Here is a 72,089-nt window from a genome sequence, read left to right on the forward strand (position 1 = left end):
GCTCATCAGCCCTGCAATGTGTTTTAACTAATCATTTTGTGCTTAAATGGTTTGTGTTGTCTAGAAAACTCACAACCTCGATCCAACTTTTCCTTCAAAAATTCCAGGCAAATATGTTTATCATACTGTATCTGTCGGTAACACCTTCTCTGAAAGGGCCAGGTAGTAAATATTTGAAGTTTGTAGAGAGCTCATTTACTCATTCTCAAAACTGTTATTCCACAGTTTTGTGCTGCAATAGCACAAATGTAACTGAATCATATTGTGACTGTTTCGCAGCAAAGCTTCAGTGTGTGGACAGGAAAATCCGAAAGCAACATAACTCTTCACGTCTTGAAGCAATCTGTTCTTCGATGCTGTTCTCAATGGGTGAAAATCAAACTAAGTGGGCGGTGGTGGTGCACACCTTTAAACCCAGCACTTGGGAGGCAGAGGCAGGCAGATCTCTGAGTTCGAGGCCAGCCTGGTCTACAGAAAATCAAGCCAGGACTGGGGAGATGGCTTAGCAATTAAGAACAAGGGGTGTCCTGCAGAAAGATCTGGGTTTTTATTCCCAGCACCCTCATGGCGCCTCACAATCATCTGTAACCCCAGTTCCAGGGAATCTAATGTCCTCTTCTGTCCCCCACAGACATCAGGCACACACATGGTACACAGACATACATGCAAGCAAAACACTCATACACAGAAAATAAAAACTTAAAAATTATTAAAGAGAAAAAAATTGAAGCCAGGCATGGTGGCACATGGCATTAGTCCCAGCACCAGGAGACAGAGGCAGGCAGTTCCTCATGAGTATAAGGCCAGTTTGGTCTACATAGTGAACTCCAAGACAGCCAGGGGTACACAGAGAAACCTTGTCTTGAAAACAAGCAAACCAAAACAAAAAAAAGGGGAAGGAGCGGGGGTGGGGGTGGGGGGTGGGGGGTGGGGGGAGTGGGGGATAGTAGTGGGGGATAGTAGACAATACCAAAACAGGTCAGAGTAAGGCCACAGGCGGTCTCAGGCTGATCTCTGCGCTAGATTTTTCATTCTACCCCTCAGACCGAATATTGCCACTTAACTGTTGCTGAAATCCACTGTAACATCTGAATCTTTCCCCAGGAGGAAGTGTGGAGTGGTGGAAACCTTGATCGTCCTTATATAGACGGGGAAGCCCTTTTACGTACACTGTTTGAAAGGGTGCAGTGCTGGATTTAGGAAGAGTTTTGACAAGTAACGGATGCTTTTAACCTCAAGTTCCTCATCTGTAGGATGCAGATAGCTGGAGCTACAGTGCTGTGGAAGCCAGTGTGCACAAAAGCACTTGCATACACATACCCTGGTGCCACCCGTCCCTGGTTTCTAGGAGGGTGACAGAAGACTCAAGAGTGGACAAGTTTGTTTGGCTAGCCCTAGACGTGCTAGGGCAGAGTCTGATGCTGTCATTATGGTGGATGTTCCTGAATGCCACAGCTTCCTTCTTTCTTCTTCTTCTTCTTCTTCTTCTTCTTCTTCTTCTTCTTCTTCTTCTTCTTCTTCTCCTCCTCCTCCTCCTCCTCCTCCTCCTCCTCCTCCTCCTCCTTCTTCTTCTATAAAACCGGAAGTATTAAAAACACAGTTGGAGCCGGGCGGTGGTGGCGCACGCCTTTAATCCCAGCACTCGGGAGGCAGAGCCAGGTGGATCTCTGTGAGTTCGAGACCAGCCTGGACTACCAAGTGAGTTCCAGGAAAGGTGCAAAGCTACACAGAGAAACCCTGTCTCGAAAAACCAAAAAAAAAAAAAAAAAAAAAAAAAAAAAAAACACAGTTGGATGGCGACGGAGAGATGTTCAGCAGTTAAGAGCACTGACTGCTCTTCCAGAGGACCCAGGTTCTGTTCCCAGAGCCTACATGGCCGCCCACAACTACTGCTAACTCCAGATCCAAGGGGTCTAGCGCCCTCTTCTGGCATCTGCAGGGACCAGCCATGCATGTGGTACACAGGCATATATACAAGCAAAACACACATGCATATGAATAATAATAAAAAAAAAAGAACTCACAATTAACCAACAGGCTTATTACAAGACTGAAATAGGCACCACACAGTGTGGTGCCTCAGTTACACATCCTGAGAACATTTATTGCCCTCAATGTGTCTTAGTTCCTCTATTATTGAGTTTAATTAAAGGGTGTTAATTTTTGAGACAGGATCGCATGTAGCCTAGCCTGGCCTTGAACTCCTGATCCTCTTGACTGGCCCCTCCCACCAAGTGCTGGGATGACAAATGGTGTATGCCTTGATGATCAGCTAAGTCTTCCAGTGAAGAAAGAAAAGGTCTAGGAGAACAGTAATGGCATCTGTCTAATGAGCCACAGGTGCCCCCCCCCCCCAATCTCACCTGCCTAGCTCGCTCTTCCAGACACACTTTTCTGGTCCGTTAGCCAGCCCCACTGGGTAGCAGGTTTGCCCCTCTGCCAGCTGAAACTCTACCTAAGCAAAAACCAAAGCCAGCAGGGAACAGGAAACCTCAACCCTACATTTTATATGCGTGTGGCTATATGGTTCCATTTCAAGGAACAGCGTAAGTAACTATCTGTCTTTTGAAACAACCTTTACCAGATCTGCAATGTCTCCTTTTGGGGGCAGAAAGGTTGCAAATTCATGAGACGTCTCCCCACTTCAGGTCTAAATCTGCACGTTCTCGGGGTCTCTTCTTACACCAACTACTTCCAAGTGAGTCTCAGACCCACGGAGGTTTGTTGAATTGGGCTTGCTGTTTGTTTGTTGTTTGTTTGTAGTGGTGCTGGGACAGAATCTCCAGCTCCCACAAGCTAAACATGAAGTCTCCACCAAGCTCCAACCAGACTGGGAGACATTTCACAACATGGCTGCCCTCAGGAGTCTGCATCTTCAAGATCCCATTGTCTGGACATTTGCAAATAAATGGAAACAAAACCAGGTAGCCCTCTGCTCCAATTTCTAATTTCAATAACCCTACGAAATTTTAAATTTGTTTCTAGTCTCTCCAGTCCACTTTTTCTCAACAGAGCCTGTTGTTTGCTTGAGTTTAGACAGTTTGTTAGGACAGAGTTCTTGGGCAAATTACCAAATTCAAGGATTTCTTCTGCTCCCTTAGAAATTGTAGCTGACACGAACCTGCCTGCAAGATCTGTCCTGCAATGGCACCACAGTTCTGCATCTGCTGCTCCCCCTGGATGAACTGGCTTTAGCTTCAAAGTGCTGGTCCAGGGAACAGAGATGTTTAATTTTTTAAAAAAAAATCACAATTCCTTTTCTTTTCTCCTTCCTTCCTTCCTTCCTTCCTTCCTTCCTCCCTTTCTTCCTTTCTTCCTTCCCTCCTTACTTCATTTCTTGTGTAAGAATGAACACTTACTCCAGCTTCAAAGCTGCTATACTTCAAGTCACTAATGTCTGAATGAACTTCGCTAATCTATAGTCTTGCATCTCCTGAGACAGTGAAGCTGTGTATTCGGCGCCATTTACTCACTCTGTCCGAATGTGCTCTTAAAGGGTCTGGAAGCTTGCCTATCTGTACTGACAGCAATGGCTGAGCTGCAGGAGAAAGCCTTTCTCCACAGCCAGTCAGGTGTTGAGCAGTTACAAGAGGCATGCATCAGTGAACGGAACAGAGATATTGGAGGGGCTGATTCTGACCTGAAACTGCATAGCTGAGGATGGATGACCTTGGACTTCTCATCCTCCAGTCTCTGCCTGCTGAGACCTGGGAGTACGGGGGGTCTGCCACCATACCAGTTTATACAGTACTGGGAATCAAGCCCTGGGTGTCGTGCATGTTAGACAAACACTCTAGCAACGAGGTGACATCTTCGGTCTCTAATTAATTCTTAATTTTGATATGCCTTGGGGAAAGAAGGGTGAGTGAGAATGGGGCCAAGGTGTCTCAGGGTGACCAGATATCCCCGTTTGTCCAGGACTGAGGGAATTCCCAGAACATGTCATGCTCAAACCAGGAAGAGCTGGTCCCCCGGCACCTTCGGTCCCGTCCACTCTCAGACTGAGAGCCATTAGAATTGTCACTAATTGATCAGAATGAAAGTGAAAGAGAACCTCAAACCACTGGCAAGGCTGGGGAAAGAACCAAAGGGCAGCGTGTCTACAGCCCACAAAGAGTCTATGTGACCCTTCTTCACATTTCTCCAAACCAGTGAGGCATGGGGGCAGAATAATTAACATTCACCGGATGGGTTCTCAGTGAACCCAGAAGAATTCACCTAAACCAAGCTAACTACAAATTCCTCACTCCCTCTTGTGGACAAGAGGTTTTAGTCACAAAGGATGGGGAAACCTAAAAAGATGATAATTATCATAAATGATACTATATCTACGCCCTCCCCCCACCGTGCCCCAATACACGTGAACTGGAGGTCTTGCTATGTTGTATGGTATTAATTAAATGGGGGGGGGTGATTTTATGAATGAGAACGTTTATTCTACAATGGTCAGGAAGTGGTAAGAGGCTCAAAAATCCTTTTAAAGGGCAGACCAAGCAACCAGTCATTTCGGCTCTCTGGCTCATAACTTCCAAGTTTGTGCATTAGGTTTGGAATGAAATGCGCTCTGTGGCTCCTTCTGTCTTGAAACGTCACCCATGAGTCCCGCTGCCAGCACAGAGTGGAGGGCTGTTTGTATAGGGAAGCTGCAATGGGAAGCTTGGCTTAGATTGAGGGATGGCCAGGGAAGTCCAAAGTTGTAAGATAATAGATAAACCAAAAAGGCTGTGAAGTGGGGTAGAGGGCAGCTAGCTCAGGCACTAACTGTGTGGGAGAAGAAAAGGGCAAACAGGGAGTGGTCAGCCCTTTCCTGGTACTGCAGGGTCTGAAGAAGGCAGTTTCTACACCGGAAACCAGAGAAGAGCTGGGGTTCCAGGCCGGGGTCTTTCTACAGAATCCCAAGATCGAGCTGGAACTCGGACTTGAATAGAGTGCAGCTCAATGAAGGGGGGGTTTGCAAGGATTGGGGTGCGGAAAGGAGATGGCTACTGAGGAGGTCAAACAGGAGGCGTCTTGAGAGGGGGCGGGCTGGCCTTGGCACAAAGCTAAATCCATTCAGTGGGCCTGAGCCTCCAGCTCCCTTGAGAACGAACCATGCTCTATCCTCTTGTATCTTTGCAGTTAAATTTTGATCTTTTCAATCTGGCTGAAGAGAAAGACCATGACGTATGGAGACTGTGGAAGTGCAAGGTTCAGGGACGCAGGCTTTGATCCCGTAAACTCCACCCTACTGTTTCCTAGAATCATGACACCGAAGGGACACACAAGGGAAACACATTTGGAAACAACTCTCTGCCGCTCATGGCTTGGTCCAGAAGGAGCTTAAGAAAGGATCACACACACACACACACACACACACACACACACACACACACACACACACACCGTGTGGGTCAGAGGGCGAGAGAGGTCTCTGAATAGTTCTGTCCTGGAGAATCACACTAAAAGCTAGTTTGTATGGCTAGGGAGATGGCTCAGCAAGAAAAAACCTTATCCCCACAAGCCTGATGAAGTGAGTTTGACCGAGTTCCAACCCTGGAACCCACGTGCAAGTGTAAAGCAGATATGGTGGTGTGCTGCTGTAATCCTAGAGACCCTGAGTGGAGAAGGGAGGCACACAGGAATTAGCCTTTGGACCAGTGTAGGGAGCAGAGCAAGCCCTGAGTAAGAGAGTTCCTGAGTGAGTATATGTTGACATGAGCATGGCCTGTGGAGGACTCCAAGACCAATTGGCCTACGGTGCATTGGCAAAGCCCTTACCCACATGGACCAGGCTCAATATTATTCAGGACCTTTACAAACACTGCATCATCATCCTCCTATCTCCATACACCCATCGCTGAGAGACTCTTTTCCAAAAAACCCGTTCAGCAAGATCATTCCCTTAACCTCATGATAGGTTAACTCCATGAAAAAGGGAGGCTTTACAACAACCTGGATGTGGTCTTTGAAGCATTGGCCTTTGAGTTGCCAATGATGGCTCATTTTTGCTTCTTCGATGCACAATGTGGCTCAGTAGGTAAGCACGGTATTTTAGCTTCCCTTTTATTGCTATGGTAAAACACCCTGACCACAGCAACTTGTAGAAGGAAGGGGTTACTTGGAGCTTCCAGTTCCAGAGGGATTGGAATCCATCACAACTGGTGTAGGGAGTAATAAAGTCCTCAGTGACTGTGTGTCTTTTGATATGGTCACAGCCATGTCAGGGACTGTTGCCTCAGCCCCACAGGAGAGGCAAGGGATGCCAAAGCCTTCCAAAGGTCTGAGTGCAAATGTTGATAGTGTGTGCAGAAAAAATCCACCTTTTTGTCCTTGGCTGTTTATGGCCTGAAGACTGCTTCCTTACAGAGAGGCTGTTCCAGCCAAGATTGTCTAAACAGGCCTCCTAGTTCAACTGTATACAATAACCCTACCTCCTTGTTTAGCTCAGTTAGTAACCCTGTCTCTTTGTTCATCTGGATGTAATAACCCCACATCCCCGTTCAACTGTATATAATAAACAGACTGAGCTTCCGGAGTGCTAGGGCTTCTCTCTCGGAGAGGCCAGAACACCCATGTGACTTACAGACACTGTGAGAATCAACAAATGTTTCTGTCAGAGCTATGCTTTGATGAAATGTATCCAGAGCCTTTGACTATTTTGAGGGAGCACGGAGGCCAGAGACTATCTGGATGGGTCAGAAGGCAGTCAGCTTTTGAGGATTGAAGGCCTGAGGTAAGGGCGGTAATTATGAGAACCCAAAACTCACTAGACATCCTTCACAGGCAGACCAACAGAATGTGCTGGTTGGATGGGAGGAAGGGCACATTGAGTCCTGCCCAGAAAGAAGTTGGCCACCAGGAATAATGATCATGACTAAAGAAGTGAGTTTGGAGGGAGCAGGCAGATGAAAGGGAGGATCTGCCAAGTAGGTTTGAGTAGGAGATTGGAAACAGGCACCCCAAAAGCAAAGAGGAATGTAGGGGAGAGGCAGGTGAACTAGGCATGGCTTTAGGGATGTGCTGCCAATGGCAAGATCACCAAGACAAAAGGAAGAGTGGGAGCCCAAAGAGGAGGGAGAACAGAATCAAGGAATGTGTTCACCAAACCCTCGATGGCCTTCATCCCAACTTCCCGGAGAACAGTCGTGCTAAACTTAGCTGGTATCCCAGGGTCATTTCGAAAGCTGGTGACCAAGAATGCACAGAGGACAAAATTATCCATTTCAGTTGAAGTTTCCCAATGAGGGATTAGCCAAACCATGAACTCTGACACATTTGGCCGTGTGGACAGCCCTGTCAGGATCTTGAAGTTGGAGCTCAAAGTTTCACAACAAATTCTTCATTCAGAGACAGCTAGCGTCTGTCTTTCTCTTTGAAAGGTTTATTTCTCCTTGCTTATTTTTTTCAATTTGACTTTACGGATGGGTGTTTCGCCTGCAGACACGTCTGTGCACTGTCTGCACACCTGGTACCAAGGAGGCCAGAAGAGGACACCCCCTGGAGTCACAGACAGTTGTAAGCCGCCATACAGGTACTGGGACCAGAACCTCTGGAGAGCAGCCAGTGCTCCCAACTGCTGAGCCATCTCTCCCTAGCATTTTTATTCCATCTGCCTTCTTAAGTAAAAACAAGCAGCAACAACAACCATACAACTCTAGAAGAATGACTCTGCAGATTGCAGACATGAACATTGATAACGAATTTCCCCTGGCTTTAGCGATTGCTACCTGTTCTATACATCCAGTGAATCGAATCATTCAGGCAGTTTATATATCACAAGGGTCAGGCGACCAAGTCCGTGTACTACTGGAAAACAGCAATGGTAACACTCGTAATTGCTTTGGGAAAATCCCTTGGGAATGTGTCACATTAGGACGACATGCAGGCTTTCCATCATTCTAACACAGACAATTTCCCCTTTAATCTTGCTCCAGATGGCTGTTTCTCCTAATGAGCAACAGATGAAGAAGCTGGCTAGTGCTGAGGCTCTTATGGGCCTCTTACCCACAGATGTTCACTGAGCTTTAACATTAACCAGTCTTGGGGACCACACCACAGCATAGTGATAAACAGAGTCCTTGCCTCTCTCTGGACCCGACTCATGGGAAGGAGTGGAGGCCAGGCTGGGATGAGTCCCACCACTTAAATTTATGTAAAATCTGGGCGTGGGCACACACCTATAATGCTTGCACTTAGAAGGCTGAGAGAAGTGGAATATGAGTTTGAGGCTAGCCTGGATTACAAAGTGATGACAAAAACAGAAGAAATAAGGAAATAAATCTACATAAGAGAATCCGCATACTGTGGTGTTTCCTCAGGACTGAAACTTCTCTCCTGGAGAGAGGAGGGAGATTTGGAGGCTTATGACACCCATAAGAAACTTATAGAACTTTTTTTTTGACAGGGTTTCTTTGTGTAGCACTGGCTGTCCTCGAACTTGCTCTGTGGACCAGGCTGGCCTTGAACTCAAAGATATGCCTGCCTCTACCTCCAGAATGCTAGGATTAAAGGCGAGTGTCACCACCACTGGGCAAAACTTATAGAAATCTAAAGACCCCTCTAGGATGTTATAGAAACAGTAAATGGTTGCTAGGTGAAGAGAGTCTTCAGCTGTGTAGTCTCTGAAGTTGTCCAGGAAATCCAGGGACACAGTTTTTAAGAATCACTGGGCTGTTCCATGATACAGCTCCTATGTTCCTGTGAGTAGTCTCCTACAATAGCCCCTTACCCACACACACTTCTGCTTGACTGGAATCCATTCTCTTGTGTGCTGTGGCCCTATCAGGAGCGAATAGGCATTTCTGTGCCAATCCTCAGGAAAAGTCAAGAACCATCATCCAGTCCAGTGTATGTAAATGACATGAATCTGAGCCTCCATTATACTAAGCATTGCTTGTGTGTGTTATTGGTGGTTGTGGTCCATCTAAGGGAAAGCTGGGCACAAAATTATTAAAAACATCATAAGAAATTACCTTAAGGCTATGTGTGTAAAATATAGGTAAATTTCACGTTTGGACTGCGAGCCCCATCTTTAAGATACTACCTTATGTTTATTTAAGGATTTAAAAATTTCTAAAATCTGAAACGTTTCTGGATCCAGACATTTCAAGGTGTGGGATACACAACCTGAACTACAGTTACCACAAACAGTAACACATCAGCCATTATTCAAAGCACTGGTCTAGTTGATTAAAGCCTCGTCATGTATTTGACAGGTAGAGAACATTGGATACAAAAGCGGGTAACCTACCCAAGGTCACACAGCTTGTCCGTAGCAGAATCCAGATTCAGACTTTGAGCCACAGGGCGTATGCTTTTAGCACATGGACTAAATCTGCTCTCTGAGGCCAGACTTTACAAATGGCAGATTGTATGGCTGATTGGAAGACCCAGGACTCTGACTTGGTATTCTCTGACTTAGAAGTCTGCATCCCAGACAGAGCCAAATCTCCACCAGTGAGGGTGAGAGGCAGCGGGAGGTCCTAGTCTACAGGGGTAGAATTCAGGCACCTGTGGAGGGAGAGCATGAGTTTATCCATGAGCACGAGTAGCACCAGATGTGTATGCATTCTGGGCTGGAGCACAGTGTTTATTACTCATCTGCCCAGAGTACATCTTCCCATTTGCAAAGCATTAATTCAAGTACCCACCAATAGGATTCCTGAGAAGAGTCAACAGAGATGATGCAGACCCATAGGCAGATGTTCAGTAAATGTGAATTTCCTTCCCCTTTCTTGGATCTCTCACATGAAAAAGCCAAGGGTTCTGAGAAAATGGACCATTAGAAGGAAAGGGAAAAGTTCTTGTGGGCCCAATTATATAACCATTCCACAGCTTAATGAAATATGAATTTGCCCTTTCATTATCTGGACTCTTGGAGTTATTATAATAATTAAATGAAAGATTAATAAAACTAGGTTTAATTTAAAATTAGTACATAATGTGTTACTTTGCTTTTCCTTGCTTATTATTATATGCTTCTGTTTGTTCTTCCTTCTTACTAGGTATACTTAATATTTGTATTCAGACAAGTTATTTACTTCTTTTTTAAAAAATATTTTTCTGGCAGCATAGAAAGAAATGAGTGTCTCTGTGAACATTTCATACACGTTTCATTGTGTGTGTGTGTGTGTGTGTGTGTGTGTGTGTGTGTGTGTGTGTGTGTGTCTACTTCTAGGGATCAAACCCAGGGCCTTGAGCATACTAGGCAAGCTCTCTACCATTGTGCCACTAGTCCCAGGCCAACGCACTTGGTGTTTTTTCACTCCTCCCCTGTCATACATTGTCAGGTTAAATTTCCTCATCTACACACTGGGAACAGCAGGCCTCCTTTCATAGGATCATTATAAGCATTAAGGGAGCTCAAGCATAAGAAATCCTTTTGCAAACTAAGTATGTCCACACACAATGAAGTCACACTGTGATTCCAAGATTTCTGTGGCTTCTGGGAGGAGCTTTATCCCCTGTGTGGACTAACTCTAATTAAACTCCTGTATATGTGTATGTGTATATGTGTGTGTGTGTGTGTGTGTGTGTGTGTGTGTGTGTGTGTGTGTGTATGAAAATGTGCAGATAGGTATATTTCATGTTTAGGGATATGCATATATATTACATATATTTAGGAAGCTTATAAAGTAGGGTTTTCAAACATTCTCAGTGTTAGCTATCCCTCCATCACTGCCCTAACTTTCCCATCCCTCTCCCCATTTAGGTTGCCAAATAAGAAGCCCACTGTATGGGATGCACCCTTCCAGTTGTTGGTCAGGAGTATTCTGGAGACCCTCAAAACGATACAGGTAACTGTCATTGCTCTTGGTTGTCTACAGAGCTTGACGGTAAGACTCTTTTGCTAAAGCCACACTTTAGTCACAGGATGCAGAGAGACGATGTTGATAGTGACCAGGAAGCTTCCTTCCTTCTGGCTAGCTTTCGTAGTATTAGAAGGTGCTATGTAGGCTGCTGAGGGGGAATTCATCAACAGTCCTATCCAGCTGTGACCCCTGTGAACTATAATAATGACTGGCATGGCAAGATATGCCCATGGATATAATACTGACATAAATGATAGAGGTAACCAACCATTTTCTGATTGGATTTGAGACCCATTCCACAGGAAGAAACACATGCCTGGGACTGTAAATATGGTGAGGAACCCATCATTGGGGAGCTCACAGGCCCAAGGGGTGTACCCACTTTGCTAAACTAACATGGTATCAGACTAGTCTCTCTAAATATGCATCACTCTTACAGATGAGTGTAGCTTGCAAACCTCATCAGAGAAGTTTCTTTGTGCAGTGGATTGTGGGTAATGCAGAAACTTATGGCTGATTAAGTTACAAGTGCAGAGAATAAATATCTGTGACGTGCTCTGCCACAATGAGGCATCTATATCATCCACCTACCCACCAAAGCTCAAGGACTATGATGGAGGGAAGAGTGGAAAAATTATTAAGAGTCAGGGGTTGGAGGTAGAGGGACTTCAAAGAAACACTGTGTCTGGGACATAACAGCTGAGCTCATGAACTCACCGCAGCTATGCTTGACCGAACAAGACCAGAACAAGAGCAAGCTGGCTAGCATTCCAGCATGGATCAGGGAGGGGCTCAGTAGGGCCCACCCCTCACAGAGGAGCTATTGATAGGTAGCTCCTCCCTCCCTCTCTCTCTTAGGGGGAGCAGACCATTTTCTTTAAGGTTATGGCGCCTAGTAGGTTGGTTGCCTCTTCTAGTGGCTTGCTTCCAGCCAGAAGCATTTGGGAAGCACAGATGGGACTTGGTAAGTTATTAAAAAAAAAAAAAAAAAAAAAAGCCATGCAGTTGGGAGCAGGTAGGGAGTAAGGAGTGACTCTGGGAGGAGTAAGGGGGGGGAATGGGCTAATTATGATCAAAATACGTTGTATGCATGTATGAAATGCTCCAAGAAATAATTTAAATAATGTATATTTAAAATAAATATCTTCTGCAGGAAGATGATATGGTGAAGACATCATGCCTTTCTCACAAAGATAAATTTCCATGTTGTAATTTCTCAGGCGGTTAAAGCCACAGAGGTGGTTCCCCTCTAATATCAAGTGAGGACAATATGAACAGCTTTCTGGTGCAGAACAAGGAGACATCCGGCCACAGACATGTGCCTGACTGTCCTGCACCTTGCCACAGTGCCATTCGGGACCAGGACTGGCCCTTTGCCTTTAGTTTCTGGGCAGGAAAACAACCCAAGAAAGGCATGTCAGCACTTTTCAGACCTTGGCTTTATCCTGGTGGTAATCTGGACAAAGCAGTACCAATGTGAAGTCCTCCCTCCTTGATCTGCTCCTAGAACTGCCGGGAAACTGTCTCCTCTTCCTCCCAGGAATGCCAGCCTCCCAAACCAAGTAAAGCTGCAACTATTTCTGGCCTCTCTGACACTGTGGAGAAAATCTGCCCAAGAGAAGCTAAGCCAGAACAAGTCAGAGACAGGGAGACCAACTCATCCCTGTTGCCCAAAGACATGTCTGGTTCCCAGGCTAAAGTCCCAGGCCCTGCCCCCTCACCCCTATCCCTCAGATTTGGGCAAATAGAGATGGCGGGTCCCCTATGGATAGAGGACTTTGTAAGAAAGATACTGTACACTTTGTTTCACCCTTGATCCCTCTTGATTTGGAGGCCAGATCCCTGGGATGTGGCTTCATGAGTAAGCTCTGGAATTTGTTTAAGCTACTTTGAGCTGAGTTCCTGACACTCGCATCCTAAAATGTTAACACACTCTCCCAAAGAATGTGTCACAGTTAAAATGGGAAAATAAATCAAAGTAGGAAATACGTTATTTTTAGAATTTAAAATATGAGGAGGAAGTGGGATCATGTGGTCTCTTCTAAGGTGGAGATCATTTTATCCAACAAAGAAGAACTGAAAATGTACGTATACAAATGGTGGGGGGTGTGGGATGTGGGGGGGAAGCAAATGAAAAACACTGTTGGGAAACAATCATGGCCGAGAAAGGTCAGATTGCTCATGAGCAAAGACTCCTCAGAACAAACAAGGCTGTTGGGGGGAGGGGGAGGGTAGAAGGCCAGAAGGCAAAGTAACTTCACCTTTTCCTTAGAATCTGGCCTGCCCTGAAGGGAGAAAAGGCAACTTAGCTATCCCAGCAGGCTTCGAAAAAACTAGACCAGCCAACACTTCCATAGATGGGGATCCATTTCACAAGACTTGAACCAGAAATCTTCAGGAGGGCTTGGGGGATGGGGGCTCAATGGGAGAGATCTCTTGTAGCATCCACCATGAGGCCTGCCTGACTTTGTTCCCAGCTCCTCCCCCAAATACAACACAATGCAATACACGACAGGATCATACAGTGCTACATGGCCATATAGAGGTACATGGCTTCTAGAGGTCTGTCTTGGGCAGAGAAACGAAAATAAGACAGAACACGAAGAGCTAGGGAAGAAGGAGGAGGAGGAAGAGGAGGAGGAGGAGGAGGAGGAGGAGGAGGAGGAGGAGGAGGAGGAGGAGGAGGAGCCGTTCTTCGAGGTGGCCTGTGCCAGTGAGAACGGAGCAAGTGCTCGATGCCAAGGCAGTTGAGGCCTCAGCACCTGCTGGTGCCTAGTGTCAGAGAAACCTGGGGTCCCACTCGGCCTCTTCTGAAAACTGCTGTCCAGAGGGAGAGGGTCAGCTACCCAATGTGCTCAAGAGCCACCTCAGAATGGTGGGCATGCTCCCTGGCTTTCTGAAGGCCTGAGACCGGGGAGGGGGGCCCTGGCCCTCTTGGTGATCTTCCTGGGCACCTTATCTTTTCTTCCTCTCTTTCCCTTACTCCTCACAATCTTCCCCCCCCTTTCTCCTCCTTCTCCTCCACCCACTCCTTCCCAGCCCCCGCCTCCTCCCTATACTTTTCCTCTTCTCCTCCTTTCCTCTTCTGCTCCTCCTTCCCATCACCCTCCCTCTCCTGTCCCTCTTCCCCTCCTCTCCTGTCCCTCTTTCCATCCCTCTCCTCCTGTCCCCGCTTCTTCCTAACCCCCCCCTTCATCTTCATCTCAAGGTCTTGCTGCCAGGCAAGGGTCCCACCACCAAGCTACCCTTGCAGCTCTCTTACCTTCAAGCAGCATTTCAGTTTTACCCATTCTTAGTTTTTCTCATTCTGACTCATGCTGTTCTTTCCTGCCTTAGACCATTTTCTTGATGTTTTTCTAGAGTGTTGGAAAGAGCACATCACCACACTGGGATGCTCTCATTGTCTTTAGAGAGGTTAATCTGGTACTTGTGGGTTTTTTTTCCTTCTCATAGCTGTGTTGTACAGGAATTAACCTACATATTTTTCCATTGGTTCATTTTTTTTTATATGAACCCAAGTTCCTCAAATTTTTTTTTTTTTTTTTTTTTTTTTTTTTTTGGTTTTTCGAGACAGGGTTTCTCTGTGCAGCTTTGCGCCTTTTCCTGGAACTCACTTGGTAGCCCAGGCTGGCCTCGAACTCACAGAGATCCACCTGGCTCTGCCTCCCAAGTGCTGGGATTAAAGGCGTGCGCCACCACCGCCCGGCCAAGTTCCTCAAATTTTTAAGAGGGTGAGTTCACAGAGTATGGCTAACTGGGCCATACTTTTTGCTTTGTCTTGTTTTGACTTTTTCTTTTGTTTCTTCTGTGCTAGGGTTGGAACCCAGGGCATTGCATGTGCTAGAAAAATGCCTCATCACTAAGCTACATCCCCACCCCGACACATTTCTACTGTAGTGATAAAAACTAAGAAACATGCCATTTTCTCCATAGAAAGACAACTCAAGGAAAAAGTAAGCAAGCGCTGTGTGATGTCATGTGGCACATGGCTGCCTCTCCTCTCAGCCTCTTAAATGATTCATACTTGGCTTTCTGACACCATATCGGATGCAATCAAGCTCTCAGTCATATTTCTCTTGGGAATGTTCTGGGGTACTGATACATTTGGGCAGCGTCTTCCTAACACACTTACACTTTGAGTGATGCCTCTGAAGGAAAAAAATAACACTGTGCATGCACATAAAGTGTGGGCACTGGAGAGCCTCTCCCTTTAAAAGCCGACAATGCCGAACACTGAGTGAATGTGATTAAAAAACACCTGGGAGTAGAGAGTCAGACACACCCCAAATTTTAAATCACAAAGATGGCCCCACGGTCAAATGCCAGCGTTAGCCAAGCACATGGTTAGATTTTTTTTTTTTTTTACATTGATTTGAAGATTGGAGAGTGCTTTTAATGGTGTGTGCTTGAATTCACTTGTAATTTGGGAAGGCCCCACCTAACAAACAGGATTTCCTTTCCCTCTAAACCAGGATGGCCCCAACTGTCCAAGAAAGGAAGAAGGCAGAACTCCAGGAAGTGTCCTATTATCCTGAAGCGTGTCTCATGCAGAGTGAGCCCACTGGCAAGGGCTGTGCGCGCGCACGCACGCACGCGCGCGCGCACACACACACACACACACACACACACACACACACACACACTCCCTGCCTCCTCCACAGGGAGTCGCTCAGCTGATTGCTCTCCCTCAGCTCCTGCAGCAAATGGAGCACTGTCAATGAAGCTAACAGGCAGAATGACTCCGAGGCTCCAAGCACTGCCACCCACCCGTACTACTCCAGGTGCTGTGTATCAGGTTCTGGGCACTGTGTCTTCTGCAAAGAATGGCACATGTAGGAACAAGTGGGCTCTTTCTGCCTGACCCTCTCATTTTGTAACTGGAGATGGCTGAATGTCCACACTTTACTCGAGGTTATACTGTTGCTACAAGAAGGGAGAAGCTAGTATGCCACACTACAGACCTCCAGACAAAAAGGTTTTCTCTCCTGGACTAAACTGGTTATTCTATTTTAAAGATGGAGTCTTGTTATGATGCCCAGAGTAGTCTCAAATTTCTGGGTTCAACGGAGCCTCCTGCTCCAGCATCCCCACACTAGGATAGCAGATAGATGTCACCATCCTGGCAAGACTGGTCATTCTTTATCTCTCATCTTGTCTATTGACTGGCAGGAAAGAGGAAGGAGGCTGAGGGAGAAAGGAGGTTCTTCTGTCCTTGAATTTTTCTTTTTAAGTTTGGCATGGATCAAACTAAAAATGGATCAGCCACCCCTTGCTGAAATAATCAGAGATATTTAACAAAAACCAAAACCCAATCTCATGTCTGCCTTCCTCCCTCGTTTCTAAGGCAGGGCCCTGATGTCTAAGCTGGCTGTCTTTGAACTCACATACTGCTGGTCCTTTCCTGAGTGCTAAGAGTACAGGCATGCACCACCACACCTGGCCATGTCTTTTTCTGTTTTAAAAGAAGTGACAAGCCATACTTTGGCAGAGTTACATAATGACCTTCTCTCACTCAGTACCATACCCAATGTGCAAATGGTTAGTCTCCAACTCTCATGAATTTTAAGAGAATCCTGGAAATAGAAAAGGAATAAATATTTAAATATGAAAATCAGCTTCTAAGTGCTTAATGTCCCCAAATTATATGCCAATAATAGAAACAACAGATTCAGGGTGAAAAGACGGTAGAGCGTACTGAACCTAAGCTAAGTGCCTCTGCCAGCCACACTGGGATTCAGAGACCAAACTCGCTGGTATTTTCCAGAACATGAGTATGTTTATTACCCAGCAAGCCCTGCTTGCTGCCCCAGAGCACTTAGCAGCCTTCCCAGCTTGGCATTTCCCCAATGGCAGAACAATGATTGCTTTTCTCTCACTGTAATAGTGCTGTCTAGTTCATTAGCAATCCATTTGTCTTTTCCACTGAGTCCAAAGCACGCTGCTGCCTTCCAAAGAAATGCTATCACATTTTCTATATGTTTTAAGGAACATGATTCAGGGCTAGCGAGATGGCTCAGCAGATTAAGGCATCTGCTGCCAAGACGGACTAAAGTTGATCCCCAGAACCCAAATGGCGGAAGGAAGAAATCAACTCCTCAAAGCTGTTCTCATTATCGTACTTGGGGTCACAGTATATACCCTAAGAAGTTAGAGATCCAGTGATGCCCTGCATCCCCTCTTCCCACTGTGGCCACAGCGGATAAATCTCTTTTTGCTTTTTACTGTTAATGTGACTGTGTTTGCTGGCTTCTTGAGGACAAGTGACCAAACTTGGTTTCTTGGGATAGAATAGGACACTCTGGCATCCACATCTGTGCCATGACATACTCTGCCCCTGCACACACAAAATAAATAAAACTGTAATAAAAATAATTGGTCTAGTCAATTATTAAAGGTAAAAACTCTTTTGATAGAAAGAAGGGGCTTTGTCTTGGAATTGCATTATTTCTATGAAGTAAAATATAAGTTTTTTTAATATATAAAATGTATTTCTTAAATTATCTGTACATAAGTATGTCTATTGTGCAAGTACCTGCACGTGAGTGCAGGCAGCTGTGGAGGCCAGTGTCAGATCTCTGGAACTGGAGTAGCAGATGGTGGTTGTGACGGCCTACATGGGTGCCAGGAACTAACTGAACTCTGGTCCTCTGGAAGAGCAGTATGTGCTCACAGTGTAATATTTGCACAAATCCAAGTATCTCTCGGCATTCTGCACCTTGCTGAGATGCACTTCTGCCACTTGTTCACTCATCACTTGCTTGTTCACACCCTTTCATCTAACACAAACCTACCGAACGTTTGCTATGTGGACTAACCACTGGAGATAGAGCAGTCATTGAGAAGAAAATGACCTCAACTTCACGGAGCTCGCACAGAAAAGATCAGCAACAAATCCATGCAGATTGGTATAAAAGATCGTTACACACAGTGACTCTTTGCAGGGAAAACCGTGCAGTGCGCCGGCCCAGGGCTGTGGGTGGGGAAGGGGTAGGCAGTTGGCCAGAGTTGTGGTCTGGCAGGTGAGAAGGAAGCTGGGTGGTTCTAGAGGTGGGCAGAAGGGTGGCTCAGGGAAAGATCTTGGACTAAGAGGAAGTCGGATAAATCTGTGGAGAAGAGAACTTCTGGTACGAACTAAACACGGTACTAAGAGAGGACGACGACAGATGTAAGCGGCCAGCGGCACACGGGACAGCAGTGCTTGGGAATGATCCCACAAAGAGCATTATGAGCACTCATAAGAGACCAGGGTGAGGACTCTACACTGTAGTCTACAGGTTCCAGGGCCCCATTGGGTGATGAAAACCTGTGGATCTAAGTCCTTTATATCAAATGGTGCAACATTTTCATATGACTATGCACACACATCCTCCTGTATATTGATATGTTCTCCTCATGACTTGTGACTCCTAACTTGGTGGAAATGCCATGTGATAATTGTTAAATTGCATTGTTTAAGGAATCCTAACAAGAAAGTTTATATATACTCACCACAGGCACATTGTTTTTAAATGAATATTTTCTATCCAAGGTGGGTTGAACCCTGAAATGCCGCGCCCATGCATAAGGAGACCTGTAGGCATTCCTTTGCATGTAACATGGACTCTCACATACCTGGAATCCTATTGAGCGTCACCCAGAAGTGCTCATCAGGACTGAAAGTGTCTTTGGACCAATGGAGCAAATCAACTGCCCGGGGGTCATGCAGAACGAAGTTGGCAAACTCTCTCGATAGAGCGACATAGGCAGAGCCAAAGTAAATGGTGAGGTTGTGAGGAGGTGGAGGCTTCAGTGTGGTGGTTCTAATGACATAGGAAAGCTCTTTGCTCAGGTGTTCCCGGTGAACATACTTGGTCCTTCCGATTGCGTGAGCTGGAGGCAGCACCCCTGGAGTGAGATTCTTCCCCTTAAGCCCTTTCAGGTACTGAACTATTTCCTTGTTGGTTTTCAGGGGAAAGTCCTGCCCACAGGTGTTGATGGCATATTTCCAGGGGACCTCAGAAGTGGACAGATCTTTGATGCAGTTCAAGTCAGCCTGGAGCCGGGAGATCCCACCATAGACCACAGGTTCCATCTTAGAAGCCATAAAGGCATTGGGGAAACAGCTCACTAACTGTTCCACCGCACCTTTGAATTCAGCTGTTGCCTTTTCGTCCACATGAACACAGTAGACATTTTGAGGCATAAAGATAGCCCTGAAGAGCCTTGCAAAGGTGTCAAAATTATGATGGATGACCATGACATATGCCAAAGGAAATTCGACCTCTTCCTGAGATAAAGGGGCTGTGATATAGTGGCTTTGGGTCACATATTCTGTGCAAGAAGGCTTCTCATGGATCATCAGTTTGTTTCTCCACAGGAAAGAGGTTTTCCCGTTGATAAAGGATGTGCACACCTGAGTCAGCATCACAGAGTCTGAGATGTTCAGCTTCTGGTAGCTTTGATCTCCCCCAAAACTTAACACGTAGAGCACAATAAAAACGATGACGGTAGTCACAGAGACTATGAAGGGGTAATGCATGGACGGAGGCATGCCTTACAGAGGGGCGAGATGTCAGCGCCCATCAAGCTCTGCAAATCCCTTCCCAGACTTACTTCTTCCTGGGAGCTCTGGCTGTGGTGTTACATGCTCCAGTCACTGTGAATTCCGGCCGTTTCATCTTCCCCAGCCCAGCTGCGGGCTCTCTCCTCAAGCCGATATTAGAATCTGATCCCGCCTCTCTAAAAACCTCCTTTGTCTAAATCCCAGCAGCAGGTTGCCGGAGCCCAGCCTTTTCCTCCTCTTCCTTTGGCCTCCCGGTTTGCATCTGCGGGCTGTTTTCACTCCCGCTGGTACTTCTTTTCCAGTTGGGTTTCTCACCTCGCCTTTCGTTCTTTTCCCTCAGGGGTTTCTCCTAGCTCTTCGCCCTCCTGTTACAATCACCACAGCAAAAGCCAAAGTTGAAGGGATGAGCCGGGCTAGGCGTGCGGCTTCCTGCCCTCCTCTACTGTCTCTCTCGCCTGCTCTGTCGCCTACTCTCCGGGGTGTGCCAGCTTAACAACCCAGGGGATCTAACACAGCCTCCGTTCTGTTAGCTGCAGTTTCAGGAGACCCGGCTCAAATGACACACTCTGAAATAAAAGCACACCTCCTCCATCCCAGCTCCATTGTAATGTTTTCTGGCCCCACCCCACCAGTTTCCAAAACAAGAGTTCCCAGGGGGAGGAGTTCCGGTCCTAGGGGATCTGACACGGCAGAGGTGGGGGGAGTGACTTTGACACGAACCCCTCTCCTCTTACTCAGGCATCTCCTCTGGTGTTACAGAATGTTGGGGTCTAATGAGCAGGTAGTGAGCTATACCCTCTAATTCAGATGAGACCTGAAGGCTTCGCAGAAAGGAGCTTGAATCCTGGTCAGAAACGACGTTCCCATCAGCATCTAAACAGGGTTGAGGGTTTAACCATCTCTATCTATTCTTCCATTTTTTCTATGACTTTACATTAAAAAAACAAAGTGAAAACAGGGTCTCCAGCAATCCAGGTTGGCCTGGAACTCACTATGTAGCAGAGGCTAGCTCTGAACTCCTGATGGTCCTGACTCTACTTCCCAAGTGCTGGCTCTCACCCACACCCAGCTTTCCATGACCTCCTTTATATGCAATCTTAAGCATCCTCTTGGCTGCTGATTGCCTTTCCATTTTCCTTTACATTTGTCTGCATTTCACAAGGTAGAGTTTTCATTGACTTCCAGTGGAAAATGAGCTTTTGTTCTGTCCTGTGAAGACAGAGTGCTCTTCAGGGCTCGTTCTGCCCCTGGAAGGTCTCTGTGGATAGACTGGAACACCATGTGGAGCCCTTCCTACAAGTAGGAACTTGAGATTCAAAGCACCCAGACTCCAGCCCAATGGCAAGTCCTGTCCTCAGCTGGAGTTTCACTCTTCCCGCTTTTACTATTTACATGTTTTGTTTTTCTGCTTACGGATTATTTTTCTTTCCCGCTTACTAAACTCTTTCTGCACCTGCCTCAAACAAATGTTCTGAGGAGCCCTCCCCTGGGTCTTTAGTTCAGCCATGAAAGAAAACGCAGCCATTTCATCAAGCAGCTCCCTTCCTTTCCAGGGTCTTCTGCGGTGAGGTGCAAAGGACAGTTCACTCTCTGGCCTCATCCTTTTTCCAAAAATAACACTGTTAAATATTAGGTTATTACGTCTGCTGTGTCTAAACAACAGAGGGTAATTTTGGCATCAGTAATTTCATTTTGGCAAAGCCTTGTGGCTTAGAATGAATACTGAAATTGTTGCAGCCTGACAAAGCACTCGGTATACAGATACATAACTTAATTAGGGTAACTGAATCTGTTTACATTACCCTTTCCAACCGGCCAATAACATAGAGGTTCAGATTTACACAGACTGAGGGGATAAACATTAATGACATTACTGTATTAAGAAGTACAGATACCGCCGGGCGGTGGTGGCGCACGCCTTTAATCCCAGCACTCGGGAGGCAGAGCCAGGCGGATCTCTGTGAGTTCGAGGCCAGCCTGGACTACCAAGTGAGTCCCAGGAAAGGCGCAAAGCTACACAGAGAAACCCTGTCTCGAAAAACCAAAAAAAAAAAAAAAAAAAAGAAGTACAGATACCGACTAAAATAAGAATTACCATAAATGAACTTAATCCGGTGCCATGCCGATGATGCTGTTTACACATTCAAAAATATAGCTATTGTTCCTCTTGTGCCTGCTCTTGGACCAATTTCCTGGATTAAAAGTCCTTATAGGAGAACATTTTACAAAACTGGTTACTGTATTAGAGGATGCCTGTTGCCTGTCACTTCTCCTTCTGAACAGGCTGCAGTCCAGCCTGCTTATCCCGAATGGACGCTGTGAGCTTTTTGCTATTGAGATGGGATGCCTCAGCCTTCCCTACCTGCCTTTTCCTACAGTCAAGAACAAAGCCGATACTCATAGGCTTAGCAACCATGCCCCTGGTCCTCACTTTGGAAGCAATTACTCCTGAACTAGTCAATTAATCAGGCTAGACATGTCTTTCCTTCCCTGGGGCCATCTTAAAGATATTCTTTGTGCTGCAGACAGAAGAACACTATTGTGTGGTGAACACTATTCTTTTCGAGGGCTGAGTGTGTAGCTCAGTGGTAAAGCACCTGTTTAGTACCCGTAAGGCCCTGGGTTCAATACCTGGTACACCAAGGAAAACACACACACACACACACACACACACACACACACACACACACAGTTATTAAGATATATAGAACACACCTCCAAAATACAGAGAGTATTATTTATGTGAAGCAACAGAAGACTTGGAAACTCCCATAGTCTTGTTATCCCAGCACTTTAGAGATTAAAGCGGGGAGAATGGCAAGTTCAAGGCCAGGCTGGGCAACTTAGTGAGACCCTATCTCAAAATAGAAATAAAAACAAATACTTTTCAAAAAGAGAGAGGAAAAATGAGAGCATAGTGAAATGCAGTTTTAAAATTTTTTAACTGTGGCTGGAGCTTCAGCTCAGGGGTATCAGGTAGTACACATGCTGCTCGAGGCTCTTGGTTCAAACCCCAGCACTGAAAAAAAGATAGGAAAGAAATGAAAGGCCATCAAAGGTGAAGGGAAGGACTGTCCTTTGGGCACTCAGCACCTCTGACCTTCCCTTAAAGGAGGGACAAGATAGAGTTCACCTGACCCTGCAAAACCCAGAGAAAAGCAGGAGAGGGGCATGGTACTCAGAAAGTTGCCACTTGCCCCACCCAATCAACTGTAAAGGAGAAAAGACAGGGAGGTTATGCAAAAGCAAAACAAACAGTTTTGGGCTTAATCCTGTTGCCCAGAAGTACACAAAGGATCAAGTGCAGGAACACCTCCAGGCAAGCCAGGGCAACTAGTGGAAGATTTCTGGCTTCCTCGTGAATCTTTCCTCTGCTGAGCTGCGGTACTGACGCACTCTCCATTACGCTTTCATAATTGTTCTGGGACTTGGTTTTCATCCCCAATTAATCATTATTCTTTACTCGGGGAAGAGCTTGAGAAGGCACAGGATCATACAGAAGCACCAGATTAGTCAAGTTAAATAATAGCAAAAAGGGCCCAGGAAGCTTGGCTGGGAGAGGACTGACTGAAAATTTAAGGTCATTGCATCGAAGGGTCAAGTTATCAAGGTAACAACATGAGGTGAACTTGAATCCGTTCTTGAGCTTCTCTTTGGAAGGACGTTTTTACGTAGTTTGCTTTGAGGTTTGGTTTGATTTTGTGGCAGCGCCTTTATGAATTGCCCAGACCAGCCTAGAACTCTTGATGCTCCTGTGTTAGCCTCCCAAGGGCTGGGAGTACAGGCATGTGCTGCCATGCTTGGCTCTGCAGTTGGCTTTGTTATGGAAGCAAGTAAAAAATGACTCAGGGATTCCCTCTTCATTTAAAATGTAGGGATTTGGTTTTCACTTTGAAGGAAGCTGAGAAGGTAAAGGACTTAGACATCCCCATTTACTCTGTCTAACCAATTAAGTAACTCCATCCTGGGTTGGCTGATGGTTTAGAAATGATGCTTTTGGTGTATGTTTCAATAGTGATGATCATGGCGTCACTAAAGTGAAGGAGGATGACATTTCCAAAGCCCATCTTTCACCAAAACAACAATTCTTCCACAACTCCTACATCTTCCAATGGGGTCCTCTAGGGAAAACCTTCCTCCTGGGGCCAATCATTTTGCTTTCTATTTCTTTTATCTAATTAACAACAGAAGAAGTTGTTGTCTGATCTGCAGAGCCCAAAGCATTATTTAAAATTCTTGTCTCAGTGTGGGTCCGGGCATAGCTAACATGCAACCCTTCGAAGGCCCCGGTGGTCACCAGTCCATGGCATCCTGCATGAGCTGGAGGGAACTGCACCCAATGTTGCTGAGGCAAAGGTTGATCACGAAGACTCTTTCTGGCGGCAAGATGGTTTGAAGCAAATACTTGCAAAATGCAGTTTACAGTGCATCCAGATGGACTCATGTTAAGGTGCACGCAGTGACAGGATTGCTTTTAGTAATCGGAAACAATAAGATATTGGCTTTGGGGGCTTAGAGAATGACAGGGTCCCAGTTTGTAGTCCAGGTTGGCTGACCTGGAGCTCACTCTGAAGCCCTGACCAGTCTTGAATTCGTTCTCCTGCCTCAGCCTCAGCTTGGTAACATCTCCTGACTCTGAATCATATTTCAAGATGTAACTGACAGTCACTTGTAGAGATTAATTGTTTAACCTTGGGAGGGTAACAACTCCTTAATTATGTTGCCAGAACAAGGGTTCTACCAAATTGGGCGTGTCTGTAGCTGTGGGGTAAGGATGGAACCAAAGAGTGGTTTGCCAAAATTTGTCCCCATTGCCTGGGATTGGGGTGGGGGGTGCTAAAATCCAAGATAGGATTCTCACCCCAGGAGTTCAGTAGGTACCAGGGCAGTCAGATGATTTCAGTCCTAGATAATGATGGTCGTGCAAATCCCTGGAGCAAAGTTTGAGAACCCATGGACCAGAGACCAAAACTCCTTGATTCCCTACCTCCTCCATGGTCGCATCGGACTTCCTTTGCTATTACTGAGTAATATGCCATCAGAAAAAAAAGTTTGGGGATTAAAAAATACCGCACTATGTAGAAAAAATTAGCATGAACTAAAATGATAGGTAACCTGATCCTTACAGCAAAATTTATCATGGAAAATGAATGGGAGGAGTGGCTGTCCCAGAGTATCAGTAATGTAAGATGTTGGTCCTAGGGTATCCTCTGCTCCAGACCAGGATACCAAAATCTTGGATGCCCATGTCACTTATGGAAAAAAGACTTAACATTTTGCATATACCCTATGTATATTTTAAAACCACCTCTAGAGGACTTCAAATACCTAGTGCAATGTAATTGATGTTATATATAAAGAGTTGTCACGCTTTGCTATATAGAGAACAATGACAAGAAAAAAGTCTGAACACGTGTAATACAGATGCCATTGTTTTCAAGACAAGGTCTCATGTAGCCCAGGCTGGCCTTGAACTCACTATGTAGATGTAACCAACCGTCTTATTAAATAAGAAACACAGAGCCGATTCAGAGAAGAAAGCCAAGAGGTCAGAGCTAAGAGCCTTACCCTTCCTGCTTCACTATATAGCTGAGGTTGATCTTGAACTCCTGTTCTTCCTGCCTCTACCTCCCAAGTACTTTACAGGTACATACCACCACCCCCAATTGCCAATATTTTTTGAGGGAATATTTCCTATCTGAGGTTTGTTGAATCCATGGATTCAGAGCCATGCTATGACAGGCCAACCACACAAAGAAGCATGTGAGAAGTCGAGCATGCAGACATACGGCTGCCACTGAAATGAGAGAAACCCTAGTTACAAGCCACTCATCCCCCCCTCCATGCGTCTCTGATTACCATGTGCAGTGGCTACCCTTGTGTGTGATCCGCCTTCACAAGCCGTTGCGAAGGAGACCTTCACATACATTGCTGTGTGGAACATCTAGTCTTTCTGAATTAGGGAGGAGGGATGTCTTAGAAAAGAATTAAAAAAAAAATAAAAACACAAAACTGGCTGGTGTGGAGCTCAGTTGATGGAGCACTTGCAGAGTACATGGGAAGTCCTGGGTTCAGTCCCTAGCCCCACATAAACCAAGCACTGGTCATTCATTCCTCTAATCCTAGCACTCAGACATTGGAGGCAGGGGCATCTGAAGTTCAAGGTTGTCTTATCAGAGCCTAAGGATGTGACTCAGTGGATAAAGTGCTTACCACCCTAGTGTGAGGACAGGAGTTCAGTTCTCTAGCACCAGCATCAAAAAGCCTGGTGGGCACCACAGCCCGTCTTTGACGCCAGAGTAGGAAGCACAGTGGTAAACTGGCTCATAGACTGGCTGCCTCTTAGAGCTGCAGGTTCAGAGGGACCCCGCCTCAGCACCTAAAGCAGAGAGTGATGGATGAAGACTTTTAACGTCAACCGCTGGTCTGCACAGGTACCCACACACGTGTGAACATGCATACACGTGCTTGAACACCACACACACATGCACGTAGAAAAAAGTGTGTGTGTGTATGTGTGTGTGTGTGTGTGTGTGAGAGAGAGAGAGAGAGGGGGGGGGGTATTAATGAAGATGTGAGACAATGAGAACTAGGGAAGGGTAATCAGTGCCTGTTGGAAAAATTGACAGTAACCCAGCAGTCTGCAAGGAACTCACTCAGGAGAAAGATACTTATTTATCAAAGGACATAGAATTCAGGAATTTCTACAAACTTGTGACTCATACTTGACCCAAAGTAAAACAGTCAAATGCCTGCTAACAGTTATTTCACAGTGCATTGCTCAACCCTGGCACGGTTGACACCCAGGGCTGAAATGCCTCCTAAGTGCCTGTGTGTACAATGTGGGATGTCTAGAGGCAATCCTGTCCTCCATTCTCCAGATTCCAGCAGTATCCTCTGCCTCAACCTCCAGCTGTGACCGCCACAAATGTCTCCAGGTCCTGTTCCTTCTCTGTATTTGGTAATGAGAAATCTTGAATATAATTCAACAGCCTATCATGAAAAAAAAAGTAAATTTCCTGAACACAATGTAGAGCCCAAAGTGCCTGCCATGCTGTATATTTCTATTTCTATATGAACACAAATAGGTGAATGTCACCTGTGCTGTTAAACATGCGAGTATCCAGTGGAGTGTCACTCACAGGAGTGTGCGGCATCGTACTGAACATGTATGCATTCTTCAAACATGCATGAATGAGTGAATGATCCCCATTCTGAAACAGACACTTAGAACTGCTTTTGCTGTTGACTCTTTACACAGGCGTACACATGGCTCAGAGCTGTCTCGTTTACTTTGGTTAAAGGCAAAGACGTAAGTCATGGTCCATAACTGTTCCTTCTGAGTCACCTCGGATTCCCTGAAGAGCAGAAACAGACACCTCCATGCCAGATGAGGACAACTGTCTCCTATGACAAGGCTGCACCCTGGAGCAGAAGGAACCATCTCTCAAGAATCAGAATGATGTGGTAGTTTGAATATATTTGGCCCTCATAAGTTCATAGGGAGTGGCACTATTAGGAGGTGTGGCTTTGTTGGAGTGGGTGTGGCCTTGTTGGAGGAAGTGTGTCAGTGTGGGGGTGGGCTTTGAGGTTTCCTATGCTCAGGATACCTCCTAGTGAGTCTGTTGACTTCCTGCTGCCTCCTGGTCAAGGCGTAGCCAGCTCCATATCTGCCTGCATACTACCATGCTCCCTGTCATGATGATAATGGACGGAACCTCTGAAACTGTAAGCCATCCCCAGTTAAATGTTTTCTTTGTAAGAGCTGCCATGGTCATGGTGTCTTTTCAGAGCAGTGAAAACCCTGAGACAAATGATGTCCTCAACTGATGACAGCCATGGTGATGAAGACTTCTTCAGGCCGCCTTACAGAAGCAGAGCAGAAAGCATTAGCCTGACCACGGGGACTGGGATGGCAGAGTTAGCGCACCCATGGTCCGCTGCATCCCTTCTTTCTTTACATAAACCTAAATTTCCTATCAGGACCCTGAAGACTGATTTCACTGGACCCCTCTGTCCATTTCTATGTGGCTATGTTGAAGAAATCCCATCGTCCACTCTTCATTGTCTGATTTTATCATCATTTGGGGTCCTGCTGTGGCTCCTAGGGCCTTGGATTTTGCTCCCAAAAACTCAGTTACATTTCTTTCCCCAGAAAATACTTTTAAGGTTAGTGGGGGATCAAGAGCCCCCTTTAAAATAATTAATACCTGTGGATACCCTACAGTACCACATCCCAGATCATTCTCCATGAAGGACCATTCTTTAGGATCATTCTTCCTAAAGCAGGGACCACTCAGGGTTTTTCTACGCTGGTTCTTTTGACACCAACCACCTAGCTATTACATAGCTGTCACCTCCCTTCCAGTGAACAATGTGAAGCAGAAAAACAGTTAAGAATATCAGGAGGTTAACAGTCCTAAAGGACACTCTGGGAACAGAACAAGGCACTGGCCCTTTAAGAAAGCTGGATTCTAGATTATGTAAGGAGGGGGAGGGAACTCAAAGACAGCCTGATTGATGGTAGAACAGGAGCCAGGAAATATACGTGGCCTTAGTAGCAATTATAGCCCCCACTTTCCTGACGAGAAAACTGAAATTCAGAATGCTAGGTCACTAGTGGGATATTAGCAAGCTTGAAAGTCATGGACGATGGACCTTTAGCTTATAATCAGCAGCTCGTAAAACTGTTAAGCCCTGCTCAGAGTTACTCCATAATGAGGAAAGGTGTGACTTGGAGGCTGCACACCACTCTGCATCACTCCATTTGTCTCCATTTTGAGCACAAACACAGAGGCGGGATGATTGTATCTCATTGTACACATAGACACCACACCTGCCCAGCACCATCCATAAGCATAGATCAACAAATGATGTTCCTAAAAGTACACTTATACAGTTAGCAAGTAGATTGGGTTCATATGAGCATAGGAGTGTATAGAAACCAACCAACTAACCAAACCCCCAAGAACCTCCCTGTGGTGATATTTCATGTGTGCACCCTAATAAAGCTTATCTGAGGATCAGAGGACAAAGCCAGCCACTATAGTAAACATAGAAGCCAGGCAGTGGTAGCAAATGCCCTTAATCCTAGCATTTGGGAGGCAGAGATCCATCTGGATCTCTGTGAGTTCAAGGCCACACTGGGAACAGAGCCAGGCATGGTGGCACACACCTTTAATCCCAGTGCTAGTTAACCATAGAGGTCTGGAGGTCTGTACAGACAGACAGGAAGTGATAGAGCTGGATAGAGAGAGGAAAATGATGTAGCTGGGTGGAGAGAGGAAGTAAGATGGCAGGGCACAGAAAGGATATAGGTGTGAGTATACAGGAAGTGGCTCTCTCTCTCTTTGGCTGAGGATTTCCTAGAGATAAGAACATGGCTGGCTTCTTTCTGCTTCTCTGATCTCTCAGTTTTCACCCCAATATCTGGCTCTGGGTTTTTTTTTTATTAATAAGTCAGCCAAGCATTTACTACTAATATTAAGTCTCCATGTCAACTATTTGGGAAGCGGCTGTTAGTTATTTGGGAGGTGGTCAAGCCAGTGGTCAGGACAGGAAAACTCCACCTACACTATGTGCAGTGAGTTCCCGTTGAGTCTGAATTAGCTGCCTCTGCTTCCAGGAAGGCTCTCACAACTCCTTAAACTTGTCTGCAGACCTCTTTGATCCTCCTCTATTCATTGTATAATCCACATATATCCACATATATAACTATAATTATTGAATGATATATAATGTGTGATCTGATCATTAATATCAACAATTGAGATTACAAACTAAGAACTTGTGTTTGCCAGTGGCCAGCCATCAACTGAAATTGGGACTATCTTGCCAAAGAACTGATGTAGCTTGTTATTAATAAATTTTGACATTGTGAAAAGACACAGACGTGTCTTCCTTGATTTATGGCACAACATACCCACATCTCAACTGTAGCACTCTAATTGTCACCCACCCCCCACCCCAAACCAAGTCAGTTGAGGAAACAGCTCAGTCAGTAAAATGCTTACCGTGCAAGCAAGAGGACATGTGTTCAATCCTCATAATCCATGTGAAAAGAAAAAAAAAAAAAAGCCATGTTGGAACATAATTGTAATCCCAGGTTAGGGAGGCAGAGATGAGTGGATCCCTGGGCTGGGGATCCCTGGCTAGCCAGCCTAAGCTAATTGGTGAGCTTCAGGTCAATGAGAGCCACTGCCCACTGGATGAATGAGGCCAGAGGTTGTCTTTTGCTATACACACACACACCATGCACAAACACACATACCATACACACAAACACACATAAACACACACACACATCACACAGACACACAGACACACACACACACACACACACACACACACACACACACACATGCACGCACAAACCAGGCAACAGAAATCAAGGGAAGAGATACTTTTAGTTAAGTCTAAAAAACACACACTCCCTATTTTACAAAAGGGAATTATAGGGCACTGGGTGGAAGTTTCCCGTACTTGGCAGAATTCCTTGTCCATGGACTTGTCCTCTGACCTCCGAGACCAACAGACCTGCAGGGTGCTGGCTTGCTCTCTCTTTTCCTTAAAAAAATCAGCTTCGCCGGGCGGTGGTGGCGCACGCCTTTAATCCCAGCACTCGGGAGGCAGAGCCAGGCGGATCTCTGTGAGTTCAAGGCCAGCCTGGTCTCCAAAGTGAGTTCCAGGAAAGGCACAAAGCTACACAGAGAAACCCTGTCTCGAAAAATCAAAAAACCAAAAAAAAAAAAAAAAAAAAAAAAAAAAATCAGCTTCATGCTCCACCTCCTGTGTCCCTGTAACCGCACTGATTTTAAAAATATTTATTGCCGGGCGGTGGTGGCGCACGCCTTTAATCCCAGCATTCGGGAGGCAGAGGCAGGTGGATCTTTGTGAGTTCGAGGCCAGCTTGGTCTACAGAGCAAGATCCAGGAAAGGTACAAAGCTACACAGAGAAATCCTGTCTCGGGGAAAAAAATATTTACTAATATGCTTCCTTGTGGGTATACTGCCACAGCATGGGTGTGGAAGTCAGAGGACAATTTTCATAATCTCATGGGCTGGGGTTGCAAAATAAAAAGGGGAAAAGGAGAAAGCCAGTTAAGTACCAGCCTTCATTTGTCTCGACTTTGGACATGTCACCAGCCCTCTCAGACTCCTGCCGCTACACCTTCACTGCCGTGAAGGACTGACTGTTCCTCCTCAAACTGTGAGCTAAAACCAATCTGTCTTTCCTTAAGTTGTTCTCGTCGTGATCCTGTTGCAAAAGCAGGAAAAACAGTTAACACACCATTCTTTTCTCTTTCTGCAGATAACAGTCCACGATGTCAAAGCCATCTCCCTTGGCACAGAGAATGCTCAGCTCCTACCCTCGTGTATCCGGTTACACTGTTTCTCATCCTCCTGCATCTGCTCCCCCCATCACTTCCATTAAATGTGTTTGTTTTTAACTTCATGAAGAGTATGTCTGGGACCTCCCTCTGGATGAAAGGTATACTGACATATTATAATAAAATTCATTGCCATTTTAGCAAAAGTTACATCGTTTCACTGAATAACTTTCATGTGGCCCTTTCAGTCCCTACCCTGCTTCTAGTCACCGTATGAGAGGGCTGATCTATAGAAAGAATGTCAGTGAGCTCTGGCTCTAGATGGGTACAACAGTGAGGAGGCAAAAGGAAGTTAAGCCTCAGTTTCCCCATCAGAGAAGAAGGAGATCTTGAGTGCCCCACAGTGCTAGAGAGGAGCTTGGTCACATGATTCCCTGTTGTCACACCCATTCTGCTTGTCAGTAGAGCCCAGCTCAGTCTATCCATCCTTCCTTCCTCTTTCTCCACTGGCTCTTCCTTCCCTCCCTCCCTCCATCCCTCCCCCCTCCCCTCCTCACTGACTCTTCCCTCCCTCTCCCTCTCTCCCCACTCTCTTCTCCTCACCTCTTCTTTTCTTTTAGAGGTTTCTTTTCTATTTGAGTCAGCCAGTTACTACATAGCCCAGACTGGCCTGAAACTCTCAGGGATCTACTTGTCTCAGCCTCAGAGTGTTGGGATTACAGAGGTGGTTTTAGCTCTGCTCTTCCTGGTCACATTAGTGTAGCTATAATCTTGGACTGAAGTCCCAAATACCCTGTTCTCCAAGAGTTCTGTCCACAAAGAATTTTCTCTTTCTATTATTTATTTATTTATTTATTTATTTATTTATTTATTTTATTATTTTTTAAAAAGATTCTCAGGTAGCTCTGGCTGGCCTTAAACACACTATGTAGCCAAGAATTACTTGCAACTTCAGATCTGCCTGCCTCTACTTCCCTAGGGTTTGGGATTACAGATTATTTGTTATCTTATTTAGTTTATGTAGAAGCATTTGAGCCCAGTGCCTTGTACATGCCAGGCAAACACTCTCCCAACTGAGCCACATCCAGCCCCACAGTACATTTTTCTAACCATTCTTACCTCAAGACTAGAAGGAACAAACCTAGCTGGGTGGTAGTGGCGGACACTTTTAGTCCCAGCACTCGGGAGGTGGAGACAGGCAGATCTCTGTGAGTTTGAGACCAGCCTGGTCTACAGTGTGAGTTTGAGTTCCAGGATGCCAGGGCTACCGAGAAATTCTGTCTAGGAGTGTGTGTGTGTGTGTGTGTGGGGGGGTGTCATTACATTTTTCTAGGCTGGGTGGTGGTTGTACGTGTCTTTAATTGTAGCACTCAGAAGGAAGAGGCAGGTGAATCTCTGAGTTCCAGGCCAACCTGGTCTACAGAGTTAGTTCCAGGACAGCCAGGGCTACACAGAGAAACTTTGTCTTGAGAAAAAAAAAAAAAAGCAAAATTCCATTATTACTAATTTCAGGTATTACAATATTCCTTATAATTTCCTTCTGCACTGGCCACATGTGAATCCTGCCTTTTATATGTGGTTCTGGGACAGCATGAGCAACGGGGATTTGCTGAAAGGACTCAGCCAGGTGAAGGGGCTCCCACCAGCTAAGTCTTGAGTAATTTGAGCAGCAAAGTAAGTAGAAATAGTAATGTATTGTAACCTACCGACTGAACAAGGAATCCAAATCCCTAGGAATCCAAATAAACACATGGGGGTATAGGATACCTCTATCTTATAGCTGAATGCCAGCTAATAAACAGAGAATGAACAGTTAAAGGAAAAACAGGATTTAGCAACTGTTAAGGCAATGATTGAGTGATTCAAAACCCATCTGTAAGAGAATGAAACAGGACTGTGTTTGGGTGGGAGCTCCACCTCAACCCCTGGCACCCTGGCATCCACATACCCAAAGAGCCTGGAATGTTCTGGTGGAAGATCCACCTCAACTCCCCTCCCTATCTCTTTCCCCAAATCTGCCCCTTCAAACCCTGCCAAACATGGCTCCTCCCCCAGAGAGGCTCAAGACCACCCCCACCGCTGCATTCCAGAGAACAGACTTGTGGTTTTCTGGGTCTCTCATCCCTGTCCCCTCTCTGGGGGCCCAGAGAATCAGCCGGGAACACTTTACCCATTAAACCAGGGCTTTTTCTAATTCATTCTGATTTGGTTTGATTTGGATTGCTGCATCGGCGGAGAGGCTTATCGGGGTGCAAAAACTTATCAGACTGAACATTTGTCAAACAAGGAATCTAAAAAGTCTAGAATTATCTGTCTACGAAATACTATCTCATAACCAATGCAAAATACTATCATTTCACTTTACAGAGGAAAAACTTGGCAGGCACGGTCTTAACCAAATGAGAAAAAGTAACCTCATCACCATGGAGACAAATAAACATGGCAGGCCTGTGCAACATTATTTCTTTAGGATTGCTGCCCAAAAGATAAACTGAATCTAGTGATGTGGATTTTCCAACCTGAATTCTTCAAAGATGATAAGGTCACCAAAGACAGGAATTGTCCCAGGTGTCAGTCAAGTGCACAGCTGAAGACTCTTGATCAGAACACAGATATGTGTAGTCCATTACTGCCATGGTTCACAACCAGTGGTTCTGGAGTTGAGTTTGTGGATTAAATGTAAAGAATATCTACTGATGATGCAGGAGAAGCCTTTATTAGGACACACTTGGAAATGTTCATGTAATTGGAGAATGACAGAGGGAGAGGGGGGAGAGGGGAGAGAGAGAGAGAGAGAGAACCATAATGAGGCAATGTGGCTAATTATTATGGGTGGCACATAGGAAAACTCTGTATAATTCTTTTAAGTATAACAATTTTGAATAATAAAAGTTGAAAATATTAAAATCTTTATATGTTTTCTGGCCATTCAAATAATAGTATCTTCATTGAATACTTTGCCTGAGCTATAGGAACTTCTGAATGACCATGCATGGTTGGGGGGGGGCTTTTTAGATTAAGCAATGCCACCCTTGCTTTGGACTCAGCTTCCTTATCTGCAAATAGAAGATAACAATAGCCACCTCTTTGGGGTTACTTTTCTTGTTACCGTGACCAACTGTCTTGATAAGAAGCACTGGAAGGTACTGGAGAGGTGGTTCAGAGGTCAAGAGCACTTGCTGCCTAGACAGTTACTGATCTGTTGCTGTGAAGAGACACCATGGCCCAGGCAACTTCCGAAAGAAAGCATTTAACTGGGGGCTTGCCTACAGTTGCAGAGGGCAAGTCCATGATCATCATGGCAGGGAGCATGGCAGCAGGCAGGCATGGTGCTGGAGCAGCAGCTGAGAGTTCACCTCTGATCTACAAGTTGCAGGCAGAGACTGGGCCTGGTATGGGCTTTTTAAACCTCAAAGCCCACTCTGAGTGATAACCTCCTCCAACAAGGCCTCACCTCCTAATCCTTCCCAAACAGTTCCACTCTCTGGGGACCGAGCATTCAAACATAGGAGCCTGTAGAAGCCATTCTCATTCACACCACCAGAGCACTCTTATGGAGGACCCTAGCTCTGTTTCCAGGATACGCATGGTGGCTTGAAACCATCCGAAACTTTGGGGACCCAAAGCCCTCTTCTGACCTCTGTGGTTACCATATCCATGCAGGCAAAACACTCATATACATAAAATAAGTAATGTTTAAAAACAAAAAAAGCATCCAGGTTGTGCACACCTTTAATCTCAGCGCTTGGAAGGCAGAGGCATGTGGATCTCTGAGTTTGAGGCCAGCCTGGTCTAGAGTTCCAGGGTTACACAGAGAAACCTTGTTTCAAAATAAACAAACAAAACAAAACAAAATCCAAAAAGCAGTAATGTAAGAGCTGAGTGCACACCTCTAATCCCGGCATTTGGGAAGAAGAGGCAGGCCAGTTTGTGAGTTCAAAGTCAGCCTGTCTACAAAGGGAGTTCTAGGCCAGTCATGACTAAACAGTGAGACCCTGCCTCAAAAAAAATTATAACAGCAATATACAGCAGAAAGGGTTTATTTTGGCTTACAGTTTGAAGCAATTACAATCCACTATGAAGGGGAAGATGTGAAGGTGATTCCATGGTGGCAAGAATGTGCAGCTAGGACTCCTCATATCTTGATGGGACAGGTGTTCCAAATGCCCTGGGCTTTGCCTATGCTACTGGTGTGAGTAGGTGGCCAGGCTGTAAACCATTGCCTGCACATCAGCATGCATGGAGGAGACTGACTCAGCAGTGATGTCTGAAGTACAGCAAAGAGTGAGGTACCTTCCTGTGTACCCTGCGTCTTGTTGACAGTGACCTATAATTGAAGTTCATTGTTGACACTGACCTACAATTGAAGTTCGTATTATTCCTAACTTTGCCTTTTCCTTGATTTCATTCCTTCCTTTAGAAAAAGAGATTTATTGTGTTACTTATGTGCATGTGTGTATGTTGTCTGTGTGCATATGTATGTATGTGCTCATGAAGACTCCAAGGGAGCCTCAGACCTGAAGCTAGAGATACAGCTGTTGTGAGGTACCAGATTGTGGGTACTGGGAACTGAACTTGGGTCCTCTGAACACTCTTAACAGCTGAGCCATCTCTCCAGCTTCTTCCCCTCTGTCTCAATCCCCCTTTCATTGCTCTGGAAACCGGAGGAAACTTACACCCACGCCTGGCTTTTGCACAGTTGAATAGAGACATTAGAGTCTCACTGAGCAGGACTGAGCCCCATCAAAGTCTCAGGAACACCAAAGAGCTTTGCATGGCTCTGTATTTGAATGGAAAATTATATGAGGGTGACTGACTTATCCTCCATAAAAATTGTTATTATTTCTTCACCAAGGGTGAAAGGACGTTAGAATTTTTTTTCCTCTTTGTGTGTAGCCCTGGCTGTCCTGGTATTTCCTCTGTAGACCAGACTGGCCTCAAACTCAAAGATACCTACCTCTATCTCCTCAGTGCTTAGTTTAAAGGCATGTGCCCCCACCACCTAGTGGCCTCAGAAAGAAGTTAGGATTGTAACCATTCTGGCCATAGAAAGGGCTTAGAATTGTAACCTTTCTGGCCCCAGAAGGAAGTTAGTATTATAACCATTGTAGGAAGTTGATTTTATTCCTGACTGGAAACTAGGAAAGTAAAGCAAATGTATGTGGAATGCTGTCAGACACTGTCTCAAGTTTGACAAACTAAATAACGTAAGAATTGTCAAAGCAGCAAGAACCCATAAGAAAGCATAGCTGGGTATTGTGGCACACGTCTGTTATCCAAGCATATAGGAGACAGTGGCAGGAACATCAGAAGATTAAGGCCACCCTTAACTACATCGTGAGTTTGAGGCCAGCTTGGGCTACATGAGAGCCTGTCTCAAACAAAACAAAACAAAACAAATATTAATACACAGAAAAGAGAAGACTGTAGTCACACTGTGAGATGAAAAAAAACCAAATAGCAAAAGCCACCAGTGCTCCCTAGAATACTAGGACAGGTTCGAGAGCTCTAGGCTAGAGATCTGGGAGAGAACAGACAGACTGGAGACAGGCCCTTATGAAAAGAGAGGAACAGGACTCTAGGTTCCTATAAATCCACAGAAAGGTCTAATTACAGTAGCCACGTGCTCTGTTCGCACCAACGGGCCTGCTTTTTGTTTTTCTTTAATTTATTTTTAATTGCCTGGTTAGGCAGAAACTTGAATTCACCCATTACTATACTGTGTTGGACACTTAATCTCTTCCTTTCTTCTGCTTCCTCCCTTTCCAAGTTGTCCAGGTTACCCTTGGGTTCTGTCTTTCTGCTTCTGTCTATAACATAGCTGGGATGGCAGATGTGTGCCACCACATCCAGTATGACAATTTCACTTCTTCATGGATCTCATTTTGAACAGAAATGCAGTCATTTGACACAGAAGAATGACTAACTTGGGATCTGGGGACCCCAAGCTTGACAGTAGATCCCTCATCTTCTATGTGCAAGGTCCTGGGTTCCACTGCAAAATTTTGAGAACATTAAACATAATGTTACAATATGGATCAGTGATTCCACTCTTGTTATCTCCTAAGGAGACATAAAAGCATGTGTCCCCCAAAGTTGTCCACTAATGTCCATATCAGCGTCATTCCTCAGAGACAAAAACAGGAACAGCCCAAGTGTCTGTCAGCAAACTAAGGGGTGCTCAAAGCCCTGCACCCCTGCAGCCCTGTATCCTTACATCTCTGCACCCCTGCACCCTTGCAGACCCGAACTCCTGCAAGAAACAACCCTACAAAGCAGATGAGGAGCAAGATACAGATTTAAACTCCAACAGTGATGAACTTGAAACCACGCTTGAGTGGAATTGCTCCCACATTGAGAAGGAGCCTCAACTGTGTGCTTCCATTTACACACAACTTCCAGAAGCATCTGCAGAGAGGTCCAGAACTAGAGCTCCACAAGTACCCGGAGACAATTGCACTATTAGGGTCATCTTGGAAAATATTGTCTACAAACACATTTTTCTCTTCTCTTGCAGAAAGTTTATCTAATTTTTTTCCAGTTCTGGCTAAAGTTTTTAAACAGTCCATAGGAAGGAGTCCTATCCTACCATGCTCTCACCCTACAGGCTTCTTCAAAGGGCACACCTTTACCACCTCTGTAACACCATTCAGAAAACAATCTTGGGAGTGTGGGTGATCTGCAGGGGTGAGGGTTGGGGGGGGGTGTTTCTCAGTCATCAGACTGCTCAGTATAAACAACCCTCTTCATGAGTCTGAAGATTGAAGTTGTGTGTGTTTTGTTCCTGTCTATAAAGGGCGGGGAGAATTCATGGAATTTGCCTAAGTGATTTTGGCCCTGCCAGGCTTTGGTTTAAAATATCCAGAAAATGTAGTCGAAGTGGGTTGTTTGGCTCTGACTTGAAATCTTGATTAACTGCTGTTCCCAGATAGAACTCTATGCCAGCTTTACCCTTAGTTTTTCTTCGCTTAGAAAAAAGCCAATTATTATCATCATTGATTATTAGAATCATTATGTTTTGTGCTGGGGACTGAGCACACAGGAGCTGCTCTGGAGATCCATCCTCTCTCTACTGCCACCTCTGCACTCTCCCCCACTGAGGTAGCACAGCCTTGTTCCCTCTGCCCCTCCCCCTGGCACTCTTTACCGTCAACTACCCTCCCCCCAGGACTGTGGTTTAGGACTTCCCTCCCCGCAGGACTGTGGGTTAGGACTTCGTTAGATACTGGAATTTTCTGTCTTTGTGAGTTCCCTTATGTTGCAAGAGAATCACCATGAATTCAAAGCTAGCCTGGTTTGCCTGGTGAGTTTAACGATAGCCAGGGTTACATAGTGTGACTCTCCCTGGAAATAAATTAATGCCCCCTCCAGAGGAAACCTAGCCAGATATGGTGGTTCATGCCTATAAGCCCACCCACTGACAGGATGAAGTTAGATAAAATATAGAATGTGGTTGCAGTCATTCAATCCACTTCCTCACATCTGGTATTGGCAGAGGACACAGGAACATGCTATAGAAGGAACTGAGATCCACTCCATGCAATGGAGGTATCATAAGGGAAGCATGTAGGGGCTGGTTCTGGGGGAGGACAAAGTAATGGAGAGATGACATTTCAGCTGAATCTCAAGGGCAGCTGAGTGGAAGGAACAACAAGGTCAAGAACATTCCATAACCAAGGGAGAGAAGGTACAAGGGTATGCAGAACATTTGTCTTGATAGCAATAACCTAATGTGACCTAAGCTCTTAGGACAAACTTTTAAACCAGCCCCAGAGTGCTACTTCCTGGAGAAAAGAGAGACCATACAGACACAGGTGACATGGAGAAAACAATACACCTGAGAAACCCCTGTGGCCACATCCCCTGTTCTACTCACAAACTCGACCTGATGCCTTCAAAAACCAAACACTCGGAGGCTTTGATTTCTTTTGTTTTTCTTAATCTTATAATGAAAAGTTTTAGAATAGTAATATGGAACCCTCTAGAGTCAACAGTAAGAAATTCTTGTTTGCCGGGCAGTGGTGGCACACCTTTAAGGTGGATCTCTGTGAGTTCAAAGCCAGCCTGGTCTACAGAGTGAGTTCCAGGACAGGCTCCAAAGCTACACAGAGAAATCCTGTCTAAAGAAAAAAGAAAAGAAACCCATGTTTGCTCCTCTCTCTCTTTTAGCATCAAATGAGTGCCTACAATGTGCCAGGTTTAGTTTGTGTACTCTAACCCTTCTACCAGACTTAAAGAGATATTTCATCCTCAGAATCTAAAAGAGGAATTAGGCTCTGAGAAATTAGGTATTTTGCCTAAAGACTGTTAGTGGTAGACCCAGGCTTTAAGCCAGGATGATTGGCTGCTAACTCCCATTGCTGTGGGTTGGTGTTGTAGCTCAAAGGCAGAGCAGTTGCCTACACTGTATGAGGATCAGGTGCCACCCTCAGCACCACAATAGTGATGATGATGATAATGATGATGATGATGATGATGGTGGTGATGATGATGATGGTGATGATGGTGTTGATGATGATGGTGTTGATGGTGGTGGTGATGGTGATGATGGTGATGGTGGTGATGGTGGTGATGGTGATGATGATGATGATGATGATGATGGTGATAGTATCCCACCAATGAGTACCATCTGATTGTGCAGAGTAAGCAGATGTGTAGATTGTCTGTGAAACCCACTCAATAGTCCTCATGAATCTAAAATGCATCTCAGTTGACATCAGTGGCTCTGGTCCCATTGTCCTCAACTCTCAGTTTCTTCACTCTATTCTTTTAAACTTAAAAAAAGTTTTTAAATTCATTTATTTGGTATGTGTATATGTGTGGGCACTGGAAGTGAACTTGGTGGCAAGTGCCTTTACCTACTGAGCCATATCGTTGGGTCTTCCAATCTACTTTTAACTTCCTCATAATAGAATTAAGATAAGTCACTGCAGAAAGAAATGCTTGGCTGAAATAAATAAATAAATAAATAAATAAATAAATAAATAAATAAATAAATAAATAGTGGCTAGAGGAACAATGCAATATGAAAATTGGATTGTGGGCTGGAGAGATGGCTCAGAGGTTAAGAGCACTGGCTCCTCTTCCAGAGGTCCTGAGTTCAATTCCCAGCAACCACATGGTGGCTCACAACCATCTGTAATGAGATCTAGTGCCCTCTTCTGGCCTGCAGTCATACATGCAGACAGAACACTGTATACATAATAAATAAATAAATCCTTGAAAAAAATGGATTGTGTCTTTGGTTGATCCTTTGAGATCCTAAAAAACGATAAAGGGGCAACACAATATTTTAAAAAATATTTTTATTATTATTTATTTGCATGCACATGTATGTATGTCTGTATATGTGCATCTAACTGAGGTTAGGGCCATCCCCTAGAGTTGGAGTTACAAGCAGTTGCAAGCTGCTTGATGTGGATGATGAGAATTGAACTCGGGTCCCCTGCAAGAACAATATATGTTCTTAACCACCGAGTCATCTTTCCAGCCCCGGGGCAATATAATCTTTATTATTCAAACTGTTTCCTTTTCTTTGTGCATTCACATGGGTGAGAGTACACAAGGGTGTGTGTGTGTGTGTGTGTGTGTGTGTGTGTGTGTGTGTGTGTGCGCCTGTGAGGGCAAGAGGACAGTCTTGGGTGTCATTCCTCAGATGCTGTCTGCTTGTTTCTTTTGGAGTCAGAGTGCTTCCGCCACTTAAATCTCAGCTCCTGGCACCTGGGCTCAAGGAACACACCAGTCTCAACTGATTACAACATAGACAGTACTAAAAATGAAAATGCAATAAGCCTGCCATGTCCAGGGTCTGGGAGAGATGCTTGCTACAGGATGCTACAGGGCTGGTTCAGAGTCTGGCTCCAAGGACAACAGAACATGAGAACAGATAGAGTCTGTTTTCTGGGTTCAACGTCTCCAATTTCTTCCTTCTCTATTCCTTCCCCTTCAGGCACTGTACTAGTTCGGAACTGAAACATCTTTGCAAAAGCTGTGTGTTTCAGGCTTCTCCGCTAAGGCAGTGGTGTTGTAGGTGGGGCCTTTGGGAAGAGATCAGGGAGGTGGAGTCTTTGGGAAGAGATTGGATCATGAGGGCTCTGACCTGATCAACACTTTCACAGCTTAATGGGAGACTGGAAGATGGTAGAAATGTCAGGAGGTGGAATGTAACACGAATCTTAAAAGGTCTTATTAATAGAAAATCTGGAGCCAGATATTGAGGTGAAAGCTGAAAGATCACAGAAGCAGATCAAGCCAGCCATAAGTTCTTACCTTTACGAAATCTTCAGTCTCAAGAGAGTGAATTCCTGTTTCTTCACACCTTATATACCTTTCTGTGTCCTACCATACTGCTTTCTGGGATTAAAGGGATGTGTCACTCTGCCTGATTCTGTTTCTCTCATGTAGCCCAGTGTGACCTTGAACTCACAGAGATCCAGACGGATCTCTGCCTCTCGAGTGATAGGATTAAAGGTGTGTGCCACCACTGCCTGACCTCTATGTCTAAGTTAGTGGCTGGCTCTGTCCTCTGATCCCCAGGCAAGCTTTATTGGGGTGCACAATATATCACCACAGTGGGACATCGCTGGAGAAACATCTCCAGAGGGTATGTTTTATCCCTGACCCATTCTCTCCTGTACTTTGCTTCCCTGTAACCTCGAGTCAAACAGCTCTGCTACACTATGAACCTCTGGCCATGATGCTCTGCCTTATCCTGGACCTGAAAACAACAGAGCCATTGGCTAAAACCTCTGAAACTGCAAGCAAAATTAAATCTTGACTATTTTACATAGATGCTCCCGGAGAAATGTAAATCAAAACTTGTGGGAGCCCACAAAGGTTTCTTAGTGAGATCTGAGCTTGCTTTACACAGCAGGGCTGCATTAGGGGATGGCTTGACCACGTGCATGGTCACCAGGTGCCTGGGATTGTCTGCACTTAGCTGTGCTGGAAGGAGGTCCTGTGCTCTACTCCTTGGCATTCCTTTAAAAGCCCTTTAGTAGAGACAGAAGGGGCTGGTGGGTTTTGACCCAGGCCCTCCTGAGGCTGTCCTATATTTCTAACTGTCTCTTTCTATATATATTTCTTTCTACATATTTCTAGTTTCTCCCTGCTCAAGAGTACCCTGGGAGAAAAAGAGGGAGCTGGTCTCCCTCAAAAACTACATGGCTATTTCACCTGACCCTAGTCAGAATGACTATCATCAAGAAGCCAGATGCTGGTAAAGATGTGGGGGGAGAAGAACCCTTGCTCTCTGCTGGATAGAATGCGAGATGGTGTAGCCTCTATAAAAATCAGCATGGGCCTGGTGGTGGAGGCGGTGCATGCCTTTAATCTCAGCACTTAGGAGACAGAAACAGGCAGATCTGTGAGTTCAAGGCCAGCCTGGTCTACAGAGCAAATTCTAGGACAGTCAGGACTGTCAAATAGAGAAAACTTGTCTTGGAAAAATAAACAAACAAACAAAAATCAGCATGGAAGTTCCTCAAAGAACTAAAAATATTATCATGTGATCAAACTACCTTACTTTTGTGAATATACGAAAGGAATCTAGGTCAGCATATACCAGAGATGTACACATATCTGTTTATTGCTGTGTAATTCACAAAGACATACAAAACCAGCCTAGATGTCTATCAACAGATGAATGACTGATAATGTGCTATTATACACAATGGAGTTTTATTTAGCTTTAAAGAAGAATAAAATTGTGTTATTTGTAGACAAATGGATGGAACTAGAGATTATTATGCCAAGTGATGTCACAGTCTGAAAGACAAGTATTACATATTTTCTCTTATGTGGGGAATGAATATATATATGTATATATACATACACATATATACATATACATGTATATGTATCTCACATATGTAAGGCATGAAGGTATAAGGGGACTCTTCAGGGAGGGAGAGGGATTGATGGTGTGCTGGGTTAGTTCTTGTCAACTGGACACAAACTCAAGTCACTTTGATGTCTCTATCAGATTGACCCAAAGACAAGTCTATGGGGCATTTTCTTTTTCTTTTTCTTTTCTTTTTTTGGTTTTTTTCGAGACAGGGTTTCTCTGTATAGCTTTGCACCTTTCCTGGAACTCATTCTGTAGCCCAGGCAGGGGCATTTTCTTGATTGATAATTAATACTTGATGTGGGAGGGTCCAGCCCAGGATGGGCAGTGCTGTCCCTGGGCAGGCAGTCATGGATTAAATGAGAAAGCTGGCTGACAAGCCGTGGAGAGTACCCAGTGGGCAGTGTTCCTCTTGGTTCTCTGCTTTGGTTCCTGCCTTCAGTTTCCTGCCTTGATGATGGATTGAAGTCTGTAAGCCAAATAAAGCCATTTCCTTCCCCAGGTTGGTTCTGGTCAGTGTTTGTACCACAGCAACAGAAGGCAAAGGAGGACAGATGGGAAGGCAGAGGATAGAACAAGAATGGGTAATTGGGTAAACGAGCGAAGTACAAGAAGTTCATGTGCGAAGGCGACATTGGGACAATCATTGTTTCTGTACAATCATTGTTTAAAAATCTGTTTGGGCTGTGTGGTGATACATGCTTTTGATCCCAGCACTCGGGAGGCTGGGGCAGGTGGATACCTGTGAGTTCAGGCCAGCCTGGTATACATAGCTCTCAATCAGCCAGGGTTGCACAGTGAGACCCTGTCCCAAAATCAAACAACAACAAAACAATAAAAATCAAGATCTTCATTTGTCACAGCAACAGAAAGCTGACTAACACGGGGACCTTGGCATTCTTTTTTTCTTTTTCCTTGTGCCTCTAACAAAGACTAGTCTTCAAAGCTCTTCTCTTATTTACTCATAGTTTAACACCAATTTGAAATAAGCTCTGGTTCAAAATACTATTTTGTAGCAAATGAAGTAGAAACCATTGGTCAGTTTTGATGATGTTAATGCTAAGGGACATATGACCAATGAAACTAACCCATCATGAAACCTGATCAGAAGTGGACCCGTTCGGCTCAGATGATCAGTAGCCCAGGGGAAAACAGCTGGTGAAAATCACTCATGATGATGTACTAAAAGTTACATCATCTCATGCACTGGATTAGAGAGGAGTGGATAGGAGTTAGTTGGATGGGAGAAAGGCAAGGAAGACATGAGAGCAGGATGTTAGAACTGAGGAAAACACAATCCCACAGCTGGCTGTCTCTCCCAGAAGTTGGGGTCTCTGAGAGCAGCCCCTCACTGGCTTTCGAGGTCCCTTTTGTGACGAAGGGCTAGGGTTGATAGAAAATAGCTGTAGAGATAATTGGCTGTTACCGACTGGACAGAAGAGTGGGGGACTCAGGGCTCAAGGCTGCCTATCGGGTAGATAAGTGCAAGAACACGTCATGTGGAAAGGGACTCATCAAGATGCCTGGGAAGACACATTTTCATAAGGCAAAAGGGCAGTCATATCTCACAGGTTCAGTTTAGCAAGTCAAAGGGGTGGCCATACACCATGGGGTCACAAGTTCAGTCGAGGTTGAAAAACACGATTTGCAGGGTACATTCGGCTTAGGACACAGAAACTTATTCTTGTAGGGAAACTTAGTAACAATGTATAACAATGTGACTCTTGTTTTGTTTCCAGGGACTTCTGCTTCACAATGGTTACCGAAGTTGATTAGGTAACGCCCGGAAGCCTGATATGAACTCCCTGTCTGCTAACCAGGTCTCTCAGTCTACCTGAGGAGACACAAGAAGTTCTCAAAGGCTGTATGCGCAGGTAGCCATGTTTTTGCTTCCTCCTTTTAAACCACAGGACAGTGCCATGTGGGTTATAGTAGATGCTCCACTTGGGACGGAGGTTTAGGCAGCTGTATGTAAGGAGGTTACTGTCAATCTCACTGCATTTCTGCTACAGGATCGAAAGCAGGTCCCCTGGGAATGTGCAAATGACGCTCCGAGATGGCTGAGTATGGAATCAGACATAGACCAGAGGCAAGTGAAGAAAGTCGGAGTCACAGCTTAGTACACCTCACAGCAAGTGGGAACTCTGGAATCCAAAGAAAACAGGGAAAGGCAAACAAGCAGGGATAGTCAAGCCGATCATCCCTTCACGGCAGGGAGGACTGGCGTGTGGACAATAGGAGCCATCCGTGACAGACCTCACCCACTGGCCACATGGAGAAGGGCTATTTTTGATTAACACACTTACTTATGTTACTAACACACTGCTGACATTACTTATATCAACGTCACCAGTGTCCTTTTGTTTGTTTTAGTGTGGTTCCTATGAACTTAGAAAGTAGACATGTGGTCAGCATTACATTTTCTTGGGCAATGTTGTTCTGGTTTTCCATGAAAGTAAGAGTCTAGAATCTGTTATCCTAGATTCTTCTTCCAAAATTGGGGTTGGTTCCTGTGAGATGAAGTGCTATTAACAAAAAACCTGGAGCCAGATATTGAGGTTAAAACCAAGAGATCAGAAAAGCAGAAAGAAGCCAGCCACATTCTCACCACTTGGAGATCCTCAGCCAAAGAGACCTACTTCCTGTCTACCCACACCTATATGCTTTTCTGTTCTGCCAACTCATTTCCTCTCTCTGCCCAGCTACATCACTTTCTATTCCTGCCCAGCTCTGTCACTTCCTGTCTGTCTGTACAGACCTCCAGACCTTTATGGTGAGTGCTGGGATTAAAGGTGTGTACCACCATGCCTGGCTCTGTTCCCAGTATGGCCTTGAACTCACAGAGATCCAGACAGATCCCTGCCTCCCGAGTGATAGGATTAAAGGCGTGTGCTACCATTGCCTGACTTCTATGTTTACTATAGTGGTTGGCTTTTTCCTCTGATCCTCAGATAAACTTCATTGAGGTACACAGATAAAATATCACCACAGGTTCCATTTTTCTTTCATTAGGGAATCTTAATTTATTCTAATCTTAATAAAAAAAATTGTGTGTTTCTATGCACACGTTTGTGGTGTGTGCACTTGTGTGAGACCAGAAGTCAATGTTGTCTTCTCCAATTGCCAGCTGAAGCTTATTTTTTTGAGACAGGGTCTCTCCTTGAATCTTGAGTTCCTGCTTTGGCTAGGCTAACTAACCAGCCAGCAAGCCCCAAGGACCCTATCTCTACTCCCTAGCAATGAGATGATGGATGTGAACAGCCATGCCTAGCATTTTTATGTGGCTGGCAGGGACCAAGCTGAGGTCCTCATGCTTGCATGGTAAGCACTTTACAAGCTGAGCCATACCCTACCCCAAATTTTTATTTTTGAACTCGAGTTTCATATAGGCCTTGAACTTGCTGTATAGCTAAGGCTGGCCTTGAACTCCTGATCTTCTAGCCTCCACCTCCCAAGACAACAGATCTTTTAATTAAGGTTCGTCAAGCATTTTTCAAATTGAATATTCTTTTTGTCAATCCTGGTCCAAGAGTGTCGAATCTTTTGACATCACTGTGGGAGCCCAAATTACTCAGGGTCAGAGAATCTGAGCTTGCTTTACCCAGCAGGGCTGCATAAGGAGATGATTTGGCCATGGACATGTTTACCAGGTATTTGGAAGAGTCTACACTTGGCTGTATGGTGTGCTTTGATCTTGCAAGGAAGAGGTCTTTTGTATAGAAAGCCCTTTTGAATAAATGCCTAGGGTGGCGGGGTATTGATCCAGGGTCCTCCCAAAGCTATCTTGTATCTCTGTCTTTCTATCTTTCTATCTAATATTTCTCATTCTTCCTCTCTCCTCCACCCAAGAATCCTTCCAAAAGACTCCCACACATCATGGCATGACCTTGTCATCTACAAATGTGTTGGGCCACACTCATAGCTATTCCAGGACACTGCATTTGTACTCACTTGCCTTGGTCCTTTCTAGTTGTGAGATCTTTTCCTCTGTCCCTTTGCCATCATTGAGAATCTTCATTATAAATCTCCAATCACTGTGACCAACATAATAATTTATCCTCTTGCCCAAAGCTCCACACATCACTAGAAGAACTCTTGCCACAAAAATGCCATTGTTTTACACATTGGCAGAAAAACAGCTGAACAAGACAAACACTTACGTCTCTAGTTCACTTCCACCATCAGTCCCAGGCCGATATACAGGCCTGTCTTAAGTAGGAAAAGAGTCAGCAGGACCAGACACTGTTCTGCAGCAAGGAGGGAACCTCCACCCAGTTAACCCAGCAGCTATTCAGAGCTCCATGCATCAGAACCTTTGGTTTCTCTTGCTTTACTGATAGCACTGCCCTCCAGGGTACAAACAGAAGTCCAGGTCCAATGCATGAATCATGCAGAGACACAGGGTGTTGCCGATACTTTCTGTTCAATAAACAGGTAACAGTTGTGAACTCTTGGGTCGGGATGGGAAGAGACTCTGGGCTATACATGTGTCCAACATAGGAGGTTCCTCCACAACACTCACCAACCTCTGTCTCCCTGGCTTTGCTCAGTGTCTGTCACACAGCTGCCCACTGTGTTCCCAGAACCTCAGCTTCCGCCATCTCCTGTCTACTGACCCCAGACTCTTGTTCTGTCTTTAGTGACAAAGTTTTTCATGAAGACACTTCAAGTCTTTTTCAGGTCGAATATCTTTTTGTTTATCTTGGTCCTTTCTAAGAAAAACAGAAGTGGGGTGTTTGGTGTTTTAGCCCTTAGCTGCTCTCCTGGGAACAATGCTGTAGAGTCTGGTGGCAGGCCTGAGTCCGTGTCACAGTGTAAGCAGCACGGGAGGAAGAAGTGGGGATTTCACCTTTCCTGTTTTGGTCACTGCTAGTAGGGAGGGCTGGGCACAAGGGTACATCTCTATAGTCTCAGTACTGAGGACATTGAGGCAGGAAGACTGCTTAGAGTTTGAGGCTAGCCTGAACCAAAAATAAATAAATAAATAAATAAGAGACCAAACTTTAATAGCTGGGCAGTGGTGGCACACACTTTTAATCCTAGCACTCAGGAGGAAAAGCCAGGCAGATCTCTGTGAGTTCGAGGCCAGCCTGGTCTACAGAGTAAGTTCCAGGACAGGCTCCAAAGCTACACAGACAAACCCTGTCTCAAAAGAGAGAGAGAGAGGGAGGGAGGAGAGAGAGAGAGAGAGAGAGAGAGAGAGAGAGAGAGAGAGAGAGAGAGAGAAGAAAAAAGAAAAAAAGAGTTTGAGGCTAGCCTGCACTACATGCAAAACCCTGTTTCAACAAACTACAGAGAGGGAGGGAGAGAAGAAGAAAGTGTGGGAGGGGGTATACTTAGGGATTCCCACCTGTTTTTGAGGCCTGCTTCTTTTAACCCAGTACATCACCCTCTTCCTGTTCTGAGAAAATCAGACTTTGAACACTTCCTATATCTAGGAAGCTTTGTGTGCAAAGACCTAAAACAAGTCTTCTCAATGGTTCATACCCCAGCCGTAGAGCTCTGCTCACCCCTTCCAAGCCCAGAGCGGCAGCCTTCAGCAGCTTTCTTAAGCTCCATGTGATGGCAACATTCGTAGTATGTGTTGCATTTCCAAACTAACGAAACTCTAATCAGACAGAACTTTGATGGCAGCTACATTTTTTCCCCCTTGAGACAGCTTCTCACTATGTAGCCCTGGCTGCCCTGTAACTTACTACGTAGACCAGGTTGGCCTCACAGCAATCCAACTCCTGAGCACGGGAATTAAAGGTGTGCCCTGCCAAGTCCAGCTCTAGTTGCTTCTCATGAACTGTGTCTCAACTACTATTCAGAGTCGAATTAAAATAGAACTGACTGAATTCACTGTAAACAACATGAGATTACTCAACTCATTTGGAACTTCTGTCAAGGAAGGTAGAACTAATTCAGGAGCAACTGATACACACTAGAAAATCAGTTGTAGTTAGATGGTGGTGGTTGTGCACGTCTTTAATCCCAGCACTCATGAGGCAGAGGCTGGTGGATCTCTGAGTTTGAGGCCAGCCTAAGGTGAGTTCCAGTATAGCCCGGGCTACACAGAGAAACCCTGTCTTGAAAAACAAAAAAATAAAAAAAGGAACAAAAAGATCAGCTTTGAAAGATGAAGTTTAGGAGACTGCAGCTTATCACTGTGTCTTTGCTACTGAGAGATGAGTGTGTGGTCTAACAGATTTGAAATGTCTTTGTGTCAACTGAGAAGGTACTGGTCTAGAACTCCTTGGGGTTGTTTATGTTTCTAATATAATTCCAGGAAGGAACATGCTCATAAAAAAAAAGAAAGGAAGGAAGGAAGGGAGGGAGGAAGGAAAAGAAAAGAAAAGAAGAGAAATAAAAGAATAAAAGGTTGTATCATTCTCCCACTTTTTTTTTTTTTTTTGAGACAGGGTTTCTCTGTGCAGTTTTGGAGCCTTTCCTGGAACTCACACTGTAGACCAGGCTGGCCTCGAACTCACAGAGATCCGCCTGGCTCTGCCTCCCAGAGTGCTGGGATTACAGGGGTGTACCACCGACGCTCTGGCTTCCCACTTTGTTTTTTAAGTTTTGGTTTTTGGAGACAGGCACTCATGTAGACTAGGCTGGCCTGGAACTCTTGGTGTCGCTCAGAATGGCCTTGAATTTTTGATCCTTCCGTCTCCAAATGCTAGGATTATGGACATGGTGATCAATCTACTTCCCATTTAAAAGGATCGGAATTTAGCCATCAAATTGTATTTATATTATTTAATCTTAATTTTATTCCCTTTTCCAATAAATATTTTGTTTTTACCTTAATTATATGTATGTGTATATATATATATATCTGTGTGTGGGTGTCTGCATGTGAGTAAAGTGTCCTTGGGTACCAGAAGAGGGCATCAGATCCTCAGGAGCTGCAGCTACCAGTAGATGTGAGCTGCCCAACGTTGGGATCTGAACTTGAGTTCTCTGCAAGAGTAGTACAAGCTCTTAATTATTGAGCCCTCTCTCCAACACTATAGTGCCTCTCTCTCTCTCTTCCTCCTTCTCTCTTTACTGAGGGAATCTCAATGTAGTTCTAGATGGCCAGCCACTCATTATGTAAACCAACCTGTCCTTGAATTCAGAGAGCTCAGCCTGCCTTTGTTTCCCAAATGCTGGAATTAATGATGTGTGCCACCTCTCCCTGCCTCATAATGGTGTTACTTTAAAATAGGAATTAGTTTTAATTTTTTTCCCTTTTGAGTAGTTAGCATTTGCTCAGCCTCTTGCCTTGTGTAAAAACCCACATCTAGGATGGTTCTATGGTCCCAGAGTGGGAGAGATCAGCAAAACCAAGCCACACGATAAAGTTTTTATCTTGACTCTGATAATCCATTTTTCCATCATCTATAAAACAGGCTTGAGTCATAGCTCCCAGTCTGTGAGGAGAACTCCTGTAAAAAAATTTTTTGTTTACATTAACAGCAATGTGATATATATATAGAGAGATAGATAGATAGATAGATAGATATAGATAGATAGATAGATAGATAGATAGATATAGATATAGATATAGATATAGATATAGATATAGGAATAGGAATCAGTCTATTATTTTAAGCTGTGTTACTTTTGTTTATGTTGCGCTTGTTTAACTCTATGAAGCTGTGTTACTGTGCCTGTCTAAAACACCTGATGGTCTAATAAAGAACTGAACGGCCAATGGCAAGGCAGGAGAAAGGATAGGTGGGGCTGGCAGGCAGAGGGAATATATAGAAGGAGAAATTTGGGAGAAGAATTGATCTAGAAGAAGAAGGAGCCAGAGAAGGAAGAGGACTCCAGGAGCCAACCACCCAGCTACACAGCAAACCACAGAGTAAGAGTAAGATTTACAGAAGTAAGAGAATGGGAAAAGCCCAGAGCAGAAGGTAGATAGGATAACTTGCTAAGGAAAGATGGTAAGAAACAAGCCAAGCTAAGGCCGGGCATTTAAAACTAAGAATAAGCCTCTGGGAGTGATTTATTTGGGAGCTGGGTGGCAGGCCCCCAAAAAAGTAAAAACCCCCAACAACAAAAGGGAGAGTTCAGTTGTTTATAACTACATGGATGAGTCAGGAAAATATTATACAACCTGAACAAAGCCAGACACCGACAGACAAAATACTATGATTTCACAGACATGTGGACCCTAAAATGATAAGCAAGCAAGGTATGCTAAGGAGCTTGTCACTCAGCCCATACTGCTTTCTCATAGCAAAACACATTGTACTTATCAATGTATAACATCACGATTTGCCAATGAAACTAGTAATTAAAAAAACAACGACAAATAAATATTCCACACTCAAAAAACTAACATTTGAAACTGCCAAGAAGTTTGTTATTTTCAATCACTTTTTACTGCCAGGCATGGTGGTGCATGCATTTGATCCTAGCACTCAGGACCAGAGGCTGGCAGATCTCTGAGTTCAAGGCCAGCCAGCCTGTTCTACAGAGTGAGTTCCAGGATAGCCAGAGCTGCACAAAGAAACCCTGTCTCAAAACTCCCCACCTCAAAAAACAAACAAACAAAACCCTGTTTTTGTTTTTTGTTTATTTGTCTTTACCATCTTTTGAGAAGCTTGTTTAGCATTGATCATGTTATATATATTAATGAAAATGAAGACAGGTACAGTGGCTCATCACTGTAATCACCCATATACTCCGGAAGTCACAGCAGCTCAGGAGTTCCAGGCCAGCTTGAGCTGGACACAGTGAAACCAAGTCTCTTAAAAATAATAATAATAATAATAACAATAATAATAATGATGGTGATAATAATAACACCATTGATAGGAAGATGAGAGTGGGAGAGAGAAACAGAATATACATACCGGGAATCCTATTGAGTGTCACCCAGAAATGCTCATCAGGACTGTAGGTGTCCTTGGACCAGGAGATTAAGTCCAATGAACGCTGGTCTTTGAGGACAAAGTTAGCAAACTCACGGGTGAGGGCCACATAGGCAGTGCCGAAGTAAATGGTCATATTGTGAGGAGGGGGAGCTTTTAATCTTGCTGTATTGTGCACGTAGGGATTTCTATGATTTAACAGTTCCTGGTGGACGTACTTGGTCCTTCCGATTGCGTGAGCGGGAGGCAGCACCCCTGGGGTGAGATTCTTCCCAATAAACCCTTTCAGATACTGAACTATTTCCTTGTTGGTTTTCAGGGGAAAGTCCTGCCCGCAGGTGTTGAGAACATACTTCCATGGGACCTCGGAGGCCACCAGATCTTTCATGCAGTTCAGGTCAGCCTGGAGCCGGGAGAAACCACCATAGACCACAGGTTCCATCTTAGAGGCCAGGAAGGCATTGGGGAAACAGCTTAGTAGCTGCTGGACAGCATCTTTGAAGGTCTCCGGTGCCTTCCTATCCACATGCACACAGTAGATGTTCTGGGGCATGTAAATCGCCCTGAAGAGTCTCTCAAAAGTGTCAAAATCTTTGTGGATGGTCAGTGTGAAAGCCAAAGGGAAGCCAGCTTCTTCTTCAGAGAGAGTTTCTGTTATGTAGTGATTTTGAACCCTGTACTTGGAACAGGTGAAGTTTTCCAGGGTTGTTTTCCTTCGGCTGTCTGCTGTGTAAAAACTCTCCCTACTGAATATCTGAAAACAGACTTCTGCTAAGACTGAAACATTGGCAATTGCCCTCGGGAAATGATTGTTCACCCACAATTTGCCGTTGTAAATAAATACAAACGTCAAGGCAGCAATAAGAGACAGACTAAAAAGACAGTAGTTCCAGGAGCCCATTTTCCAAAACCAGGAAACGAGCAAAATGTCTTTAGAGATGGGATTAGGAGCGAAGCTTCCTTTAACTTACATTTTCTCCAAGTCCGGACATCATCCCACCTGGATGCGGTTCTGATGAGCCTTGAGAAGCTTCTTGGTCCTTTCTCCTCTCCCTTCCCTCTTCCTAGCTTGCTTATATTTTCATTTTTAATTGACAGACTTCCGTAGCAGCTCCATTGCCCAGCCTCCAACCAACTTACAACCAATTACTACACAAAATTGCCCCACCCCAGGGAGGATCCTGGGGCCAGTGACCTTACCTGTCCCCACAGGAAAATCACTATCAGTGATCTTTGCTCGATGCATTGCTCTGAGACTCTGAGCCAAGCCTCTTCTCTCAGTAAAAGGCTGGTGGTAACTGCCTGCTCTCTGGGCTTCCTGTTAATCATTGCATTCAAATGACTGCGTTTGTTTGCTTAACCAGCTTGGCCCAGCTAAACGCTTGAGTTTGGAGCATGTGAACACTGCCTGGAGAGACTCTGTCAATTAAAAAAGAAAAAAAAATGTCATGCTTGACAATCAATTGCATAACCCGGTCATTTTTCACCCATACTCCACGCCCCTTTCCTCACTGGCTGGGCTTGCTCTAAAGGAAAGTGGATGACTGCCTGCGGAGCCAAATTCTTTCCTGAGCTTAATTTTCTGTGCTGCTAGGGAAGGTCCTTAAAAAGGCATACTAACTCCTCCTCAGACCTCACCATCTGACTCACACGAAGCAACTGGGACATTCTGAATAAAGGCTAATTGTTCAAAACAAACAAACAAACCAACACCAAAGAACCAACAGTTTCCCATCACCCCCAAATTCCCTGGAAGCTAAAGTGATTGAATGTCAAATTTGTTCTGTGTTCCCCCACACAGGTTACAGGTGGAGTGCTCTGATGTCCAGAGAAGAGAGGAGCCAAGTCAGTTTTAAATAGTACAGGCGTAGAGACTTTCCGATTCGGAAGCTTTGGTTATTTATTTACTGCCCAGGCTGACCTCTAATGACTGACCTCAACTGATTTTTCCCTCCTTGGACTCTTCAGTTTTACCGGGAAACTGAGGCTCCTTTTTGAGGTTCTTAGTCTCCTTCATAGAAGAATTTAGAAATGGACTCAGAGACCGGTGGGTGGTGGCACATGCTTTTAATCCCAGCACTTGGGATGCAGAGGCAGGTGGATGTCTGTGAGTTTGAGGTCAGCCTAGTTGACAAAGCAAGTAGTTCTAGGACAGCTAGGGTTACAAAGAGAAAACCTGTCTCAAAACAAAACAAAACAAAACAAAAACCAATAAAACAAAAGGAAAAGGCTCAGAAAGAAACACCAGGACTACTTCATTGTGTTTAAGAGAAGAACACAGTATAGGTTAGGTGAGAATCCCAGCAGCTGCCGGGAGGAGGGGACAGTGTGGGGGCATCTCACCTTTTAAGTCAAGCTTAGAGTGGACAGCAACAGAAAAGGAGAATGCATGCCCAAGAATGGATGTGGGCTAGGGAGCTGAGGAAAGACCCGAGGAAAGAACCCTGACAGGCAGCTTATGAGTTTAGAACCCGCTCCCTCTCTGGGTTACAGTCTGAGGGCTTTGTTTCTCCACAAGCTCTATTCCTAAGATGAAGCTGGGGTAAGAAAGGGCTTCCGGTCTCCCTCCTCAAACTGACTTCTTTCCCATGTTAATCTCGATGGAGCTGGGACTCCAAGTGTGTGTCACTATATCCAGTTCAGATTTGTAAACAGTTTAAAAGGTGTGTCTTGGTGTATAGTGAGTAAGAATGGTTTTTTATCACCATAGGTCAAACATAAGAATAAACTTCAGATAATGTGTAAAAGAATTCTTTACCAAATGAAGTTGAGACAGGAGAAGCAGAAGTGTACCATAATGAACAGGAAACACACACACACACACACACACACACACACACACACACACACACGGCAGAGGGGGGGGGAATCTCCTAACACTAATACTTCCAGAAAATGACATTGCTACTGTCTTTCCTTTGAAATCTCACTCCTCCAGTACCCATCCTCCTAGAGGCCGAGCCAAGTGGATTACATGTTAGAATCCACTGATGAGTTCTGTATCATTTGGTAGCCAATGGCATGTAGTGTGAAAGGATATCTCTAAGGACTTGCACTCATGTTGTTACGCCCAGATCGTCCCCAAAGAAGCCACCGGAGACTTAGGTACAGAATGCAAAATGCAAGGTTTATTCAGATGAAGTCAAAGTTTACAAGCCGCGGCAGGGGGCTCGTTCCAAATCTCTCACGCACAGCAGGGAGATTGGAAGGATCGTGCCCTTTCTTTGTGAGGCTAGTTCTTAAAGGCCCAGACCACATAATTCATCTCTCGCAGCCTGTCTCCCTTCTTTCTGATTCACGTCAGTAATTTTTCATGTTATCTTTATTTCTTGTTTGTTAAACAACCGTGTCTAGGAGTTTTACGAGCTGTCTCCGGGGTTCGAGAAGTTTGGGATGTTTTATGACCACTTAGCCTTTGCCAGATGGTCATATATTCTGACTCTGTGTTTTTCTAAGTTTCTGTAGCTGATAAAGCCACCTGGGAAAAAGGGGTCTAACTTCTTATCTACACTTAGGAATCCTGGTTTAGGCTCCTCTTTGTCTGTAGGGGACAGAGGAAGGGGGGTTATTGAGGTTTCACAATGTGTCCTCATCTGTCTGCTGCTCTCCACATCATTTGTACACAGCAATCAGATGGACACTGACTGAAAGCTTAAGCTTTCATTTCCCAGTTCCCTTGCTCACTTTAGTGAGAGATTCCAGACACGATGGTTTATAAGAGATAGATATTTGTGCCTGCAAATGTGTCTCATTAAACATCCCTGTTTTTCCAATGTATTTTAATTATAGAGCCAACATAACATTGTTGTTTTCATATTTCTATCTGAGCCCCTACTCACAGACATGCACATTTTGATTAAAAACTTAAGGAGAATTCCCAGTGTAGCTCATTGGTAGGCCACTTACTTAGCATGCTGCGAGTCATGGGCTCAATTCCCAACATTTAAAACAAAAAACAAAACACCACCAATGGCTGGAAAGATGGCTGAGTTGGTAAAGGGCTTGTTGCCAAACCTTGATGACTGGAGTTTAATCCCTGGAATCCACATGGTAGCTGGAGAAAACTGACTTCTGAACTATGTCCTCTCTTCTGTGTGTACTTGTGTGCTTGCACAGACACATACACAATAAACAAGTAAATGTAGTAGACTAAACTAAACTAAAAAATAAGGAAATGCCAAAACAAACAGAGAAATGCAGGTTTATATCTTGTTTAAACCAGAGATGTTAACACATGGCCCTTCATAGTGGTTCTTCTCACTGACTTCATAATTGCTCTTTTAGAGTACGAGGCCAGGGTCATTGATGGCTTGATTTCCCACAGCTGAAAGCAATGTCATCGTGACCATTCCCAGCTCTTTGTCGCATGCATCAAATAACCAGAAAGGAGCTGTGGGCAAATCCTTAGGACTGTGACAGTCTCTAGTTGCTCCAGGAACTGGTTGGACCTCCTGTGATGCAGCTGTAGATAGCCTTGTCTGCATGATTCCAATGCAAATAGCTCCTTCCTTAAGGACCTTTCAGGTGTCCATCCAGAATGCTTTGGAACACATCACTTCCTCAATACAGAAACAAATCTTTCCAAAGAAGAAAACAATGTCTCTAATTTGTACTTCATTTTTTGTGTCCCTCTAGGTAGACATCGCACACATCAAATGAACTTGACTGTGGGGCAGAGGAGATGGAGACATCAATGCCTAATTTTATGCTTGCCTGCAGTGGTGCGACCATTCTCACAGTCTTGTCTCCTAATTTATCTAGAAGATGGCAGCAACTTTGTTCTGGCTCTCACCTCAATTCTACCCCTTCGGATACTACAGGCGCCAAAGCGTCGGGAATCATCTGTCTGTTCCTTGACTTTGCAGCTCGCCCGGTTTGCCTATGAAGCCATAGATGTGGGAGTTGGTGCTTGGTTGCAGGAGCGCCCTGTGCCTCATCTGAAATGCCACTAGGGTCCTCCTAGAAATGTCTGTGATTATTTACAGTATTATTTTGGATAATACTAGTCATTTTAAGAGGAATGAGTATGCGCCAGTGAGATGGCTCAGCAGGAAAGGCTCTTGCCGACAAGCCTGACCACCTGAGTTCCATCTCTGGGACCCATGTGGTGGAAGGAGAGAAGACTTCCACAGATTGTTCTTTGACTTCCATATGTACACAGAGGTACATATACATACATGCACACACACCCATAAATAATAAAAAAAAATGAAGATGATTACATTTTCTTTAGGTTTATTTTTACTTTATGTGTATAAATGTTTCACCCACATTTTTGCATGTGTGGCATATGTGTGTCTGGAGCTTGAGAAGGCCAGAAGAAGTTGTTTGTTAGATTCCCAGAAACTGGAGTTACAGACAGTTGTGCACTGTCCCGTGGGTGCTGGCAACCAAACCCAAGTCCTCTGTGAGCACAGCATAGCCTCCTGAGCCATCTCTGCAGCCCCATCATATCTGGAGCCAGTTTGTTGCCCCAGAGGTAGCCATTTTTCTAGATCCTGAGTTCTATGTGAAAAGATTTTGCACCCTGATAAGCCTCTCTGCTGATGCAGCAATCCAAATCAAACCAAATCAGACCGAATTAGAAAAAGCCCCAGTTTAATGGGTAAAGCATTCTGGGTGATTCTCCAGCCCCCAAGAGAGGAGACAGGGATGAGAGACCAGAAAACCATGCATCTGTTTTCTGGGATGCAGCTTAAATACCCTATGGGAGTGGTCTTGAGCATCTCTGGGAGAGGAGCCGTGTTTGGCAGGCTTTGAGGGGGCGAGTTTGGGAAAGAGATGGAGGAGGGGAGTTGAGGTGAGGTGGAGCTTCCACCAGAACATTCCAGACTGCGAGTATATGGTTGCCAGGGTGCCAGGGGCTGAGGTGGAGCTTCCACCAAAACACTGTGCTCTCCCAACAGGGCAGGGCAGTAAGTGACCCAAAGGAACAGAGACGGTTTGATCCAGACTGAACATTAGATCAAAGTCAACACCCCACATTCCAAGTTCAAGAGGTGACCAATCTGAATAAAGAAGTCAGGAACCAGTATAGACCTGCTAACCATTCAGTAAATCTCAGGGTGTATGCATGTTTCAGAGTTCAGATGAACATATTGCTCCGTCCTTAGGGCACACTCATAAACTCTCACTGAAGGACATTAATCAATTTTTATTACCTCAAGACAGCTGTGCTGAAAGTGGAATTCAGCACCTGTGGGAGGGGATTCCCTCAGTCTCGCCTGGGCCGCCCAGAGTAGCTTTCCCACAATTCAGTTCATCCTGACATCACTCCTGAGCCCAAATCCGAAGCCAGATAAACTGTTTGGAACTTTCTGAATCTAGGAAAGTCTGGTGAGGTTTCAGAGAGAGAGAAGAACCTAGATTAAACTCATTTTTTAATATGAAGTTCACCGGCATCTTGCTGGGTTCATTTCCTACTCCCCTTCCTCCCTCCTCTCTTACTTACTTACGTTTTTACTTACTTATGTTTTTACTGCAGTTGCCTTTCGAGCCCTTTCTTACTCTCCTGGGTGTTTGCAGCCACAGGAAATAGCCTGAAGCACCAGGGTTTTAAAATAGCCAGGAAGCCTGGTTAAAAAGTTCCCTGGATTGGGTGAAGGGAGGCGGCTCTCCACAGGCTTGGAACATCTAGTAGTCATGTGTTCTCATGCTCCCAAGCTCAGTCTGGGTGGAATTTGAGAAGACAAACCCCATCCCACCCCCTCTGTCTCAGGCTGGAAAGGACTGCAGGTTACCAGCTTCTGGATTTGGATTTCCCTTCAGAGCTAAGTCACCCACGAGTCTCAGTGTTTTTTTGTTTTTTTTTTTTTCTTCTTTCAGTTCTAAAGAAAACCCGCACTGATGTCCTGCAGTACTGGGAAGACTGTGGTGGCAAGGCAGCTATCACACCCTCTACCCAACCCCCACTCTGCTCAGGGCTGGCCAGTGATGTCCAAGCTAATTTCAGATCTTGAAGACAAGCCACAAGGAAGAAAAGGATAATGGGTAGAAAATGATCAGGTTCTGTGAGTTAACTTAAAACGGCTGGAAAGAGGGCAACAAGGAAGGGCAAGAGAAGCCGGTTTTGTCAAGTACAGCCAAGACATGTAACTGAGGTAAAACAAGGCTGGGGCTGGAGCTGAAAGATCCTGGGCGCTTCTGTACTAGTGAGAGTCCTGCCTTCCTGTGGACACAGACAAGTCCCTGGCTGCTGCAGGCTTCATGGGCTAAGCTAAGGAAGGAAGTCAGCCCCAAACCACAAGAGCGTCGACAGTCCCACTTCGTTGAAGAAAATCATCAGGTTTGACTTGGGTATATTTATATTTTTAGATGGAGTGTTGTTCTAGTTTTCTGTTGTTGTTTATAGATGCCATGATCAAAAGCAACTTGGGGAGGAAAGGGTTTATTTCATCTTACAGCTTATGTGAACCACATTGTTGTTAAGGAGCCACGGTGTTATACATTGTTATTAAGTCTCCCTACCTTACAAGAATAAGGTTCTGAGTCCTAAGCCTAATGTATCCTGCAAACCATGTTTTCCAACCTACACTATCTTGTGACACCATGATATACACCCACCCCTTTTGCCTTGCTAAACTCCTGAATACCCCTGATGACTCCCCTTCCATATGATGCGTTCTTGTAGTTATCATCTAGCCCAGAGACATCCTGGAGCCCTGAGTCCTCCACTCTTCTGTCCAGGTGATACTATGTCATTTATCTACCCCAGAGGTAGCCTTGAGCTCTGAGTCCCCGACTCTTCTGTCCAGGTATTACTAGCCAATTAATCTCAACCCCAACCCTTCCTCATAAAAGGAGCCTCAAAAGACAGTGAGGGACTGCTCTCTGAAACCCGGACTTAGGGAGAGACAGTCTGGCCAGTCCCCTGTGCACTTCTAAATACAGCTTGCTTTAATCTGACAGCCATGGAAATGGTTTTTTCTCGGGTCTAACACAATCCATAACTAAGGAAAGGCTAGGCAGGAACTCAAGTAAGAACCTGGAGACAGGAACTGAAACACAGACTATGGAGGAACGCTCATTAGTCCCTTGTTCCTAGGTTCATGTTCAATGACCTTTCTTATACAGCCCGGGTCCACCTGCCTAGGAATAGCACTGCCCACAGTATTTTGGGCCCTCGTACATCATTAGCAATCAAGAAAATGTCCCGTAAACATGTCCACTGGCCAGTCTGATGGAAGCAATTCTTCAATTGAGGGCTCTTTGTTCTAGATATGTCACGTTGATAACCAAGTTTAGCTGTTAGAAGTGTTTTATAGGTTGGTTATATTTTATGCATCAGATATATCTTATACACTGGCATTATATTATGGGGATATATCTTATACACTGGCATTATATTGTGGGGTTATATCTTATCTTATACACTGGCATTATATTGTGGGGAAAAGGTCTAGTCCTCATCAAGTTCACAATTGGATTTTGACCTTACAGAAACTGAAGATGGCCGCTGTGGACTGAGTTCTGTTCAAGGCTGAGACTGAACTAGAGAGAGTGCCAGGAAGGAACATCATCACCCTTCTTCCAGTTTCAACGTTCTGCTCAGTGAGAATAGTGTTCAAAGGGGCAGACCACCCTGCTGCAGGGTCACCAGGCCCAGGCCCCCAGTCTTGCTGTGTCTTAAAGACCAGACTGCAATGAACCAGTGGGTGCTTTACTCTGTTTGGCCAATGCATCACCAGCTGAGGAACAAGACTCCACTAAGTTTCAACAAAGGCTGGAGGTGGGAGTGCATACCTGTCATCTCAGCCCCTGGGGACAGACAGGAGGGTCAGGAGTTCGAGGCTAGCATGAGTTACATAATGAGAGTTTTCCTCAAAAGTAGATGAAATTTAAAAAGAAAAAAAAAAACTTGTTAATTTGTTTAGTTGCTCTTTAATATCAGAAGAAAAGTTTTCATACACTTGCAACTCTACATGGTCCAGGGTTGTTATTGTTTGTTTTTGCTTTTTTGGGGGGGCCGCCACCCAGCTCCCAAATAAATCACACACAGAGACTTATTCTTAATTATGAATGCCTGGCCTCAGCTTGGCTTGTTTCTTGCCAGCTTTTCTTAAATTATGCTGTCTACTTTTTGCCTCTTTTTCCCTTTCTTCTGTATATCTTACTTTCATTCTTACTCTGTGGCTGTGTGGCTGGGTGGCTATGTGGCTGGGTGGCTGTGTGGCTGGCTGGGTGGCTGGTCCCTAGTGTCCTCCTCTCCTTATCCTCTTACTTTTTCTCCTTTTCCTCCTAGATTTCTCCCTCTATTTATTCTCTCTTCCTGCCAGGCCCGCCTGTCCTTTCTCCTGCCTTGCTGTTGGCCGTTCAGTTCTTTATTAGACCATCAGGTGTTTTTTAGACAGGCACAGTAACACAGCTTCACAGAGTTAAACAAATGCAACATAAAAGAATGCAACTTACCTTTGCATCATTAAAACAAATGTTCCACAGCATAAACAAATGTAACACACAACAGGGTTTCTTTCTTTCTTTCATCTGTGTGTGTTTGTGTGTGTGCGTGTGTGTATGTGTGTGTGAGATCAGAGGACAACTTGTTTTTTCTCCTTCTGCTGGGTCCCGGGGCTTGTACTCCAGTCCTCAGGCTTGGCAGTAGGCCCATTTACCCACTGAGCCATGGCACTAGTCCTCAGTTCAGGGGGTCATTTTTGTTTTAGGATGTTATTGAGTGAAGTTCAATCTTCACTGGAAATTTTTGGGGAAGAGATGGGTTAATGTATATTTTAAAATCCAGAGTGCCAATTATCTATTAAATTCTATAACTTTTCACCTTCTCTGAGGGTGAGAAACAGATCGTTACAGTCCGTTTTCAACCTGAGATGTGCTTAGAGTTCTTGAGAGTTAAAGGAGGCATTAGAGCCCTCCCTCTCCTCCCCGTCTCAAAGCTTGTTAAAAAAGATCAGAATGGCGGAGGGGCGGCCTCAAGCCCCAAATTCTTCATTGGATGAGGCTTTGTGTCCTCGGCCAATGAGGTGGAGAGTTGGAGTTTGGGCATGCAGTTTCGAACCAATAGGAGAAGAGGACAGAAATCTCTCCCAGTCCAAGGATTTTAAAAACTACCCTCTCCTCAGGCCACGGTGGCTCAAGGCCTTTAATCCCAGCCTTTGGGAAGCAGAGGCAGGCGATTCTCTGAATTCCAGGACACAACCTGGTCTACAAAGGGAGTTCCAGGATAGCCGGAGCAGATACATAGAAACCCTGGCTTGAAAAAAAACAAAAACAAAACAAACAAAACCCCACTGTCTTAAGCTACATCCAGGGCACATGCCATGTTGGCTTTCCTTTTGTCACTATCCCTTTCTACAGAATTTTATATTAAGGACTGCTTTGCGTTTTACTAGTTTCTTGAATTTTAAACATCTTATTTCCAATAAAGGGAACTGGGGAACATAATATAAGCATTATTCTTCATAAAATGTCAAATGTCATACTGAGGATATCAATGGATACTAATAGTGTAGCAAGACATAATAAATAATGCCCCTCATAGGTAGACTGGGGGAAGGGAAGATGGGAACAGGAGGGATTAGGTGGGGGGTGGGGTGGAGGGAGAGAGTACTAGGAGAGACAACTGGAATTAGGGGGCATTTTGCCGGCAAGGTAGGAACCTAATGCAATGAAAACTCCCAGGAATCCACAAGGGTGACCCTAGCAAAGACTCCTAGTAATGGGAGATATGGAACCTGAACTGGCCATCTTCTGTAACCAGGCAAGACGTGCAGTGGAGGGACACCAACTCTGCCACAAAACCTTCAACCTACGATTGTTGGTCCTGGCTGCAAAACGTGCTGGGGGTAAAGGTGGTGCAGAACTCGTGGGAGTGGCCAACTGTGACTGGTCCAAATTGAGACCCACGCCGGGAGAGGGAGCCCATGCCTGACACTTCCTGGAGGGCCAGGAACCAGAGACAGGATAGCCCAGAGACCAAGGATAGACCCAAACAGGACCAGCAAAAAAGAAAATAAAGAAAAAAAAGTCAATGAAATGATTCCTAATGATACTCTGCTATACTGGTAGAGTAGAATCTAGCATAATCACCATCAGAGAGGCTTCATTCAGCGACTGATGGGAGCAGATGCAGAGATCCACAGCCAAACATTAGGCAGAGTCCAGGGAATCCTGCAGAAGAGGGTGAGGAAGGATTATAGGAGCCAGAGGGGTCAAGGTCACCATAGGAAAAAAGCCCACAGAATCAACTGACCAAGGCTCTCAGGGACCCATGGAGACTGAACCGACAATCAGGGAGCCTGTATGGAACTGACCTAGAGCTTTCACATACATTCTGGTCGTGTAGCTTGGTGTTCCTGTGGGACTACTAACAGTGGGAGTGGGGTCTGTCTTTGACTGTTTTGCCTGCTTTGGGGACCCTTTTCCTCCTACTGGGTGGCCCTATCCAGCCTTAGTATGAGGGGATGTGCCCAGTTTTATTATAACTTGATATGCCATGTTTGGTTGATGTCCCTGGGAGGCCTGCCCTTTTCTGAAGGGAAAGGAGGAGGAGTGGATCTGGGCGGAAGGGGGTGGACTGGGAGGAGAGGAAGGAGGAGAAATTATGGTCAGGATGTAATATATGAGAGAAGATAAATAAATAAAAAGAAAGAAAGAATGCTTTGCCTGCATATGCTAGAGTAAAAAAACCACATACACATGTGCTGGGGGTTTTGTTTTGTTTCTGAATACCAACTCTAGTATTTTTCACACCCCATATTATCATTTAACTTTTGTTTGCATTTTCCCCATATTTATGTAAATGTAGTTGATAATACTTTAATCACATGATAATGCTTTACTCTAAATGTGAATTCACTGAGTAAAAGTGCAAAATTATAGTAAGAAACAAATATTATTATTAGTGTTACTATTTTTGTTTTGTCACTCATATATGCATACAATGTATTTTGATTATATGCACCCCCTTTCCCTTCCAACTACTCCAGGATCTCTGTCACTCTCTCCCTGCACAAGCTATTCATTAAAAATACATGTCTTTAGAAACAGAAGTCTTAGGTGTCACAGTCCAATGTGATTCATTCACTCACTTATATCCCATCATATATCCCCGGCCCCAGTCAATCACTGTACTCTACTCAGTTCTGGAAATACAGAATGCAAGTGTAGCCCAAATGAGTACAAGTCTCTTGGGTCTTAGCTGCCACGGGGGAATAAACAGAGGTAATGATGGGAAACCAGGTCTTTTCAATGTCCTCTTTCGTGTATTTTTCCAGGCACTTCTCTGCAGAGCTGGTTCCCAGAGGGATAAAGTTGCCTGGACACATTCCACAGAGGCTTTCCACAGGAATCCATGGGAATCCTCTTAGCCTCTTCCATGCAAACTCAGTTCACTGCGCTGTTTGTGAGTGGAGTAATAAAAACTGGAATGTGCAAATGGAAAGATCTGTTTGCCTCCAGTCACACCCCAGAGGCTTGAGAATAGTGGTCACAAGAAGCAGCCACCTGAGGTCCCGATTCCCCAAGCTACAGTTGCCCAGGTCTGACCTTCCCTCCAGAACCCTGGAGGGCTCCCGGCTCCAGAGTGCTGTAGGAAGAAGGGGCTGGGAAGTTAGTCAGGTCCAAGTAACTTCACTCTCACCAAAGGTACAGGGCTCAGGAGAGTCACCCTGGAGCAGCCTTCCCCTTTGCCACTCAGAGCCTGCCTCTTCCCGAGAGAACATTCTGGATTCCTGTTCAAACCCTTTCTTCATACTTCAGGTCGTGCCCTTACATTTAATTCTCAGTAAGATATCCTATACGGCTTCAGACTGAATGGAAAAAGACATAAAAAGAAGGAAGAGCTGGGCAGTGGTGGCGCACGCCTTTAATCCCAGCACTCAGGAGGCAGAGGCAGTCGGATCTCTGTGAGTTCGAGGCCAGCCTGGGCTACAGAGTGAGTTCCAGGACAGGCGCAAAGCTACACAGAGAAACCCTGTCTCGAAAAAAACAAAACAAAAAACAAAAAACAAAACAAAAAAACAAAAAAACAAAACAAAACAAAAAACCCAATCAAACAAACAAACAAAAAAGAGGAGGAAGACATGACTACTCCCGAAGTATGGAGAAGATGGTTATTGTAGATATGAGAGAGAGCATAGCCAGAAGCAGAGATATCTGGGAGAGTCCAGAGGGAACGGGACTCTGAGCCAGACCGTGGAGGAGATGACGGAGGGGGGAGGGGGGAACCAGAAGATCGGGAGGGTAAAGGGTAGACAAAAAAAGCCCTGGGGAGCAAAATAGCTGGATTATATAGGAATGGGCAGCTGGGCTGGGGGAGTTTAGGGTAGTGGGTGGAATGTGCCAGCCATACCCTGTAACAGGTAGAGACTGAGGGATGCTGGCAGAACCTGGTGGGTAGGTCCACTTTGATATGTTAACTAGGCACCTCAGTTAGGCATTTATCCCCTGTTTGAAACCTAACACAGGCAGGAATGACCTCTAACTTTGATGGGTGTCCCATTCAAATATGTCTCCTTTGGGGATTGGAAATCCTGGGCTACTGGCAGGATTTGGTTCAAATCCTGGGCTGGGAGTCTGAAGGTGGGTCATATACCTAGAGGCTGCCACTTCCTCTTGATAATGGGTTCTTGCAAGGCAAGGCAAGCCGGCTTTTTACCCTCTCTTCAGGAATGAAATGCTCCCTGCCATAGGGATTATGAGCAACTGTGGATTTTTATCAATGTCACTATCTTCTTCAGAGTAGTTGGAAGTTTTGGCAGGTTTTACAACAAGACAAAAGGAAGAACTGTCAAATTACACCCCCTCCCTTTTTTATGTATATGAGTGTTTTCCCTGCATGTGTACATGTGTACCATTTGCATGCCTCATATCTACAGAGGTCAGAAAAGGGCATCTGATGCCCTGGAACTGAAGTTACAGACAGTTGTGAGCTGCCCATGAATGCTGGGAATTGAACCTGGGACATCTGTTCCCTTAACCGCTGAGCCATCTCTCCAGCCCAGATCACCCAGGGTTTAAACTGTCCACTCCTTGCAAAGACTGGAAGACATTGACTCATAGGTAGCAGTTGTCTCTCAAGGGATGACACGGGGAGATCTTACCTTTCTTTTACATACTTTTTCTACTTTCCCTATTTCCCTCCTAAAATGGTCACAGGTTACTTTTAATTAGAACATGTTTCCTGTTTGTGGAGGTTTGCCTCATTATCTACTCTTTCCCTTATATTAGCCTGCACATGTGCTGGGCACAGATAGAAAACTCAACTTCCTCATTAGCATGTGACTTACAGCTTCTCCGTGGCCTTGAATTTTGTGACCTTGGGGAACATGAAAGACATAGACCCCCATCAGGAGGGATTTTACAGGAGGCGAATGAAACCCGGTCTGGAGGTGGAGTCAGGAGAAGAGGGACAGCGGTTCTGAGCAGCAGGACTGAGTCTGTGCACTGCCAAGGACTCAGTTAGTCTGGAAGCACCTGCTGGACCAAGTTTCCTGGGGCAGTTACTGATGGCTTCTCGATTTCAATTGTACGTACTCAGATGATCTGTGTGTGTGGGTGGGTGGGTGTGGGTGTGTGTGGGGGGTGGATGTGTGTGGGTGTGTGTGGCTGATCTCAGTTCTCATAATTTCCTCTAGGCCCCACTCTTTCCTCTCAATACCCTCATCCTTGCTTCTACTTTCAGAAAGCCAGCAACTAAAAAACAACAGCAAAATAACATTTCGTAAGTTTTTAATCTCCACGTTCTATAAATGAAAAGAGGGACTGTAGTTTTTCCTCTCTTTAACTCAAACAGCTTTTATGAGTAAATACACCAGACTTCCCTTTGTTAGCAGAAATGCAATACACTAAGCCAGCTTGTGTGCTGGTGGGCTGATGGGAACTTAGATCATATTTTAGAGCAATTTGGTCACATGTATCAACAACTTCAAATGTTCCTATCATTTAACCTAGTAACTTTTTTGTTTGTTTTTTGAGACAGGGTTTCTTCTCTGTGTAGCCCTGGCTGTCCTAGAATTTGGTCTGTAGACCAGGCTGGCTTCAAACTCAGAAATCTGCCTGCCTCTGCCTCCTGGGTGCTGAGATTAAAGGTGTACATCACTGCTGCCTGGCCTAGCAATTTATTTCAAAATGCATAACATGCCCAGTGGTGATGTTACACACCTTTAATGCCAGCACTCAGGAGGCAGAAAGGCAGGCAGATGTGTGTGAGTTCAAAGCCAGTCCTGTCTACAGAGCGAATTCCATTACAGCCAGGGCTACATAGATAAATCTTGTCTTGAAAAAAAAAAAGATATAACACTAAGTGTGGAATTAGTACATGCAAATAGATGTTTCTTGTATCTGGTGTTATTCAGCACTGGCACTAACATTTCACATGGCAAAATGATAGGAAGGGGGCTCTGGTGGGGGGAGGGGAACTAGAGGATGAGAAAGCAGCAGAGGGTAATGAGTGGAGAAAGACAAACACAACATGCTTTCTGTCCTATGTGGAGTCCTGTGGGGGGTGGTGAAGAAGAAAGACAGCTCATAGGGAGGGAAGGGACCAGAGGGGGAGGAGGGAGGCAATGGGAGACAGATGTGTGTGTGTGTGTGTGTGTGTGTGTGTGTGTGTGTGTGTGTAAAGCAGAATGATCTATGTGAATGCAAATGCCATAATGATATTCATTATCCTGTATGCTAATACCAAATATTGCAAAGCAAACCGAGAGGGACGCTCGGTACTGAGAGAGTAAGGTGTGGTCTGCCCATGCTATAAAAGTAAAAGCAGTCGATTCCTGCTTCCAGGAGGCTGGGAAAAGTCACATGGTGGTTGGCTAAGTGAAAGCAGCGGGATACAAGACTATATCATGACTTGTGACCAAACTGCAATCAGCAATGCAGAAACTGAAGGAAGCCTGAGGACGTAGCTCAGTGGTTAGAGCTCGCAGGCCTCGATTCAATCTCCAGCACTAAACAAACAAACAAACAAACAAACGAATGAATGAGTGGGGCCAATGTGTATTTTTGGCTTTCTTGTTTGTGTTTTTGCACTTCCTAGATTTTCTACAAGAACTGATATTTTATGAAAAAAAAATAGTGAGAACTTTTCTGCCCACATATAACTAGTACAAAGTTTAAAAATTTTATATAGAGGTGAGGCTTTAAAGATTCCTATAAGCCTGGACCACAGAGAGCTTCCATTCACTTGGCTGACAGTCCTACCAGGCTCACTGTGAATAAATAACCTGTACCTAAGATGTGGGCTTTCTAGACAATATACCATTGCTTTAAAAGAAAAGAAAAGGAAAAACCAAAACAAACAAACAAAACTTCAACCGAATTGTTCTGGGGACTTGGAGCAAAGATTTGGGACATATAATGTCAGGAGAAATTTAGCAAGTACGTCTACAAGCAGACACATTGAGTGACATGTAAGGTGTGCAAGTTACTTTGTGTGGTTCCATTGAATCTGCCATACAGAAAAATCTACAGGTTGTGTGGAAAGTTTGGAAATCTTGTCAAACACACAAAATATATCAGGGAGCATTTTTAAGGAGTAACACACAGAAAGACACACACACACACACACACACACACACACACACACACACACACACTGATGACTTCATATATAATTGAAATCAAATTCCATGTACCCGGAATCCTGTTTAGCATCATGCTGAAGTGTTCTTCAGGATAGTGGGTACCCTTTGACCACTCAAGTAAGTCAATAGCCCTCTTCTCCTCAAGAACAAATTAACAAATCCCCTTGTCAGTGCTACATAGGCAGAGCCAAAGCAAATGGTGAAGTTATGGAGAGGAGCATATTTCTGTGTACACATCCACAGCGTGAAGGAAAACAGCCCGTGTCTGTGTTCCAAGTATTTATACTTAGTCCTTCTGAAGGTATAAGGAGGAGGCACATGCCCTGGGGTGATGTTTTCCCCTTAAACCTCTTCAGATGCTGAATTATTTTGGTTTTCAGGGCGTTGAGGACATGCTTTCAGGGGACTTCGGAGGTCACAGGGTCTTCCACACAGTTTAGGTCAGCCCGAAGCCCGCGCAGACCATGGACTCCCTCTTTGATGTCAGAAAAGCAACTGAGAAGCTTTCTCACCGAATTTGTAAAATCAGATTGTTCAGTTGAGACCTCCAGCTCGCCCCTGCATGATCTGGAAAACCCCATTCCTGTTCTCTCTCTCTCTCTCTCTCTCTCTCTCTCTCTCTCTCTCTCTCTCTCTCTCTCTCTCTCTCTCTCAACCCTGACCTCTCTCAGAGAATCTCCAACAAAGAAAAGGCGCCAAAAAGCCCAGTTCCGCATTCCTGGTGACTACTGCAACTTCCCCCCTTGTCGCCGCCAGCAGTCTAAGTCCCCACCTAAGCATTCCAGCGTTTGACCATACTTGAGTACAAACCCCTCGCCTGTAGGCTATATAATCTCCCTGCTGTAGTTAAGGCTTTCAGCTTCTCTGGCCTCGATCTCTGGGACTGGAGAACCTGCGTGGGAGTGGCTTTGCTCAAACAAACCTGTTGTTACACTTTTTCAATTTGGCTTGATCTGGCTTACTGCATTGGCAGAGAAACCTATTGGGGTGGGGCAGGACCGCAGAAAATCTATTACCAATGTGGTCTTCTCATCCGCATAGACACAGTAGACATTTTGGGAAGTGTAAATGGCCCTGAAGAGCCTTTCATATGTGCTGGTCTTTGTGAACAACTATCACATAAGCCAAAGGGAACTCAGCCTCATCTGTTAATGTGAAACTGCGGAGAGACTTTGGTGGGTTTGGACCAAGGTGGCTCTGGGTGGGTGAGGCACACAATGCAGACACAGAGGATGGCAGCATGGGTGGAAAATTACTCATACGGCAGACATGACATCCATGTGGCGAGTTTTATTATTAAAGGGAGGGAGGAGAGAGAGAGAGAGAGAGAGAGAGAGAGAGAGAGAGAGAGAGAGAGAGAGAGAGAGGTTTGTGATACCTCTGGCAAGAGGGGGGAGAGACAGAGGAGGGGAGGGGCTTTTTCCTCTTAAGGGGGCTTTAATGTAATGTCAGGACACTGGGCAGTTCTCCAAGGGGAGGGTCAGAATACTAACATAGTCTATGGACAGAGGGCTCATTATGCAATGATTTTGATGCAAATACTCTTGGCAAGTTCTATTCCTCAGTGGGGCCATGGGTATACTTTCACCAAAGACATTTTTTCTCTCTCTCTGTCACAGTCATGCCACAGACTTCTGCAAAGACTGAAGCATTTCAGATTTTTCTTATTCTCAGGGATTTTTGTAGAATTGTTGAGAGACAGTAATGAAAGAATTGTGGACACAGCAGTCAGCACAGTGACAAACCTGAATGTCCTCTGCTTCATTTTTCCTATGACGTTCGTCACTTGCCTGATTTCACTTCATCACCTGATGTGGAATAATCCTCCTGTACACTGTCAAGATTTGTCACTCAAATTGGTTTAATAAAACACTGATTGACCAGTAGCCAGGCAGGAAGTATAGGAGGGGTGACCAAACTAAGAATGTTGGGAAGAGAAAGGGCAGAGTCAGAGGAGTCACCAGCCAGATACAGACGAGGTGAGATGAGAATGATGTACTGAGAAAAGGTACCAAGCTATATGGCTAAACATAGGTGAGAATTATGGATTAATTTAAGTGTAAGAGCTAGTTAGTAATAAGCCTGTGCTACTACCGGCCAAGCATTTATAATTAATATAAGCCTCTGTGTGTGGTAATTTGGGAAGCAGCTGCTGGGTATTTGGGAGTTGCTGGCGGGACAGAAACTTTCTGTCTACAATCACCAATGCCAGCCAGTCTTAATCCACATACAGACACAAGGTTGGGGGGCAGATCTGCTCTAACTTCTTGTTTTGGCCAGGAGAGGAAGTGAAGCAAGAAACCGTCTTATGGAAAAGCACATCAACTTCAAGTCTGTGGCTCTTATCTGATAGGGAAGGAATTGAGGGACTCTGAGAACGAGATGCTGGGAACAACCGATCCACTGACAGAGGAGCTGAGAACAGAGGGATATCTCCCTCTAGGTCAATGCTGTGTAAAGATCTTGCAAAGCGGTCTCAGTGGCCAACTCAGGGTAGACAGCTCACGTGGGGTGAGGACGAAATGCGTGCTGTTCTGTGAGTACATTTCCAGTATAGAAAGTACTGTCACAAACACTAATGTCACTTTTCAATAAAGGGATGCTGTATTTCTTCAAGTCATACCATCACAGCTGTCCTAAGACAGGTCCCATTGACAACCCCTCAGCCACAACTGCTCCGTGCTTGGATCTAAAGGTAAAGAATAAGAAGTCTTCCTTTTTCAAGATTGGAGGAAACTTAAAACTTCTTCACCTCAACTCAACTTACAAATGAAGAAAAATGGAAGTGGACAATGTTCTGTAGCAGGTTTGTCTCCACTGTCTCATTGACAGCCAGTGAGATGTTGACTGCATATTCATTGTGCAGACTGGGAAGTTGAAACTGAAAGACAAGCGGTCTAACAATAAGTGAATGGCATCGTGGGATCTTAAACTTGAATTTTCCTTTCCGCTATCCTTCCTTCCGAGTGGTCATCTCTAGTGGGTGTCCTGCAATACTATATCTTTCTCTTTCAGTCTCTGCAAAATAAAGATAAAATTGTTTTGTCAACCCATGAGTTAATAGCTGGAGTTCACTCAACTCCAGCATATGATAAATACTCCCAAATGCCAGGTTCTATTATTTGCTTGTATGAGTCACTTTTAAGGTATGCCTGCAAATTCATAGCACCACCAGCAATCCACCGTGGCCCCATGGTGGCCTGACTGTGGCCCGAACCTGGTCAAGATGTAGTGCTGCCACCCAGTGTCCCTATATGAAATAGTTCAATGTGTCCTTTCCTTTCTTTGCAGTACTGAAATAGAACCTGAGGCCTTCGTATGCTAGGCAAGAATTCTACCACTGAGCCTCAGTCTTCCTGTTCTCTTAAAAAAAAATTTTTTTCTTTTTTGAGAAAGAGTCTCACTAAGTTTCCCAGGCTGGCCTTGAACTTTTAAATCTTTTCATTCAGCGTCATGCAGAGTTGATATTACAGGCCTGTGCCACCAGGCCCAGCTCCTCCCTTTTCTTTTGAGAGGGCTAAAAGTCTGTGCCTGGGAGCAAGGGAGACTTTTCAGAGGTTATAGCACTTTGTTCCCAGACACACTGTCAGCAGCTGGAAGAGAAGAACAAGCTTTGGAAGACTTGAGAAAGTGCGTCCATGTGACCTTTGGAGGGTTCAAACCCCGCATAGCCCCATCCTCCAGCAAAGCTATCACAGTGATGCTTGAGAGGTGTCATAAGGCATGTATGTGATAGTTAACTGAATTGTTATCTAAGAAGGGCAGCACAGGATGACTTCTATGAACTTTATCGAACCATTAGCAACTGAGAAGCCTCAATGGAAGCTCTGAACCAATGGGACCAGTGACGGGGCTGTGAGAAAGAGAAGCAAGCCTGATCTGGAGTGTGGGCTGCTGGCTGGGATTCTTTGCAATGTACTGGCAGGGAGAGCTGAGCATCCAGGACAGAAGATGGACAGACCGTGCACTTGGGGTTAGGAATCATCACTCAGGCTATTTTCTGTAGAGATCCATCAAAAGCCCTGGATAGAAACATAGCTCAAGGGTAGTATTGCCCAGCATATGCAAGGCTCTGTATCACAGCCCCAGTACCATAGAAAGAAAGAAGCAGGGGGGAGGGGAGGGACCCCATAAGGTAGAGCCCCCTTCCTTGTCCTAGACACACGCAAATAAAAATTAGTTTTCATGTTAT

At 44.9% G+C, this 72,089-nt stretch overlaps 2 protein-coding genes across 2 annotated transcripts; both read right to left on the reverse strand.

Moving 5' to 3' along the window:
- Nucleotides 1-18,393: 18,393 nt before the first annotated feature.
- On the reverse strand, nucleotides 18,394-19,916 carry Gcnt2 (glucosaminyl (N-acetyl) transferase 2 (I blood group)). Its single transcript, XM_059262631.1, has one exon. It carries the CDS (start codon nucleotides 19,318-19,320, stop codon nucleotides 18,394-18,396), a length of 927 nt encoding a protein of 308 aa, XP_059118614.1. The 5' UTR covers nucleotides 19,321-19,916.
- Nucleotides 19,917-30,482: 10,566 nt separating this feature from the next.
- On the reverse strand, nucleotides 30,483-52,570 carry LOC131910743 (N-acetyllactosaminide beta-1,6-N-acetylglucosaminyl-transferase-like). The gene is made up of 2 exons (XM_059262633.1): nucleotides 51,339-52,570; nucleotides 30,483-30,589 (listed from the first exon to the last, which is right to left on the reverse strand). Exons 1-2 carry the CDS (start codon nucleotides 52,255-52,257, stop codon nucleotides 30,483-30,485), a joined length of 1,026 nt encoding a protein of 341 aa, XP_059118616.1. The 5' UTR covers nucleotides 52,258-52,570.
- Between the last annotated feature and the right edge of the window lie 19,519 nt (nucleotides 52,571-72,089).

Source organism: Peromyscus eremicus, chromosome 5, assembly GCF_949786415.1.
Source record: "Peromyscus eremicus chromosome 5, PerEre_H2_v1, whole genome shotgun sequence".
In the NCBI taxonomy this organism is placed as follows: domain Eukaryota; kingdom Metazoa; phylum Chordata; class Mammalia; order Rodentia; family Cricetidae; genus Peromyscus; species Peromyscus eremicus.

What these genes read in the sequence shown, in the direction of transcription:
- Gcnt2 (XM_059262631.1), bottom strand. Translation starts at nt 19,320, where the DNA reads ATGCCTCCGTCCATGCATTACCCCTTCATAGTCTCTGTGACTACCGTC.
- LOC131910743 (XM_059262633.1), bottom strand. Translation starts at nt 52,257, where the DNA reads ATGGGCTCCTGGAACTACTGTCTTTTTAGTCTGTCTCTTATTGCTGCC. An exon ending in GACACTCAATAGGATTCCCG is followed by an intron (nt 30,590 to 51,338) that starts GTATGTATATTC and finishes CTTTTGCAACAG; the next exon opens with GATCACGACGAGAACAACTT.